Raw genomic sequence first — 72,089 nt, 5'->3', positions numbered from 1 at the left:
GCCACCTTTGGGGGGTGCTGTTCAGTCCCCCTTGGGCCAATGAACACAAATCTTGGTGGGCATGTACCCCTATATGTCTACTACATGCCCACCAAATTTTGTGTTCATTGGCCCAAGGGGGACTGAACAGCACCCCCCCAAAGGCGGCCATATCAGGTCATTTAGGGGATACCCCCGGTTTGCACCCCCATAACTTTGCGAGTAAAATAGCTACAGACTTGCAAATGGTGCCATTGGATTCAGGGTGAAAAAACATTGCAGAATGTTTACTGGCAATTTTCTGGGACGCGTTTTTGGGGTTCAAAACCGGGTCAAAAGACGCGAACCCCCCCCATGGGCCCATGGGTAAATGTGGCCCATGGGCCCATGGGGGGGTTCGCGTCTTTTGACCCGGTTTTGAACCCCAAAAACGCATCCCAGAAAATTGACCGTGAATATTCTGCAATATTTTTTCACCCTGAATCCAATGGCACCATTTGCAAGTCTGTAGCTATTTTACTCGCAAAGTTATGGTGGTGCAAACCGGGGGTATCCCCTAAATGACCTGATATGGCCGCCTTTGGGGGGGGTGCTGTTCAGTCCCCCTTGGGCCAATGAACACAAATCTTGGTGGGCATGTACCCCTATATGTCTACTACATGCCCACCAAATTTTGTGTTCATTGGCCCAAGGGGGACTGAACAGCACCCCCCCAAAGGCGGCCATATCAGGTCATTTAGGGGATACCCCCGGTTTGCACCCCCATAACTTTGCGAGTAAAATAGCTACAGACTTGCAAATGGTGCCATTGGATTCAGGGTGAAAAAACATTGCAGAATGTTTACTGGCAATTTTCTGGGACGCGTTTTTGTGGTTCAAAACCGGGTCAAAAGACGCGAACCCCCCCCATGGGCCCATGGGTAAATGTGGCCCATGGGCCCATGGGGGGGTTCGCGTCTTTTGACCCGGTTTTGAACCCCAAAAACGCGTCCCAGAAAATTGACCGTGAATATTCTGCAATATTTTTTCACCCTGAATCCAATGGCACCATTTGCAAGTCTGTAGCTATTTTACTCGCAAAGTTATGGTGGTGCAAACCGGGGGTATCCCCTAAATGACCTGATATGGCCGCCTTTGGGGGGGGTGCTGTTCAGTCCCCCTTGGGCCAATGAACACAAAATTTGGTGGGCATGTAGTAGACATATAGGGGTACATGCCCACCAAGATTTGTGTTCATTGGCCCAAGGGGGACTGAACAGCACCCCCCAAAGGCGGCCATATCAGGTCATTTAGGGGATACCCCCGGTTTGCACCCCCATAACTTTGCGAGTAAAATAGCTACAGACTTGCAAATGGTGCCATTGGATTCAGGGTGAAAAAACATTGCAGAATATTCACGGTCAATTTTCTGGGACGCGTTTTTGGGGTTCAAAACCGGGTCAAAAGACGCGAACCCCCCCATGGGCCCATGGGCCACATTTACCCATGGGCCCATGGGGGGGTTCGCGTCTTTTGACCCGGTTTTGAACCCCAAAATCGCGTCCCAGAAAATTGCCAGTAAACATTCTGCAATGTTTTTTCACCCTGAATCCAATGGCACCATTTGCAAGTCTGTAGCTATTTTACTCGCAAAGTTATGGGGGTGCAAACCGGGGGTATCCCCTAAATGACCTGATATGGCCGCCTTTGGGGGGGTGCTGTTCAGTCCCCCTTGGGCCAATGAACACAAAATTTGGTGGGCATGTAGTAGACATATAGGGGTACAAGCCCACCAAGATTTGTGTTCATTGGCCCAAGGGGGACTGAACAGCACCCCCCAAAGGCGGCCATATCAGGTCATTTAAGGGATACCCCCGGTTTGCACCCCCATAACTTTGCGAGTAAAATAGCTACAGACTTGCAAATGGTGCCATTGGATTCAGGGTGAAAAAACATTGCAGAATATTCACGGTCAATTTTCTGGGACGCGTTTTTGGGGTTCAAAACCGGGTCAAAAGACGCGAACCCCCCCATGGGCCCATGGGCCACATTTACCCATGGGCCCATGGGGGGGTTCGCGTCTTTTGACCCGGTTTTGAACCCCAAAATCGCGTCCCAGAAAATTGCCAGTAAACATTCTGCAATGTTTTTTCACCCTGAATCCAATGGCACCATTTGCAAGTCTGTAGCTATTTTACTCGCAAAGTTATGGGGGTGCAAACCGGGGGTATCCCCTAAATGACCTGATATGGCCGCCTTTGGGGGGGTGCTGTTCAGTCCCCCTTGGGCCAATGAACACAAAATTTGGTGGGCATGTAGTAGACATATAGGGGTACAAGCCCACCAAGATTTGTGTTCATTGGCCCAAGGGGGACTGAACAGCACCCCCCAAAGGCGGCCATATCAGGTCATTTAAGGGATACCCCCGGTTTGCACCCCCATAACTTTGCGAGTAAAATAGCTACAGACTTGCAAATGGTGCCATTGGATTCAGGGTGAAAAGCGAAGGAAATGAGAATGTCGAGGCCATATGGGTCGAAATTCATGGAGGGAAAAATGGTAACAAAATTCTCATTGGGGTCTGTTACAAACCCCCAAATATAACAGAAACCATGGAAAGTCTACTTCTAAAGCAGATAGATGAAGCTGCAACCCATAATGAGGTCCTGGTTATGGGGGACTTTAACTACCCGGATATTAACTGGAAAACAGAAACCTGTGAAACCCATAAAGGCAACAGGTTTCTGCTAATAACCAAGAAAAATTATCTTTCACAATTGGTGCAGAATCCAACCAGAGGAGCAGCACTTTTAGACCTAATACTATCTAATAGACCTGACAGAATAACAAATCTGCAGGTGGTCGGGCATCTAGGAAATAGCGACCACAATATTGTACAGTTTCACCTGTCTTTCACTAGGGGGACTTGTCAGGGAGTCACAAAAACACTGAACTTTAGGAAGGCAAAGTTTGAACAGCTTAGAGATGCCCTTAATCTGGTAGACTGGGACAATATCCTCAGAAATAAGAATACAGATAATAAATGGGAAATGTTTAAGAACATCCTAAATAGGCAGTGTAAGCAGTTTATACCTTGTGGGAATAAAAGGACTAGAAATAGGAAAAACCCAATGTGGCTAAACAAAGAAGTAAGACAGGCAATTAACAGTAAAAAGAAAGCATCTGCACTACTAAAGCAGGATGGCACCATTGAAGCTCTAAAAAACTATAGGGAGAAAAATACTTTATCTAAAAAACTAATTAAAGCTGCCAAAAAGGAAACAGAGAAGCACATTGCTAAGGAGAGTAAAACTAATCCCAAACTGTTCTTCAACTATATCAATAGTAAAAGAATAAAAACTGAAAATGTAGGCCCCTTAAAAAATAGTGAGGAAAGAATGGTTGTAGATGACGAGGAAAAAGCTAACATATTAAACACCTTCTTCTCCACGGTATTCATGGTGGAAAATGAAATGCTAGGTGAAATCCCAAGAAACAATGAAAACCCTATATTAAGGGTCACCAATCTAACCCAAGAAGAGGTGCGAAACCGGCTAAATAAGATTAAAATAGATAAATCTCCGGGTCCGGATGGCATACACCCACGAGTACTAAGAGAACTAAGTAATGTAATAGATAAACCATTATTTCTTATTTTTAGGGACTCTATAGCGACAGGGTCTGTTCAGCAGGATTGGCGCATAGCAAATGTGGTGCCAATATTCAAAAAGGGCTCTAAAAGTGAACCTGGAAATTATAGGCCAGTAAGTCTAACCTCTATTGTTGGTAAAATATTTGAAGGGTTTCTGAGGGATGTTATTCTGGATTATCTCAATGAGAATAACTGTTTAACTCCATATCAGCATGGGTTTATGAGAAATCGCTCCTGTCAAACCAATCTAATCAGTTTTTATGAAGAGGTAAGCTATAGGCTGGACCACGGTGAGTCATTGGACGTGGTATATCTCGATTTTTCCAAAGCGTTTGATACCGTGCCGCACAAGAGGTTGGTACACAAAATGAGAATGCTTGGTCTGGGGGAAATTGTGTGTAAATGGGTTAGTAACTGGCTTAGTGATAGAAAGCAGAGGGTGGTTATAAATGGTATAGTCTCTAACTGGGTCGCTGTGACCGGTGGGGTACCGCAGGGGTCAGTATTGGGACCTGTTCTCTTCAACATATTCATTAATGATCTGGTAGAAGGTTTACACAGTAAAATATCGATATTTGCAGATGATACAAAACTATGTAAAGCAGTTAATACAAGAGAAGATAGTATTCTGCTACAGATGGATCTGGATAAGTTGGAAACTTGGGCTGAAAGGTGGCAGATGAGGTTTAACAATGATAAATGTAAGGTTATACACATGGGAAGAAGGAATCAATGTCACCATTACACACTGAATGGGAAACCACTGGGTAAATCTGACAGGGAGAAGGACTTGGGGATCCTAGTTAATGATAAACTTACCTGGAGCAGCCAGTGCCAGGCAGCAGCTGCCAAGGCAAACAGGATCATGGGGTGCATTAAAAGAGGTCTGGATACACATGATGAGAGCATTATACTGCCTCTGTACAAATCCCTAGTTAGACCGCACATGGAGTACTGTGTCCAGTTTTGGGCACCGGTGCTCAGGAAGGATATAATGGAACTAGAGAGAGTACAAAGGAGGGCAACAAAATTAATAAAGGGGATGGGAGAACTACAATACCCAGATAGATTAGCGAAATTAGGATTATTTAGTCTAGAAAAAAGACGACTGAGGGGCGATCTAATAACCATGTATAAGTATATAAGGGGACAATACAAATATCTCGCTGAGGATCTGTTTATACCAAGGAAGGTGACGGGCACAAGGGGGCATTCTTTGCGTCTGGAGGAGAGAAGGTTTTTCCACCAACATAGAAGAGGATTCTTTACTGTTAGGGCAGTGAGAATCTGGAATTGCTTGCCTGAGGAGGTGGTGATGGCGAACTCAGTCGAGGGGTTCAAGAGAGGCCTGGATGTCTTCCTGGAGCAGAACAATATTGTATCATACAATTATTAGGTTCTGTAGAAGGACGTAGATCTGGGGATTTATTATGATGGAATATAGGCTGAACTGGATGGACAAATGTCTTTTTTCGGCCTTACTAACTATGTTACTATGTTACTATGTAAAGTCGACACATTTCAAGCTGTACAAGCTCTTAATCTTGATATCTGTAATGTCCACACGGTGTAAGGAATTTAATAGAGAGTAAGCTTTAACTGTAGTTTATTCTTCTCATTTCCTCCAGCACACAGCATAACAGCAGCATAACATTTTCCTCCTCAGGCCAGAACTGAAACTGAAACTACTCTCAACTCCCGCCCTCGCTTTCTTAAAGAGACAGATCTAATTCTTATACATTACATCATCCCCCTTTTTTTTTTTTATATACATATATTAGCAACCTAAAACAAATATTGACAATGTAACAACACAAAAATGTCCAAGAAAAACCATATGTCTGTATTGTCTTATTCCCCTTTTTTTTAAACTATATCTCTTCAATAAGTCTCGATGGAGCCCTTCTTTCCCGTGTAGGGTAATGTCTGCGTTCATTGGCGGTGTCCAGTGCTGACGGATCAGTCACCTCTTGTTGGTCCTCTCCACCGTCGGGTATCAAATCTTCCACTGGTGGGAGTTCATTACCATTGTTCTGCGGTATGATTTTAAAATGTGAGGAATTTCGAGTGATGGAGTGTCCGTCTCGTTCAGCCGTGACCATACTGCCTTTTCTCTCAGTAACATTATATTTTGCAGGACTATATACAGCTGAGGTTTTGTTGGTTGATTTTTGACGCACAACAACCATATCACCTCTTTTGATGGCACATGGCTGTGCCCGTCGCCTTCTGTCTGCATAATGTTTCATGGCTTGCTTGTTAAAGAAATCCGTTGATCGCACTGAAGAGTCATTTGGTAAGGGATGACTGGTCACATCAGGGATCCGTGTACGAAGAGTTCTGCTGAACATTAGATGAGATGGCGCAGCATTAGTGGTGGAATGTGGCGTGTTGCGGTAATTGCGCAGGAATTTGTATAGTGACTGTTTAAGTGGGGTGTGCTCCAGGCTAGCTGCCTTGATTCGTTTCCCCATGGTGCGCATGAAACGTTCTACGATTCCATTAGCTTGCGGCCAGCAAGGTGTGATTTTTCTGTGGCCGAACCCCAAGTATTCAGAAAACTGTGCAAACACATGTCCATTGAATGGAGGTCCATTATCTGTTTTGACCACTCTTGGAATACCATATGCAGAGAATATGTCGTCCAGTTCTGGTATGACACTATTAGCAGACGTTGAAGAGATGAATGAAATGACAGGGTATCTAGAATATTCATCAATTGTTACTAGAATGTATTGGCCATTTGGTAATGGTCCATATATGTCGACTGCCACTTCCTCCCATACAGCAGTGGGTAACGGAGACATTTGTAATGGCTCTAGAGTTGATGATGGAGTAATTAATTGACAAGTGGAGCAATGTCCAATCTTCTCTTCCACCAATTTATCCATATTTGGGAACCACACTTTTTCTCTGAGTAACTTTTTTGTGCCAACAATTCCTAGATGACCTTCGTGTGCTATCTGTATGACTAGGTTGCGCAAGGCCTTAGGTACAACCAGTTTGGTACCACGAAGGATGAGTTGATCTTCAGTGACTGATAATTCCTCACGTACATTTGAAAATAGTTTTAACTCTTTCAGATCAATCCCATCTTCAGGAAATTTTTTCTTTTGAATTTCATGCCACCTTCTATTTTGGATAATTTGTATTAAGGTACAGAGTGTCTTGTCACTTGTTGTCATATTCACAAACTGATCAACAGAAAGTGCTTTTGGCACGGCGTGAGCTGCAACAAAGTGGATGTATTCTTCAATGGAGGAATGCACAGGTAAATCATCATTCGTGGGATGTCTTGAGAGATAATCAGCCGGATTGCTGTATTTTCCAGGTTTGTGAACAATTTTGTAATTATAGTCCTGTAGACGTAGACCCCATCGTTCAATCCGTGCTGGCATTTTAGCTCGGGGATTTCCAAAAATTGTAAGGAGAGCTTGATGATCTGTGACAATGGTGAAGGGAGCGCCATAGAGAAATAAGTGAAAGTGTTCACATCCCCAGACGACTGCCAAGCTTTCTTTTTCAGGTTGTGAATACTTTCTTTCAGTGCTTGTTAAGCTTTTACTTGCATAAGAAATGATGTGGGGACTTTGATTGTCATCCTTGTATTGTGCTAAAATTGCACCCAGTCCCACGGGACTAGCATCCACAATCAGTTCGGTTCGAAGAGCTGGATCAAAATAGGCCATGGTGGTTGTTGAGCAGAGTTCCTTTTTGATTGTTTCAAAAGAGGCCTGACAGTCTTGGGACCATTGAAAAACGCAATTTTGTTTCGTAAGTTCCCTTAATGGAGTGCTGATTGTCGAAAAATTTGGAATATATCTAGCACAGTAACTTGCCATTCCAAGAAAAGAGCGCACTTCACTGGCATCCTGTGGAATTGAAGCTGCTCTGATGGATTCCACTTTCTTGGGATCAGGTCGTACTCCTTCCGCCGAGAAAATGTGACCATAAAACTCCAATGAATTTTTATCAAATTCGCATTTTTCTTTGTTTAAAGTGAGTCCAGCAGAGAGCAGACATTCAAAGATAGCATATAGAGCACGATTATGTTCAGCTTGAGTTTTCCCAAAAACCAGTATGTCATCACTGTAATTAAAGGCATTTGGAATATGTTGAATGACGCTCCTTATCGTATCTTGAAAAATTTCTGCTGCTGAGCAGACCCCAAACGTCAATCTTTTGTATCTTCTGAGACCCACATGGGTGGAAAATGTTGTTAAGTATCTGGATTCTGGACTCAATTCTAATTGATGATAGCCCTTATTGAGGTCGAGCTTTGAAAAAACAGTTGCTCCATTTAATAAATTAATAATGTCATCAATTGTGGGTGAGATGTGTCTTTCCCTTTGAATAGCAGTGTTGGGCAGGCGCATGTCAACACACAGTCTTACCTGCTCTGGAGTCTTTGGTTTTGGAACTACCACAAGTGGAGAGACCCACGGAGTGGGACCAGAAACAGTTTCAATGACATCATCATCCATGAGTAATTGGAGTTCCTTTTCTACCTTCTTTCTCAGGTGAAATGGAATACGCCTGTGAGCCTGGGCTACTGGACGGACACTGTCATCCACATGAAGATGCACTTGAGAGTCCTTTAATTTTCCTAATCCACTAAATAGGGAGGGAAAACTATTCACCATGGCTTGTACATCCAGGTCCGCAGGGTCGGTTATGGTATGAACAATCTGGATGAGTCCTAGTTTCAAGGCAGTGTGATAGCTGAGAAGACAGCCTCCTGATCCTTGTAATGTGTGAAAAGTGGTTTTCTGCCTATTTTCTTTATAGCTAAGTTCAGCATCAAATTGTCCCATTGTAACTAGAGGTGTTTTAGATCCATATGGAAAGATTTTAGTATGCACTTGCTGTAAGACTGGCTTTGTTTTCAACTGTTCATAAGTATTGCTGTCTATGATATCCACCGAAGCTCCTGTATCTATGGTAAAGGTGATATCCGTGTTGCAGATGGTGAGTGTAATGCATGGAGACTGCACTGAGCCAGTGGCAGACGTCGTGAACACATAGTTCTCAGCCACAGACATTTCTTCTATATCCTGATTTACCATTTTTATGTTTGCAGGCTTTGTCATTGGCAGAGGAGACTTGTTGGGCGCTGATTTGCAGACAACTGCAAAATGGTTCCCTTTTCCACATTTACTGCAAGTTTGTCCTATAGCTGGACATTTGTTCATGTGGTGAGGGAAATCTTGTCCACATCTATAACATTTCTTCTGTTGCGGGGCCTGCTTGTCTTGTGCACTGTTATGTTTGAGATTATGCACATGTAAATTATCCCCACTCTCCATTGCACTTGCCTGATGATCTGCTATCTCTATAGCACGGGCCATCTTGAGTAAATCATGCAGAGAGAGATCCTGCTGCAGAGCTTTACGCCTTATGGTATTAGACGAGCAGGTGACAATTACTTGAGTTAGGATTTCATCATCTACGTCAGTAAATGCACACCCATGTGCTAGTTCTTTTAGCCGGGTGACATAGGTGTCTATGGATTCTTCTGGAAGCTGCTTAGCAATCCTGAACTTGTATGTTTCATATCTGATGTTTTGTTTAGGGTTGAAGTAGTCAGTGAGAGCTTTGGAGCATTTGCTGTACGTGTCTGTCTCCGCTGCTGGTAATGTGCTGTATATGTCATAGACTCCTGTGCCCGCACAATGCAGGAACACGGCTCTTTTTCTGTTCTCCTCTCTTATATCTATTGCTTCCAGGAAATTCTCAAATCGATTTAACCATTTTCTCCAGTTATGAGAGAGATTAGTGACATCAGTCATATCAAACTGTGGGAACATGTGCAAGTATTCAGCCATGATGGAGTCTCTCAGTGGCGCTGGCGTGTGAAGCAGTAAAGCAGGGGTCAGTACTCACAGAAGCAGGTGATTCTATCCCATCCTCGTCGCCAGTTGTAATGTCCACACGGTGTAAGGAATTTAATAGAGAGTAAGCTTTAACTGTAGTTTATTCTTCTCATTTCCTCCAGCACACAGCATAACAGCAGCATAACATTTCCTCCTCAGGTCAGAACTGAAACTGAAACTCTTCTCAGCTCCCGCCCTCGCTTTCTTAAAGAGACAGATCTAATTCTTATACATTACAATATCTAGCATAGGAAACCCATGAGGATATAAAGCATGGAAAAGGGTATGGAATAGTGATGAGCGAGCATACTCAGTAATACTCGTTACTCGCCCGAGAATCGCAGTACTTGCGGTACTCGGCGAGCACCGAGCATTCCCGGGTTTGCTCAGTGGGAGCTTGGGTCCCCGCCCTGCATGACTGGTGCTCTTTACAGAGCCAATCAACATGCAGGGATTGTCTGCCACACACTGTAATGTCATAGATATCTTGGTTGTGGCATTGCAGCGATTGGCTGGCTGCACAGCGTTATGAGGTCTATAAGAGACCTGGCGCCACCCTGCTCGTCACATTCAGCTCCTGATTCAGACAGTGTAGGGAGAGCTGCTGCCGAGATACGGTCATATTTGGGGGTTTATCAGTTAATGTGGGTATACCATCAGATTTGACACAAATCCAGCTAAACCAACAGTCCTAAGGACTAATTACGGAGTAAATAGATTTCAGCGCTAGGTAGGCAGGGGAGTGTATGTGGCTCTATACATATCAGTGCAAGGCATGCACTGTATGTGGGTATATAGATATCATTGCATACATCAAGAGGGTCCATTCCATTACTGTCTGCTGCTGTTGCCTATTACATATATACCTAGCCCAAGGTATCAGTGGCTAGTAAGAATTTTTTTGGCATCTTAATTCTGATTATTTTATTCCAAAGCAATCCAGAGCCCCCTTGTTTTTTGATTGTTCACATATTGAATATTGTTGTATCTCCGTCAGAAGCCAGATCTATCTGTGGGCTACAAAGTTGGGCATTTTAGGCCTCCAATCCACTGTATTTGCTGTCTGTTACAATCGTTCTATACAGTATTTTGAGGTGCTACATTATATTCTATGGAGGAAGCTGTGTTATATACTATGGGGGCATATTATATTTTATAGAGGAGTCTGTGTTATATACTATGGGGGGTACATTATATTTTATGGGGGAGGCTGTGTTATATACTATGGGGGGCTACATTATATTCTATGGGGGAGGCTGTGTTACATACTATGGGGGGCTAAATTATATTCTATGGGGGAGGCTGTGCTATATACTATGGGGGGCTACATTTTATTCTATGGATGAGCTGTTTTATATTCTATAGGTGTATATTATATTCTTTAGGGGGCATATTATATTCTATTGGGGGTATATTATATTCTATGGGGGGCTAGATTATATTCTATCAGGGGCTAGATTATATTCTATCGGGGGCTAGATTATATTCTATGGGGGGGGGGGCTAGATTATATTCCAGGGGGGGCTAGATTATATTCCGGGGGGGGGGGGGGGCTAGATTATATTTTATGGGGGCTACATTATACTCTTTGAGGAGGGCTACATTGTATTCTATGGAGGAGCTACATTATACTATATAAGGGGGCTGCATTATATTTAATGGAGTGGCTGCATTATATTCTATGAGGGGGCTACCATATACTCTATGGAGGGGCTGCATTGTATTCTATGTGGGGGCTTACATTATATTTTGTATGGCGAGGCTGCATTATACTCTGGGGTGGCTGCATTATACTGTAACAAGGACTATGGGGAATACATTATACTATTTGAAGAACTATGGGGTGCATTATACTATGGGAAGTGAATTGTACTACATGGATGACTATGGCAGTGCATTATATTACATAAAACACTACGAGGAGTGTATTATACTATATGGAGGGCTATGAGGAGTGTATTATACTATATGGAGGATTGAGGAGTGTATTATACTATATGGAGGACGGAGGAGTGTATTATACTATATGGAGGACGGAGGAGTGCATTATACTATATGGAGGACGGAGGAGTGCATTATACTATATGGAGGACTGAGCAGTGCATTATACTATATGGAGGACTGAGGAGTGCATTATACTATATGGAGGACTGAGGAGTGCATTATACTATATGGAGGACTGAGGAGTGCATTATACTATATGGAGGACTGAGGCATGCATTATACTATATGGAGGACTGAGGCGTGCATTATACTATATGGCGGACTATAGGAAGTGTATAATACTATATGGAGGACTGAGGAGTGTATTTTAATATACGGAGGACTATGCGGAATATTATACTATATGGAGGACTATGGGGTGTTTTATACTAAACAAGTAAAATGCTGCATATTCATCGAGTGATTGGATTGTTTATGCCGGAACAAAAATCATTGTTTTCAGCAGCACATCGCCTGGTGTAAACTGTAGATGTGCTGCTGATAACATGATACTGTATGGGGACAAATCCAATAATGATTGTCCTGTTCCCATCATGATTTCTCAGTTGGCGTAAAGAGACCGGGAAACAAGCGTCGAACGACTTCAGTATTGTTGATCACACTCGTTTAGCAGCCTGAACTCAGTGCATGTAAATACAATAGAAATGCTTCTGTGTGATGTGCAATATGTTAGTATTTGGGGCCCCATTTTAAGCTTTTCCCTAGGGCCGCACTTTGCCTAAAACCAGTCCTGCCCGTAGGGAGTGCTAATCTTCTGTATAATCCTGGTTTCTGATATCGGGATTAGGCCGGTTTCCTGAGATCTCAGATACTGGAAACACCAGTACCGGAGATATCAGTGTCTGTGCGTATGCTATGTGCGGCACACGTGTGGCAACTGTGTGCCGCATCAGTACCATACGGACGGCTGCCGGGGAAGCAGCGCTCCAGTAAGCTCTCTTCCCCTGTGTGTGGTGCTTAAGCCGGCTGTCACCACTTCTCCCCTGCTCGGCCAGTGAGCAGGGCAGAATGAATGAAAGAAAAACCCAATGTGGGGTCCCCCTATATATTTAAACCGACCAAGCAAATCTCACTGGTGAGCGCTGCTATTCTCAGGCTGGTAAGGGGCCATAGATATGGGCCCCCTCCAGCTTAAAAACAGCAGCCCCCAGCTGCCCAGAAAAGCTGCATCTATTTGATGCGGCGATTCTGGAGCTTTGCCCGGTTCTTCCCACTTGCCCTGTAGTGGTGGCAAGTGGGGTAATGAGGGGTTAATGTCACCTCCCTATTGTAAAGGTGACATTAAGCCAGCTTAGTAATGGAGAGATGTCAATAAGACAACTCCCCATTGCTAATCCTATAGTTGTTAAAGGGTTAGTAAAGCACCACACAGTAAGAAAAAAAATCTTTTAATGAAATAAAATAAACACAGTTTTGCCATCTTTATTAGGGTGCCATTCCAAGCGAAACCCTTGATCTCCTGTAAAAAAATTTAAAATAAAAAAGCAACAATATACCCATACCTGTCCGGCGTACAGTCAGTCCCACGCCATAATCCATGTCTGGGGAATGTACAGTTTACAACTGGGAGCACTGCTAATGCGACCACCACCGGCTGCAAACTAAACTGGCTTAATGTCACCTTACAATAGGAAGTTGACATTAACCCCTCATTACCCCACTTGCCACAGCTACAGCGCAAGTGGGAAGAACTGGGCAAATCTCCAGAATTGATGCATCTATTACACACCTTTTTCTAGGCAGCTGCGGGCTGCTGTTTTTAGGCTGGGGGGGCCCCATATTTATGGCCCCTTACCAGCCTAAGAATAGCAGCCCGCACCTGTGAATTTTGCTGGGTTGGTTTAAAAGCATAGGGGGGACCCCATGTCGGGTTTTGCTTTCATTCATTCTCCCCTGCTCACCAGCTGAGCAGGGGAGAAGGGATGACAGCAAGTTTCAGCGCCACATGCAGGGGAACAGCGCTTAGAGTAGCGCTTCTAACCTCGGCCGCCGTCCGTGCACACGGAGGACAGTGTGCACTGTTCTCTGTGTGACTGTGTGTGGCATGTTTTGCAGAAAGTGTGTCTGGGTAAAAACAGACATGTCTGCGTGTTTTGCACACAGATACACGGTCTGTCAAAACATGCTGACATGTGCATAGACCCATTCTTTTTACTGGGTCTACGTTTGTCAGTGTCTCTAGTATGTGTGAGAACGGTCACTACACTACCGGAGACACTGACTTGTGAAACTGGCCTTACACAGGATTACTAGAGCTGTAACGAGTCCAGCTCCTGCTATGTTCTCACCTTGTGCAAACTTGTATCTATTGCAACATTTTTACCAATTAGTATGGCTGGTGCCAACTGGTTATTACTGGTGCTGCCGCGTCAATTGGTGTGAGGCAATAGGGGTTAATAAAGTATCGCAGCAGAGAAAATGTCAACATGCCTCCGAAAGGTTCAGAAATGCTTTTGGGCACTTTAAGATGTCCCCATATCGGATGCCTTTTAAATTTATGTCATCATCATAAAATATAAAACAACTTAGCAATTCTCCCACTAAGTGACATTTTTTTTAAGGCTTCAACTTCTTGTTCTAGGAAAATGCACATCATTACATTGCTGATCCTGGGTTACATCCTGTATTATACTTAGTGTGTATACACAGTGACTGTACCAGCAGAATACTGAATGCAGCTCTGGGGTATAATACAGGATGTAATTCACGATCAGTAATGTAATGTATGTACACAGTGACTGCACCAGCAGAATAGTGAGTGCAGCTCTGGGGTATAATACAGGAGGTAACTCAGGATCAGTAATGTAATGTATGTACACAGTGACTGCACCAGCAGAATAGTGAGTGCAGCTCTGGGGTATAATACAGGAGGTAACTCAGGATCAGTACAGGCTCAGTAATGTAATGTATGCACACAGTGACTGTGCCGGACTCACCTGGGAGGAGATGAGCTGAGAGCAGAGGAGGCAGCAGAAGTGGCCGAGCAGCAGCTCCAGACTAAAGGTACCGTCACACATAGCGACGCTGCAGCGATACCGACAACGATCCGGATCGCTGCAGCGTCGCTGTTTGGTCGCTGGAGAGCTGTCACACAGACAGCTCTCCAGCGACCAACGATCCCGAGGTCCCCGGTAACCAGGGTAAACATCGGGTAACTAAGCGCAGGGCCGCGCTTAGTAACCCGATGTTTACCCTGGTTACCATCCTAAAAAGTAAAAAAAACAAACACTACATACTTACCTACCGCTGTCTGTCCTCGGCGCTCTGCTTCTCTGGTCTGGCTGTGAGCGCCGGGCAGCCAGAAAGCAGAGCGGTGACGTCACCGCACTGCTTTCCGGCTGACCGACGCTCACAGCCAGAGCAGGAGGAGAGCAGAGCACAGCGCTGGAGGACAGACGGCTGTAGGTAAGTATGTAGTGTTTGTTTTTTTACTTTTAGGATGGTAACCAGGGTAAACATCGGGTTACTAAGCGCGGCCCTGCGCTTAGTTACCCGATGTTTACCCTGGTTACCAGCAAAGACATCGCTGAATCGGTGTCACACACGCCGATTCAGCGATGTCTACGGGGAGTCCAGCGACGAAATAAAGTTCTGGACTTTCTTCCCCGACCAGCGATCTCCCAGCAGGGGCCTGATCGCTGCTGCCTGTCACACTGGACGATATCGCTAGCGAGGACGCTGCAACGTCACGGATCGCTAGCGATATCGTCTAGTGTGACAGTACCTTTAGGTAGCGCCGCTCGGTGCAGGTGTATATAAGCCCCAAAGCCGCCCCTCTCTGCCAACATCCCCACCCACCGCATTAACCCCCGCACCACCGTCCGCATCTGCTCCAAATCGCCTGCATCTCTGTACAAATCTCCAAAGGCTGAAGAAACCTGCAACAAACCAGCTGAGGTTTTGTTACAGTTGTATCCTCTCATCCCGTACTGATACATTGTATGTATGTTGCTGGTGGCTTTAGCTCAGAGATGATTGTTGAGACTCCATACAATTGTAGCAAACCATCAGCTGTGAAGAGTCCGATCACATGGAGCTTTTCTTCTTTTTTCCATGTGCTTTTGGTGCATTTTGGACCATTTTGATCTACGCTGTAAATACACTGAAGTGATTGACATGTTGTGACTTTAAAAAAAGTTTTTTTTTTAAATATGAAATATTAAAATAACTCAAAATGCATCAAGTAGTGTGTTTTTTGGCAATAGCATTAAAAATAAATAAAAACCCACTGTGTGAACACTTACTTAGGCTATGGTCTCACAATCAGTTTTTGCTACGTTTATTTTGCGCTGCACATTTTAAAAAAAATCCAAGTGACCTATTTTAGCTAATTGGTGCAGGAGATGAGCAATATGAAAAGCTGATCATGGGAACATAGCCTTAGTGCTCTAATGATATGCCTGCGTTCACACTCGCATCAGCGGTGAACTTTCTTTGATCACTTTTGGACCTCAAGATTTTTGAAAAATTACAGCAAAGCAAACCCGAATGCCTTGTGTGCTTTGTCCATATAACAAGGTCCTTAGAGGTTAAATATTGACTTTTAGGTTAACGTTATGTCCAGTAGGTGGCGCTAGAGGCCTCATATGGAGGGTCCCGTGAAGGTGTGGGGTGGCGGGTTTCAATCATACTCGAGCCCTGAAGCCTGGGGCCCAAAGTCCCTTTAGCCTATATTCAAGATGAATACTAGACTTGCAATAATTGGGGTTCCGATGGAACTTTTGCATTGGGTCCACAAGCTTTAAGTGACACCATTGCTGGGAAGTATGACACTGTCTGTGCGTTGGCGGTGGTCATGGTGCGGCACAGTTTGGGGGGCACTATCCAGAGGGCACCATACCTCACTGTCATACACACCCACACCTGGCACTGCTGTATGCACAAGGTGTGCTCACGGCACGCCCGCATCACGCGGTCTGGACATGCCCACGATAATGAGCCACAGCAGGATTCAGGTGAGTTCAGGAAGAAGAGGGAAAATGGGGAGTTTCAGGTTTTATGACCCCGATATCACCGACCATACAGGGTCCATAGTACAAGTTCTGGGCGGCATTCATGGAGGAAGGTAGAAGAAACCCCCCTCAGTACAGCACTGTAACAATAGGACACAGGTAGGTCCTCCTCCTGTTTGTTTCTTCTCCACCTGATTGTTTCTCCTCTTTGATAGTCTGAGAGTCATTGGACACAGCCCCCAGATGGAGTAATGCGAGCCCCTCTTCTATTGTTGTAAGTGATCATTAGATTATATGGAGGAAAAATCCAAAACAATGAAACCCCTCAGGTGACCTCCCTGATTGCTCCGCAGATTATCATCTGCTGGAAAAGTAAATGATGGTGAAAGAATTCCATCTAGTACCGAATCACCGTCCACATCAGCACCCACACAATGAAGTCATTCATGGATGTCACAGTGTTATGGGTGATCTGTGGATGATGCACTTGTAGCAGAGAGTCAACCCAGCCTGTTCACATGGACAATACTGTAATCAGGCCTACATTAACATTCCTTGCCCTGCATCTGGTGGGGACATGTGTGTCTTTGTTGTTCACTGCAGGGGTCGTTGCCAATACACAAACCAGTAGACAGATGGCAGACAAGGTTTCTGGAACATTCCTAATCCTTGAAGCTATATTTGAGGGGGTGGGTGTTAGTATGTCTGCTCATGAAGGGGGCTGATCCCAAGAGTGGTAGGACAATAAGCCACATGTTCAGTTGGTTGATGCTGTGTGCTTTGAAGGGCAAGGATCTGCAGCTGCGGCCAGGTCCTGTGCTATGTATGGAGATTGGAGATCATTTGCCACATATAATTGTAATGTCTCATCACCCTGCTGGATTTGACAACTGAATCTAAAGACTGTTGTTGTGTGGTGACTTGCGAAGGGCTGGGGTCTTATGCTGAGGCGACATCCTGGTGACCGTGTGTATTGTTAGAAGCTGCCACGTGGGACTGTGTTGTGCCCCTCATCTGCTGAATCCATTGAACTCATCCAAGGGCTATTTCTATTTCCCTGGCGTCGGATTGCTGGGTGGCACCTCCAGATCTGCTCCCTTTGTGTGGACTCATTGTGGACTCATTATGGACATTTCAGAATTACCTTAATTTGTGTTACCTCCTTTCCCTGTTCCAATAAATCTCGTTGGATTGTTTACTTGCCTTATGTCTCTTCTTGCACTGTCGCATACCTAGTCACAAACTGGTGGCATTAATGGGATCAGAGCAGAAGGAATGAAGGACAGCAGCCCATCAATGTCTGGAACCGGAACCTTAGGATACAAAAACTGGACTGTTGGGAGCCTACAAAGAAAGGTCCCTGAATTAGGAGTCTGGCATAAAGGACTGATGAAGGAGCAACTAATTAAGGCTTTGGAAGGAGCTTGCCTGTAAGATGGCACTGAAGGATTCCCACTGCAAAAGGGGTAAAGACAGGAGCTGCAGGTAAATATCCAAAAAAGTCAGTGGGTTGTGTGGTATGAGGAGGAGATGGCATTGCTTGGAGATGAGGTCACCATCGAATAAAAGATGAGGGCCATTCTTAGAGCTCAAGAGAGGGCATTGCTGGAGAGACAGCTAGCTGTGGAAGCAGCTGGGAGCCCCAGACCGACTGTATCCATAGCATCCACTGTGAGATAATTCCCCAGAGTGTCCCACAAGGACGACATTGAGGGCTTCTTCCAGGACTTTGGACATCAATGTAGATTAAAGGAAGTCCTGTAAAGAGAGCGAATCAGACATCTGGTGGGGCTCTTAGAGGGTGGAGCTCCCGAAGCCTACAGAGCTATGGAACCCCAGTGGAACTGTGAATATGGAGAGGTAAAGAAGCCATTCTAAAACATTAGACACTTACAGGACTCAATTCTGCTCCTTAGCCTGTGATAGGGAAGTGTCTTTCAAGATTTATGCCCACAGGCTCAAACAAGTATGTCATCACTGGCTGGAGGGAGAGGGGCCTTAACTTGGGATAGTTTCCTCCAGGTCATACTAAAAGAGCAGTTTTACGCCAAATGCACCACTGAGATCCGGGAATGGGTGCGTGAGAGGAAACCAGCGACAGTGGAATGAGTTGCCGCTTTAGCTGATGAGGTTCTCACCTTGATGGTTTGATGCCTCAGTGGAAAAATTTCCTGGTGAATGGAGTAAAAACTACTAGCATTCCACAACCAGTGGTGCCTTGTCCTTCAATCCCCAAAGTTTGCGTCCCACTAGACAACCACCTCATGGTGATGCCCATATGCATCACTTTAGAAAAGTCCTGGCTCTTCCTCTGAAATACGACAAGGAGAGAAAGTATTAGAGCACAGGTGTTATGGATGTGGGCATCCCGGGCATCTGCAGGTCACATGCCCAGCTATACAGTGGAGAAATCGGTCTCAATCCCAACAACCACCTCATGCACCTTCACATGGATATCAACCTCCAGGTTCCCTTACCTTCATCCCCAGAGTTCAAATGGGAAGGAGTGCGATACAGTGCAGATGTTACCGATGTGGGCAGCCTGGGCATCTGTAAGACACCTGCCCTCAGGGTCAATTGAGGAAAGACCCTACAACAGTTTGGCCTATCAATTATTTACTGCCAAATACAATGAAGGAAGATGTGCCATTCCTCCAAATTGACTTGCCTAATGGCTCAGAAACCCATGTTCTACCATTAGGGATTTATGGGGTGAGGGCCACAGCCATGAGTTCCTTTAATCCTCATAGAAAGCACTTACAGGAGGTCATGCTGGATGGTCAGAGAGTTCTTGGTATTTGTGACTCTGGGGCATTTCTCACCATAGCTGATCCCAGAGTGGTTCAGCCAGAGGCAATACAGCATGGACCTGGGATTACCATTGGTTTAGCTGGAGGCCAATGGAGGAATATCCCAAAAGCAAGTGTAGAACTGAACTTTGGCTTTGGGGTCAAGCAATGTGTGGTTGGGGTGATGAGTGGCCTGCCTGCAGATATTGTCCTAGGAAATGATGTGGGAGATTTACAATGCCGATTTGCGGGTGCAGAAATCAGAGTTTAAGTCAAAGAGGATGTAAAATGGAGCCCGACCTTCAACCTTACAGCTTCCCCATACAATATAAAAGAGGCAGTCAACACCAAAATGCTGATGGATTGTCCAGATAGAAGCCATGACTCATGGCTGCCATGTATAAGTTTGCTTGATAAGTGACTTGTTTAAGGTGGGATCGCACATGCGAGAAATGCAGCCAAGTCTCCTATGTCAATACCCAGCACTGCCGTAGGCACTCAGGAACGGAGCGTGCGGCCGCATATCAATACATGCAGCCACATGCTCTGTTCCCGAGTGCCGGGTATTAACATGCAAGACTCGGCCATGTTTCTCGCATGTGTGATCCCAGCCGTAAGGTCACTAGTCTGTACACAACTTGAGGGGGAAGGGGTTGTAACAGAGAGTCACCCCAGCCTGTACACATGGGCCATACTGTAATCAGGCGTACATTAACATTCCTTGTCCTGCATCTGGTGGGGACATGTGAGTCTTTGTTCCTCACTGCAGGGGGCATCTGCAATACACAAACCTGTAAACAGACTGCAGACAGGATTTCTGGAACATTCCTAATCCTTGAAGCTGTGTTTGAGGGGGTTGGTGTTAGTATCTCTGCTCAACAAGGGGGCTGATCCCAAGAGTAGTAGGACCATAAGCCACATGTTCAGTTGGTTGATGCTGTGTGCTTTGAAGGGCAAGGATCTGCAGCTGCGGCCAGGTCCTGTGCTATGTACGGAGAATGGAGATCATTCGCCAAATAGAATTGTGATGTCTCATCACCCTGCTGGATTTCAAGACTGAATCTAAAGACTGTTATGCACTGTTATGAGGGATCTGTGGATGACACACTGTTATGGGGATCTGTGGATGATGCACTGTTGTGTGGATCTGTGGATGATGCACTGTTGTGAGGACCTGCAGACTGTATATGGAATATTTTGGATCTCTGGGCAGTATATGAGGGGGTGCTGTATAGGCGGTGGACCCTCTTCTCTCTCTTTTAGTATCAGTGACAGTGCTCAGTGTCAGTCTGCTGCCGGTAAGATTCCCTCCTGCTGTGTCTGATCTCTTCTGGATTGCTCAGGTTACGTTTTATTTATGGACTATTTGATTTTCTTTTTGTTATTTTGCTTCCCACCGATTTCGGCTCTGCATCCATCCAGATCTGGTTGTCTCCTGTTCCCGAAGCCCGGGGCGACCTGTCTGATAACTGGAAGAGTCAGTTATGGTATCCTTACTGTTGGATGTACAAGGTGTGCTCATGGCACGCCCGCACCGCACGGTCTGGACATGCCCACGATCATGAGCCGTAGTGGGATTCAGGTAATTTCTTGAAGAAGAGGGGAAATGGGAAGTTTCAGGTTTTATGACCCCGATACTGCCGACCATACAGGGTCCATAGTACAAGTTCTGGGTGGCATTCATGGAGGAAGGTAGAAGAAACCCCCCATTATCAGTAAAGCACTGTAACAATGGGACACGTGTAGATCCACAATAGAGACATTTCCATCCAGTGACTGATATAATCTTCCACTGGTTCTTCTCCTCCTCCTGTTTGTTTCTTCTCCTTCTCCTATTTGTTTCTTCTCCTCCTCCTGTATGTTTCTCCTCTTTGATGGACTGAGAGTCATTGTATGCTGCCCCCAAACGGAGTAAAGCGAGCCCCTCTGCTATTGTTGTAAGGCATCATTAGAATATATGGAGGGAAAACCCCAAACAGTGAAACCCCCCAGGTGACCCCCTGATGGATCCGCATATTATCATCAGCTGGGAAATTAATCGCTGGTGACAGACATCCACCTAGTAGCCGAATCACCATCCACATCAGCACCCACAAAATGAGGGCATTGATGGATGTCACAGTGTTATGGTTGATCTGTGCATGACACACTTGTAGCAGAGAGTCAACCCAGCCTGTTCACATGGACCATACTGTAATCAGGCCTACATTAAAAGGAACCTGTCACCCCGTTTTTTGAGATTGAGCTATAAATACTGTTAAATAGGGCCTGCGCTGTGTGTTACTATAGTGTATGTAGTGTACCCCGATTCCCCACCTATGCTGAGAAATAACTTACCAAAGTCGCCGTTTTCGCCTGTCAATCAGGCTGGTCAGGTCGGGAGGGCGTGTTCACAGCGCTGGTTCTTCCTCAGCTTTACGTTGGTGGCATAGTGGCGTAGTGGTGAACAAGCAGCGCGCGATCTGCGCTGTCATCCATTTCGTTGGTGGGGGCGGCCATCTTCCTGGGGCCGCGCGTGCGCAGATCGAGTGCTCTGCTGCACGGGGCTTCAGGAAAATGGCCGCGGGATGCCGCGCGTGCGCATTAGAGATCGCGGCGGCCATTTTCCCAAAGCCGAGATGCAAACTCGGCTTTGGGAAAATGGCCGCCGCGATCTCTAATGCGCACGCGCGGCATCCCGCGGCCATTTTCCTGAAGCCCCGTGCAGCAGAGCACTCGATCTGCGCACGCGCGGCCCCAGGAAGATGGCCGCCCCCACCAACGAAATGGATGACAGCGCAGATTGCGCGCTGCTTGTTCACCACTACGCCACTACGCCACCAACGTAAAGCTGAGGAAGAACCAGCGCTGTGAACACGCCCTCCCGACCTGACCAGCCTGATTGACAGGCGAAAACGGCGACTTTGGTAAGTTATTTCTCAGCATAGGTGGGGAATCGGGGTACACTACATACACTATAGTAACACACAGCGCAGGCCCTATTTAACAGTATTTATAGCTCAATCTCAAAAAACGGGGTGACAGGTTCCCTTTAACATTCCTTCCATCTGGTGGGGACAAGTGTGTCTTTGCTCCTCACTGCAGGGGGCATCTACAATACACAAACCTGTAGACAGATTGCAGGCAGAATTTCTGGAACATTCCTAATCCTTGAAGCTATGTTTGAGGGGGTGGGTGGATGTCTGCTCAACAAGAGGGCTGATCCCAAGAGTAGTAGGACAATAAGCCACATGTTCAGTTGGTTGATGCTGTGTGCTTTGAAGGGCAAGAATCTGCAGCTGCAGCCAGGTCCTGTGCTATGTAAGGAAAAAGGAGATCATTTACCACATAGAATTGTGATGTCTCCTCACCCTGCTGGATTTGAAGACTGAGTCTAAAGACTGTTGTTGTGTGGTGACTTGGGAAGGGCTGGGATCTTATGCTGAAGCGAGATCCTGGTGACCGTATGTATTGTTAGAAGCTTCCACGTGGGATTGTGTTGTGTCCCTCATCTGCTGGATCCATTGAACTCATCCGAGGACTATTTCAATTTCCCTGGCATCGGATTGCTGGGTGGTGCCCTGGATCTGCTCCCTTTGTGTGGACTCACTGTGAGCACATTGTGGACTCATTGTGGAATAATTACGGACGCTGCAGAATTACCTTAATTTGTGTTACCCGTTCCAATGAATCTCATTGCATTGTTTATTGGTCTGGTGTCTCTTCCTGCTCTGTCGCATAGCCCATCACAGCACTCTTATGGGGATCTGTGGATGACGCACTGTTATGCGGGATCTGTGGATAATGCACTGTTATGGGGGATATGTGGATTACACACTGTTATGGGGGATCTGTGAATGTCACAGTGTTATGGGGGATCTGTGGATAGCACACTGTTATTGGGATCTGTGGATGACGCCCTGTTATTGGGATCTGTGAATGATGCACTCTTATGGGAGATCTATGAATGACACGGTTATGGGGATCTGTGGGTGGAGCACTGTTAATGAGGATCTGTGGATGACACACTGTAACGGGAGATCTGTGGAGAATGCACTGTTATGGAGGATATGTGGATGACGCATTGATATGGGGGATCTGTGGATGATGAACTATTTTGGGGCATCTGTGGATGATACACCGTTATGGAGGATCTGTGGATGAGGCACTGCTATGGGGATCTGTGGAGGACGCACTGTTATGGGGATCTGTGGATGATGCACTGTTATGGGGATAACAGTTGTTTCTTCTCCTCCTCCTGTTTGTTTCTTCATCTCCTCCTGTTTGTTTCTCCTGTTTCATGGACTGAGAGTCATTGTATGCAGGCCCCAGATGGAGTAATGCGAACCCCTCTGCTATTGTTGTAAGGCATCATTAGATTATATGGAGGGAAAATCCCAAACCATGAAACCCCCGAGGTGACACCGATGGATCCGCAGATTATCATCTGCTGGGAAAGTAAATGCTAGTGACAGACATACACCTAGTATCTGAATCACCGTCCACATCAGAACCCACAAAATGAGGGCATTCATGGATGTCACAGTATTTTGGGAATCTGTGGATGACACGCTGTTATGGGGGATCTGTGGATGATGCGCTGTTATGGGGATCTGTGGATGATGCACTTTTATGGGGGATCTGTGGATGATGCACTGTTATGGAGGATATGTGGATGATGCACTGTTTTGAGGGATCTGTGGATATCACACTGTTATTGGGATTTGTGGAGGGTGCACTGTTATGGGGATCTGTGGATGACGCACTGTTAAGGGGGATCTGTGGATGATGCACTGTTATGGGGGATTGTGGAGGGCTCACTGTTATGGGGATCTGTGAAAGACACACAGTTATGGGAATCTGTAGATGACACACTGTAACGGGGATCTGTGGATGACATACAGTTATGAGGATCTGTGAATGACACACTGTTATGGGAGATCTGTGAATGACACACGGTTATGGGGGATCTGTGGATAATGCACTGTTATTGGGGATCTGTGGATGACACACTGTTATGGGGGATCTGTGGATGATGCAATATTAAGGGGGATCTGTGGATGATGCACTGTTATGGGGGATCTGTGGATGACGTATTGTTATGGTGATCTGTGGATAATGCACTGTTATGGGGGATATGTGGATTACACACTGTTATGGTGGATCTGTGAATGTCCCAGTGTTATGGGGGATCTGTGGATGGCGCACTGTTATTGGGATCTGTGGATGACGCCCTGTTATTGGGATCTGTGAATGATGCACTCTTATGGGAGATCTATGAATGACATACGGTTATGGGGATCTGGTGGTAGAGCACTGTTAATGAGGATCTGTGGATGACACACTGTAACGGGAGATCTGTGGAGAACGCACTGTTGTGGAGGATATGTGGATGATGCACTGATGTGGGGGATCTGTGGATGATGAACTGTTTAAGGGCATCTGTGGATGATACACCGTTATGGAGGATCTGTGGATGACGCACTGCTATGGGGATCTGTGGAGGACGCACTGTTATGGGGATCTATGGATGATGCACTGTTATGGGGATCTGTGAATGGCACACTGTTATGGGGGAAATTTGGATGATGCAATTTCATGGGGATCTATGGATGTTGCACTGTTATGGGGATCTGTGGATGATGCGCTGTTGTGGGGATCTGTGGATGATGCACTGTTATAGGGACCTGCAGGCTGTATATGGAATACTTTTTATCTCTGGGCAGTATATGAAGGGGTGATATATAAGTGGTGGACCCTCTTCTCTCTCTCTTTTATCAGTGCTCAGTGTCAGTCTGCTGCTTGTAAGCTTCCCTCCTGCTGTGTCTGGTCTCTTCTGGATTGCTCAGGTTATGTTTTATTCATGGACTATTTGATTTTCTTTTTGTTATTTTGCTTCCCACCGAATTCGGCTCTGCATCCACCCAGATCTGGTCGTCTCCTGTTCCCGGAGCCCGGGGCGACCTGTGTGATAACTGGAAGAGTCAGTTGTGGCATCCTTAGTGTTGGATATACAAGGTGTGCTCACGGCACACCCGCACCGCGCGGTCTGGACATGCCCACGATAATGAGCAGCAGCGGGATTCAGGTAATTTCATGAAGAAGAGGGAAAATGGGGAGTTTCAGGTTTTATGACCCCCAATATCGCCGTCCATACAGGGTCCATAGTATATGTTCTGGGTGGCATTCATGGAGGAAGCTGAAAACCGGAAGATGAAACCCCGCATTATCAGTACAGCATTGTAACAATAGGACACAGGTAGATCCACAATAGAGACATTTCCATCCAGTGACTGATATCATCTTCCACTAGTTCTTGTCCTCCTCCTGTTTGTTTCTTCTCCTTCTCCTGTTTGTTTGTTTCTTCTTCTCCTCCTGTTTCTTTCTTCTCCTCCTCCTGTTTGTTTCTTCATCTCCTCCTGTTTGTTTCTCCTGTTTGATGGACTGAGAGTCATTGTATGCAGGCCCCAGATGGAGTAATGCAAACCCCTCTGCTATTGTTGTAAGGCATCATTAGATTATATGGAGGGAAAATCCCAAACCATGAAACCCCCCAGGTGACACCGATGGATCCGCAGATTATCATCTGCTGGGAAAATAAACACTGGTAACAGACATACACCTAGTATCTGAATCACCGTCCACATCAGAACCCACAAAATGAGGGCATCCATGGATGTCACAGTATTTTGGGGATCTGTGGATGACACGCTGTTATGGGAGTCTGTTGGAGTCCCCCAAGGGTCTGTTCTAGGACCCCTACTCTTCTCAATCTATACACTTGGCTTGGGACAACTCATAAAGTCCCATGGATTCCAGTACCACCTCTATGCTGATGACACTCAGATCTACCTCTCTGGCCCAGACGTCACCGCTCTGCTGTCCAGAATCCCAGAGTGCCTATCAGCCATATCCTCCTTCTTCTCCTCTCGCTTCCTCAAACTCAATGTGGACAAATCTGAACTCATCATCTTTCCTCCATCCCACAAATCTTCCTTACCTGACCTATCTATCGCAGTCAATGACATCATGCTTTCCCCTGTACCCGAAGTCCGCTGCCTCGGAGTAACCTTCGACTCTGCCCTGTCCTTCAAACGACACATCCAAGCTCTTTCCACCTCCTGTCGCCTCCAGCTCAAAAATATCTCCAGGATCCATCCTTTCCTCAACCCCCAATCTACTAAAATGCTTGTGCACGCCCTCATCATTTCCCGCCTTGACTACTGCAACATCCTTTTCTGTGGCCTCCCTGCTAACACCCTTGCACCTCTCCAGTCCATCCTTAACTCTGCTGCCCGACTAATCCATCTCTCTCCTCGCTACTCCTCCGCTTCCCCCCTCTGCAAATCTCTTCACTGGCTCCCATTCCCTCACCGTATCCAGTTCAAATTGCTAATACTGACCTACAAAGCCATCCACAACCTGTCTCCTCCATATATCTCTGAACTAATCTCTCGATATCTTCCCTCACGTGATCTCCGGTCCTCCCAAGACCTCCTTCTCTCCTCCACACTTTTCGCTCCTCATCCAATCGCCTCCAAGACTTCTCCCGAATATCCCCCATCCTCTGGAACTCTCTGCCCCAACACGTCCGACTATCAACCACAGTCGGATCCTTCAGACGGAACCTGAAAACTCATCTCTTCAGGAAAGCCTACAGCCTGCACTGACACCGCTGCTGCCTCATCACAATCGAAGCTACCGCCTCACCAACACCGGAGCTACCTCCTCACCAACACCGGAGCTACCGCCTCACCAACACCGGAGCTCCTGCAACCCTCAACCTACTGTCTCCTTCCCCATAATCCTGTAGAATGTAAGCCCGCAAGGGCAGGGTCCTCGCCCCTCTGTATCAGTCCGTCATTGTTAGTTTGTTTACTGTATGTGATATTTGTAACTTGTATGTAACCCCTTCTCATGTACAGCACCATGGAATCAATGGTGCTATATAAATAAATAATAATAATAATAATAATAATAATGGGGGATCTGTGGATGATGCACTGTTATGGGGGATCTGTGGATGATGCGCTGTAATGGGGATCTGTGGATGATGCGCTGTTATAGGGGATCTGTGGATGATGCATTGTTATGGAGGATCGGTGGATGACTCACTGTTATGAGGGATCTGTGGATATCACACTGTTATTGGGATTTGTGGAGGGTGCACTGTTATGGGGATCTGTGGATGATGCACTGTTAAGGGGGATCTGTGGATGATGCACTGTTATGGGGGATTGTGAAGGGCTCACTGTTATGGGGATCTGTGAAAGACACACAGTTATGGGAATCTGTAGATGACACACTGTAACGGGGATCTGTGGATGACGCACTGTTATGTGGATCTGTGGATGACACACTGTTACGGGGGATCTGTGAATGACATACAGTTATGAGGATCTGTGAATGACACACTGTTATGGGAGATCTGTGAATGACACACAGTTATGTGGATCTGTGGATGATGCACTGTTATTGGGGATCTGTGGATGACACACTGTTATGGGATCTGTGGATGATGCACTATTAAGGGGATCTGTGGATGATGCACTGTTATGGGGGATCTGTGGATGACGTATTGTTATGGGGATCTGTGGATGATGCACTGTTATGGGGAACTGTGGATGACACACTCTTATGGGGATCTGTGGATGATGCACTGTTATGGGGAATATGTGGATGACACACTGTTATGGGGATCTGTGGAGGACGCACTGTTATAGGGATCAGTGAATGATGCACTGTTATGGAGGATCTGTGGATGATTCACTGTTATGGGGGTCAGTGAATGATACACTGTTATGGAGAATCTGTGGATGATGCACTGTTATGGGGATCTGTGTATAATGCACTGTTATGGGGATCCGTGGATGATGCGCTGTTATGGGGGATCTGTAGATGACACACTGTTATGGGGGATCTGTGATTGATGCACTGTTATGGGGGATCTGTGATTGATGCACTGTTATGGAGGATCTGTGGATGATGCACTGTCATGGAGGATCTGTGGATGATGCACTGTCATGGAGGATCTGTGGATGATGCACTGTTGTGGGGACCTGCAAGCTGTATATGGAATACTTTGGATCTCTGGGCAGTATATGAGGGGGTCCTGTGCAGGTGGTGGACCCTTTTCTCTCTCTCTCTTAGTATCAGTGTGCTCAGTATCAGTCTGCTGCCGCTAAGCTTCCTTCCTGCTGTGTCTGATCTGTTCTGGATTGCTCAAGTTACATTTTATTTATGGACTATTTGATTTTCTTTTTGCCATTTTGCTCTCACTGATTTCATCTCTGTATCCACACAGATATAGTTGTGGCCAAAAGTATTGACACCCCTGCAATTCTGTCAGATAATACTCAGTTTCTTCCTGAAAATGATTGCAAACACAAATTCTTTGTTATTATTATCTTCATTTAATTTGTCTTAAATGAAAAAACACAAAAAGAATGGTCTTAAAGCCAAATTGGATATAATTCCACACCAAACATAAAAAAGGGGGTGGACAAAAGTATTGGCACTGTTCGAAAAATCATGTGATGCTTCTCTAATTTGTGTAATTAACAGCACCTGTAACTTACCTGTGGCACCTAGCAAGTGTTGGCAATAACTAAATCACACTTGCAGCCAGTTGACATGGATTAAAGTTGACTCAACCTCTGTCCTGTGTCCTTGTGTGTACCACATTGAGCATGGAGAAAAGAGAGAAGACCAAAGAACTGTCTGAAGACTTGAGAAACCAAATTGTGAGGAAGAATGAGCAATCTCAAGGCTAAAAGTCCATCTCCAAAGACCTTAATGTTCCTGTGTCTACCGTGCGCAGTGTCATCAAGAAGTTTAAAGCCCATGCCACTGTGGCTAACCTCCCTAGATGTGGACGGAAAAGAAAAATTGACAAGAGATTTCAACGCAAGATTGTGCTAATGTTGGATAAAGAACCTCGACTAACATCCAAACAAGTTCAAGCTGCCCTGCAGTCCGAGGGTACAACAGTGTCAACCCGTACTATCCGTCGGCGTCTGAATGAAAAGGGACTGTATGGTAGGAGACCCAGGAAGTCCCCACTTCTTACCCCGAGACATAAAAAAGCCAGGCTTTTTGCCAAAACTTACCTGAAAAAGCCTAAAACGTTTTGGAAGAATGTTCTCTGGTCAGATGAGACAAAAGTAGAGCTTTTGGGGTAAAGGCATCAACATAGAGTTTACAGGAGAAAAAAAAGAGGCATTCAAAGAAAAAAACACGGTCCCTACAGTCAAACATGGCGGAGGTTCCCTGATGTTTTGGGGCTGCTTTGCTGCCTCTGGTACTGGACTGCTTGACCGTGTACATGGCATTATAAAGTCTGAAGACTACCAACAAATTTTGCAGCATTATGTAGGGCCCAGTGTGAGAAAGCTGGGTCTCCCTCAGAGGTCATGGGTCTTTCAGCAGGACAATGACCCAAAACACACTTCAAAATGCACTAGAAAATGGTTTGAGAGAAAGCACTGGCCACTTCTAAGGTGGCCAGCAATGAGTCCAGACCTGAATCCCATAGAACACCTGTGGAGAGATCTAAAAATGGCAGTTTGGAGAAGGCACCTTCAAATATCAGGGACCTGGAGCAGTTTACCAAAGAAGAATGGTCTAAAATTCCAGCAGAGCATTGTAAGAAACTCATTGATGGTTACTGGAAGCGGTTGGTCGCAGTTATTTTGGCTTAAGGTTATGCAACCAAGTATTAGGCTGAGGGTGCCAATACTTTTGTCTGGCCCATTTTTGGAGTTTTGTGTGAAATGATCAATGTTTTGCTTTTTGCTTCATTCTCTTTTGTGTTTTTTCATTTAATACAAATTAAATGAAGATAATAATACCAAAGAATTTGTATTTGCAATCATTTTCAGGAAGAAAATGAGTATTATCTGACAGAATTGCAGGGGTGTCAATACTTTAGGCCACAACTGTATGGTCGTCTCCTGTTCCCGGATCCAGAGGCGACGTGTGTGTGATAACTTGGAAGAGTCAGTTGTGGTATCCTTAGTGCAGGAATGGTTCATTTGTCACCTCAGGAACAATCTGTTATGCTATTTGTTCTAAGTGGAATTTAAAGTAAAGTTTTATGGCTCCATTATTCACCCACCCTAATTGTGTAAGGTAAGGGCACAAATAGAGGAACATTATCTAGATATTAGCCATAGGAACCAAGGGGTACCAACCATTTGTCACACTTCCCCTTAGTTTTGGATTGTTTGGATACATTGGGATATAATGGATTAGCAAATGTTTCAGATTGTCAGACAGCGTATTTGCTTCCTTTTATCTTGAGGAATGCATTACTCCTTAGCCTTGCAGTTAACATGGGGGTGCTGCTCATCTGATGATTGACATCTCGGACAATTGGCACGGTGACACCACTGGTAATAACCATCTTCCCTCCATGGCACCAGAAAAGCTCGGGGACAATAAGTTGGATTCATTGATGTGGTCAGATCCAGAGCAGCGCTGGCTGTAGAACAGAAGAACTTGTAAGCATTGCTCTCCTCGTCAACTGAGCAACTCTGATAGAGTCCACGGATCCAAAGTCTCACTGCTCATACAGTAAAGAATCCGTAGTGTCACTGCTCATACAGTAAAGAATCTATAGCGTCAATGCTCACGCAGTAAAGATTGCATAGTGACACTGCTCATACAGTAAAGAATCCGTAGTGTCACTGATTGTACAGTAAATAATCTATAGTCTTTCGATTAACCTCTGCACTAATCCGTACCTCCCACTCCCGACTCCAAGACTTCTCCCGTGCTGCGCCAATCCTCTGGAATGCTCTACCCCAAGATATTAGGACCATCCATAATTTGCATAGTTTTAGGCGCTCGCTCAAAACACATTTGTTCAGAGCGGCCTATCACGTTCACTAATCAAAGTCATTTTATGTTTGTGTGTGTGTGTAGCCCATTCACTATCCCCATCTATTCCCCAACCCCTGAAGATGGCTGGACCATGATTGTAAATACATCATTGTAAATACACACCTGTACTTTGCATCTCCCCCACTTCATTGTAGATTGTAAGCTCTCACGAGCAGGGTCGTCTTATTTTGCTTTAATTATTGTATTGTTAACGTTGTTACTTATGACTTTTGTGTTTGAAACTGTTAAACTGTAAAGCGCTGCGGAATATGTTGGCGCTATATAAATAAAGATTATTATTATTATTATAGTCTCACTGGTTATACAGTAAAGAATTCGTAGTGTCACTGATTGTACAGTAAATTATCTATAGTCTCACAGCTCATACAGTAAAGAATCCGTAGGGTCACTGTTCATACAGTAAGGAATGCATAGTCTCACTACTCGTACAGTACAGAATTCGTAGTGTCACTGCTTGTGTTAGGTTGAACAATTAATAAATGTTCACTTAGTTGCCTACTCCTGGCCTAATGGATATTGATCAGGTGTGCACTAAAGAAATAACATATGACACACACAGTCAGATGTAAATTCTCCTTGATCAATCTATGGCTCAGCTCCAAGGGGCTTTATTTAGTCAGGACACAGATTTATATAACCCATGTAAGGGGGGCTCGGTTAGCTTTAAAATGGGAGTGATCGGATGCATTCCATTGGATAGTGGGTTGGGCAATGAGCAAGTCCATGGGTGGATCCATGAGGTCATCAGGGTGGGTTGATCCATGAGGTCATCAAGGTAGGCGTCACTGTGGGTGGATCCATGAGGTCATCAGGGTGGGCGTCATCTTGGATACCAGCACATGGCTCTGATACAGGAAATGGCAGCCATCTTTAGTGTCTCACTTTGATCTTAGAAAGCTTATGTAAGGTTAAACAATACACGTTATGGGTTGCTTCTCTCAATCTCTTATGTCTTGAGGTTGATTAAGTATTTGATCTTATGGCTCTCCTCAACAGTCCCCCCTAAATACTTTATTAACCTTTCTTTTTTTCTTGATCCCACCGAGGTTCCCTAACCCACCAGTGTTAAGTGTCACTATGACATCAGAGGCTTCATGACAATATGGATGCTATTGACACCAGAGAATGTGTGACCAATTATGGATATATCAGGAGGTATATCGGAGCGTGTTACCCGTATCCTCAGGACTTTCCTACCTGCTGGATCTATTACTCTCCAATCTCCCATCTCCATGGTTACATAATATACACATGTGACTCACCCTGATGTAACACATCCTAGATCTGACCGTCTCGCCCAGGAGGGGGGAATTGGAGTTTTCACCAGTTTGAGACAAGTTTTCCCTTGTGGAAAACCTCCCTTTGTAGCTGGACTTTTACAAGCAGGTCAGATCCTACTCTGTCCCTAACTGTCTAACAAGTTTACAATGTGAGAGATGGATCCAGGAGGTGATCAGTAATCCTGACTGAAGTAGGAGTAGTCAGGAGCAATTGGTAGGGACCCTTAAATCTCGACTCCAGGGTTGTCTTTCAGATGAACTTCTTTACCAGCACATAGTCACCAGGTTGGAAAGTATGGGTACCTTCACTGGAATCTGGACCTGGAATGGATGATAAAACTTGTACATGTGTTACTGACAGTTCTTTAGTAAGGGCAATTACATAATTTACAGGAGTATCACTTCCTAAGGCTAGCTGTTGTGGAAAATATTGACCCAACCTTGGAGGCCCCCCAAAAAGAATCTTGTGTGGTGTGAGTATAGTGGGACCCCTTGGAGTGTTTCTGACTGAGTATGAAGAAACGGGCAAAATGTCTGTCCAAGTCTGACCTCCTGACTGGCTTTCAGTATTTTATTTTTGAAGGTGCCATCCAGTGTTTCTACTTTCCCACTGCTCTGAGGGTGATATGGAGTATGCAAACCCAAATCAGCTCCCACCAATGTCCATAGTTCCTTAGACAGTGCTGCAATGAATGCGGGTACTTGGTCACTCTCAATTACCTCTGGGACCCCATATCTGCATACTACTTCAGTCATCAGTCTCTTAACAGTCACTCTGGCAGTCATGTTGGTTACTGGATAGGCTTTGGGCCATCCTGAGAACATGTCAGTCACTACCAGTACATAATCGTACTTCCCTACTTTTGGCATTTGAATGTGATCGATCTGAATTCTCTGAAAGGGATAGAGTGGTTTAGCCAAATGTTTCTGAGTAACTTTCTGAGGCGGTGCTGGATTGCATGTTGCACACACAAGGCAGGACTTGCAATATTTTTGGGTGACAGTAGAGATTCCAGGTGCCATATAAGTCTTCCAAATCAGGTCATTCATCTGATTCTTCCCTCTGTGGGTGATACCGTGTGCCCATTCTGTCACCGAGGGGTACAGATTACGGGGTAGACAGAGCTTTTTGTTCACCCTCCAGACTCCATTTTCATCCTTTTTAGTTCATCCTTCTTGCCATGACTTCTTTTCATCATCCGATGTCTTGTCTTGATGTAGATGGATAATCCTCATAAGAGAGCCTTTAGTCCCCTCTTCAGTGTCTTGTGACACGTACACCGCTGCTTTCTCTTTCCTTAATGGACCCGCAGCATAAGTTTTTGCTGTTTTGTCAGCTAAGAAGTTCCCCCTTGCTTCTGGAGAATCCAATCTTCCATGAGCTTTGATCTTGATCACTGCAACCTCCGAAAGTAGATCTAGAGTGGCCACAAGTTCTTGTATGGTAGCAGCATGTTTTACAGGAGTTCCACTGGACGTTAGGTATCCTCTGGCTGCCCAGATACTGTCGAAGTCATGAGCCACTCCGAAAGCATATCTTGAATCCGTGTAGATGTTGACCACCTTCTCCATCGCTTCCTGACAAGCCAACGTCAAAACCTTAAGTTCCGCTTCTTGTGCAGACATGTGCGGTGGTAGGGATCAAGCTGAGATGACCTGGTCATGTGTAACCACGGCATATGTGGAACCTTCCTGTTTCATCTGCAAATCTGGAACCATCAGTGAAGAACGTCAGATCAGCATGTGGGAATGGGTCTTCAGACACGTTTTTCTGGGAGGCTACTTCTTCCTGCATTTGCTCAAGACAGTCATGATCTTCTGGGAGGCTACTTCCTGCATTTGTTCAAGACAGTCATGATCCTCTGGGAGGCTACTTCTTCCTGCATTTGTTCAAGACAGTCATGATCCTCTTCTGAGTGTGTAGAAGCATCTTCACCGAGAGCATCAGCATCATCATCCACATCCCCCTGGAAAGAGGAAGCAGCATGGACGGGTTGAGGATGGTGCAGCGGACAAGAGTGACATTATCCGGAACCAAGAGCGAACATTGGAGTCTCATATGACGCTGCAGTGACAGACGTTTAGGTTTCAAAATTAGCTGTTATGTTGTGTGGAGCCATAAAGAGAACTGGATGTCCTAAGATGATATCAGAATTTGGGATTCCAAAAGCTTGTGCAGACTGTATGGCCTGTTTAAGAGAGTAGAAAGCTTCCACGGATTTGGTATATAGTGAAAACGCTGATGTCTTGAGGTCATCGTACAATGGCTGCATCAGCTTGGAGGAATCTGGAATCCATTGGCGACAATATGTGATAGTTCAGCCAACTCATCAGAGGCCCATTTCTTAAGTTGTTGGCAGAACTCAATACCAGAGTCAAATGTAGTGTCACTGGCAAGTGAGGCATCATTGAACGCGATTTCCATAACAGGCCAATATGCATTGCCTGCTTTAAGATTTGCCAGGGTAATGAGATCTTGCACGTGGCTGGGTAATTACTTTGGATTTGAAGCATGCTTCTGTAGAAAGGCATCAACTGTTTTTCTGGATCTAGAACTTCGTTCAACAGAGTAGCAGCTTGCTGGGGTGTAAACTTGACAAAGAGGGTGGGCTCCTCAGACATGAGCATTGGCATTGTTGGTGGTGGCACCTGAGGCGGGAGTAGAGATGGCACCGGAAGTACAGATGTAATCCCTTGTGTATGAGGAGCAGGAGGAGGTAACAGTCCTGGAATGAGGAGCTCTATTTGGGCAGCTCCAGTATCATGGTGTGGGGTCCAGATGACGCAGGCAGTCTTAAAAGCTTTAACAGACCTGTTCTCATAACTAATTAACCTGACTTCAGAGAGACAGCAAATGCCTGGGGGGCTACACTTGTTTATTATAATTCCAATGATTTCCCTTGTACATGCATGAACAGGGAAACTGAAAATGCCAACACCAATGGCGGTAATTCTCAAGGTCTCAATTTGCTCACTAATATTCGCATACTCTAAAATGCGAGTTATTGCTGCACAAAGTTGTTGAGCACTAATGTCTGGATGAATAGGGTCAAAATTAGGGGTTACAGCATGTATGATTATTATACACGGAAGATTGCCAGATTTAGTCACCGCTATGTCCCCAACAGCTATCTGAACACCTGACTCAACAATGATTCGACTGTCAGCTTGAATAGTCGCCCCTCCTGCTTCCACTATAGCTCTAGCTACACCTCCATTGTGGTCTAACCAAGAATTGGCAGCATTAACAATAGCGTCCGTTTCCATTGTCATTAGGTCTCCCTTTCCCACCACTAACAAGGGTCCCTCAGGAAGTTCTTTTTCAAAAATAGCTTGCCAATATTCCCTCCCCTTTGTGCTTCCTGTGCTATTGGTATCCCCCTCCCAGTGTGAGCCCCCCTTGATACAGTTGCCACCGTCCCATACAGGTGTGCACTTGGCTGCGAGAGAGCCTGTGAGGTACCCGGTATAGGGTTAGGTAGACTGCGTGAAAGTGCTGTCGTAGTGGAAGCATTGGGAGGAGAGGCCGTTGCTTGGAGCATCTCGTGTGGGTGTCCCGCTAACTTGGCAGTGGAATTGACAGTAGAAAGGGTCAGTGCCGTGGATGATCCAGGTGGGAGGATAACTGGATTCACGACAGGAGTGATGGGGGAATGGGTCGGTGCCGCATTGGAAACCACTGAGACAGGAAACATGGGTAAAGCCTGTTCACTTCCTGAAGGAATATAGTATTGGCCATTAGTGGTCATTACTGGGTAACAAGGATTTGGTGATGTGGTGTGTAGCCTTAGTCTAAGATGTTCACCACCAGGAGCAGCACATTTGCCATCCACAAAATGGCTGCTGCGAGAATTTCATTTGTCATCCACAAAATGGCCACCATTAGAATTAACACTTTTGCCATCCACAAAATGGTCGCCATCAGAATTACATTTGCCATCCACGAAATGGCTGCTGCCAGCATTAGATTTGCCATCCACAAAATGGCTGCCACCAACAGAATAAGCACATGGCCAGTCCACAAAATGGCTGCCATCAGAATTAACACATTTGCCATCCACAAAATGGCTACTGCCAGCATTAACACATTTGCCATCCACAAAATGGCCGCCGTTAGAACTAACACTTTTGCCATCCACAAAATGGCTGCTATTAGAATTAGCACTTTTGCCATCCACAAAATGGCTGCTGCCAGAATTACATTTGCCATCCACAAAATGGCCACCATTAGCCAGAATTAACACATTTGTCATCCACAAAATGGCTGCTGCCAGCATTACATTTGCCATCCACAAAATGGCCACCATTAGAATTAATACTTTTTGCCATCCACAAAATGGCTGCCGTCAGAATTACATTTGCCATCCACAAAATGGCTGCTGCCAGCATTACATTTGCCATCCACAAAATGGCTGCTGCCATCAGAATAAGCCCATGGCCCATTCACAAAATGGCTGCTATTAGAAATAGAACATGGCCCATCCACAAAATGGCTGCTATTAGAATTAGCACATGGCTCTGGGCCACCATTATATGGTGCTGGCTGCTCACAGGATACATTTTTGTAATACACATACTCAAAACTCTGCCCTTTTTATTCCTTTAAATGGCTACTGCCAGCATTAACACATTTGCCATCCACAAAATGGCTGCTGCATCAGAATAAGCACATGGCCCATCAACAAAATGGCTGCTGCCAGAGTTAGCACATGGCTCTGGGCCACCATTATACAGCGGTGACCGCTCACAGGATATATTTTTGTAATACACAACTCAAAACTCTTTTCTTTTTATTCCTTCTACCCAATTTTCTCTATACAGACTTTCAGAGACTCTTTACCATGCCCTAGTTTTTTTTGTTTTTTTTTTCAAGACAATCTTCCACTCCAGGGGCTGTAACCTCCCCTCTTCTGGCATTCCACACAACTTCATGAGCTTTTTACATTGTTTAACATGACTCTTCCCTTCATGTGTCGCCACTAATGTACACGGGTCTATCTTGCCATCTGAATTTTGCTTACTGCCAATACGGCAGAACTGCATTAATTTCTCCATCTTTCTATAGATACTGTAGATATATATCTATCTATCAAGATAACAAACACCAAACAAACAATAAGATGGGGGAGTGAACTCAAACCTGAGATTCTAAAGAGAACTGAGTCTGCAGCACTCAATTCCTATTCCTTCTTGTCACGCGGTCCCTGTCTGACTTCCGTATTCTGTACTTTACAAACCAATTATTCCCTAATTAATCAAATTATTCCTAAATTACCATGCCCCGTGCTGAGTCAGTTCACTCGAAGTCACAAGACAAAACTAAAATTATTTGGCTCGAACTGAGTCATCTCACTCCAAGTTAACGGGCCGCTACACAATTTATTAGGCACCGAACTGAGTCATCTTACTCCAAGTTAACGGGCCCCTCCTAGGCCGAGTCAATTCACTTCAGGTCCTAGTCTCTCCTATACAGAACTGAAAATCGTATCACAGGCGACAACTGTGTACTGTACCGCAGACAATAATTTCTACTTTTTTTTTAAACACTGAAAAATCCACTTGCTCTCTTAACTACCAGTCATCTCCCCTCTTTGCAACACATAACAGGCAGTAGGCAACTAAAATATGTGACGGTTCTTGCAATTAAATGACCAGCAGCGGAGAGACTCTTCTGCCATCTTACAGATACCGTGAAAACCGGACACGGTCAGGCAAGCTGCACAGGATACCCCGAAGGACACAGGTAAAAACTACAGATTATAAAAATCAGCAGACTTACCGTGTTCTGATAAGGAGGTGATCAGTCTCCAGGTTCGGGGTATTCAGCGCATCCTGTTGTTCTACTCGCTGGTCCTCAGGGTTCAGGGCTCTTCCTCTGCTGGCCCCAGGTTGGGCGGCCAAATATGTTAGGTTGAACAATTAATAAATGTTTACTTAGTTGCCTACTCCTGGCCTAATGGATATTGATCAGGTGTGCACTAAAGAAATAACATATGACACACACAGTCAGATGTAAATTCTCCTTGATCAATCTATGGCTCAGCTCCAAGGGGCTTTATTTAGTCAGGACACAGATTTATATAACCCATGTAAGGGGGGCTCGGTTAGCTTGAAAATGGGAGTGATCGGATGCATTCCATTGGATAGTGGGTTGGGCAATGAGCAAGTCAATGGGTGGATCCATGAGGTCATCAGGGTGGGTTGGTCCATGAGGTCATCAAGGTGGGCTTCACTGTGGGTGGATCCATGAGGTCATCAGGGTGGGCGTCATCTTGGATACCAGCACATGGCTCTGATACAGGAAATGGCAGCCATCTTTAGTGTCTCACTTTGATCTGAGAAAGCTTATGTAAGGTTAAACAATACACGTTATGGGTTGCTTCTCTCAATCTCTTATGTCTTGAGGTTAATTAAGTATTTGATCTTATGGCTCTCCTCAATACTTGTAAAGTAAAGAATCTATAATCTCACTGATTAAACAGTAAAGAATTCGTGGTGTCACTGATTGTACAGTAAATAATCTATAGTCTCACTGCTCATACAGTAAAGAATCCATAGTGTCACTGCTCGTACAGTAAAGAGTCCATAATGTCACTGCTAGTTTAGCAAAGAACCCATAGCGTTAATGCTCGTACAGTAGTGTCACTACTCGTACAGGAAAGAATCCATAGTCTTACTGCTTGTACAGTAAAGAATCTAAAGTCTCACTGATTATACAGTAAACAATCCATAGTTTCACTGTATAGTCTCACTGCTCATACAGTAAAGAATCCGTAGTGTCACTGCCCGTACAGTAAAGAATCTGTAGTGTTACTGCTCGTACAGTAAAGAATCTGTAGTGTTACTGCTCATACAGTAAAGAATCCATAGTGTCACTGCTCGTACAGTAAAGAGTCCATAATGTCACTGCTAGTTTAGCAAAGAACTCATAGCGTTAATGCTCGTACAGTAAACTATCTGTAGTGTCACTACTCGTACAGGAAAGAATCCATAGTCTTACTGCTTGTACAGTAAAGAATCTAAAGTCTCACTGATTATACAGTAAACAATCCATAGTTTCACTGTATAGTCTCACTGCTCATACAGTAAAGAATCCATAGTGTCACTGCACGTACAGTAAAGAATCTGTAGTGTTACTGCTCGTACAGTAAAGAATCTGTAGTGTTACTGCTCATACAGTAAAGAATCTATAGTTTCACTGCTCTTACGGTAAAGAATCCATAGTGTCACTGCTAGTTTAGCAAAGAACCCATAGCGTTAATGCTCGTACAGTAAAGAATCTGTAGTGTCACTACTCATACAGTAAAGAATCCATAGTGTCACTGCTCGTATAATAATATTCCTTTGGAATTTGAGACCCACCCGCCATCATATTAGAAGCTCTTTGCCGCCTCCATGCTTTAGGCCACAATCACTTGTTCAGTATTTTACATCAGTATTTGTAATCCAAAACCAGGAGAGGAACAATCAGAGGATAAGTATAATAGAAACTCGTCACCACTTCTGTATTTATCACCCACTCCTGATTTTGTCTTACAAATACTGATGTAAAACACTGACCCAATTCTGGACATGTTAACGTGGCCTTACAATGGGGAAACATCTGCAGCAAAAACGCATGTGAAATGACAAAAAGGCTGCAAAAAGGCGCATACATTACACTGCGTTTTCATGCCAAAAGATGCAGACATTTCTGCAGCAAATACTTAACGTGTGCACAGACCCTCAAAGGAGAAGTTCTGCAATCTGAAATGTGGCTACACAGCTGCCGGCTCACCTCATACCCCTGGCGAGGCGCACTCAGACAAGGTGAGGCAGTAATGCAGACTTATCAAATACGTAAAAATCAACTCCCTACTACACTGGAAGTACAAACACAACTGACACATGAGGGACTTACTGTCCAATTATAATACTTGTAATTTACTGATATTAATAATAAACCTCATAAAATATTGGATTTTAATTAGCAAATCAGCAAAACAGATTCTGTGCAGCAGGTGGCAGTAGAGAGCTATAAAGATTGACAAATAAATACAAAACAAAAGCTCAATGTGATGTTCCGAGCGTATCTAAAATGCTGCTGAGATGTAATCGGATGTATCGTCTATGAAGAGGCTAGGCTGCTTTTATAAGCATCTGATCAGCTGGATGGATCTCAGGTCTGCTCTGCTAGGAAAGAGAGGAAGGTAGAACTGCAATATTCTATGTATGGACACCGAGCAGGACCAGGGAAGAAATAGAATTCAAGGGCATGAGAAAAGTTTTATTTTTAAATTGTACATTTATTAGAAGTTCAGGACATTCATAGTTACTAAGTATCGACCCGTCTCAGTGTGAATTACAGAGTGGATATGAGCATAGTCTGGATCACGGACCGACAAGGAATAATCAGCATTGTACAAGGACGTATAAAACTTGTCCTCAGTTATATTATATCCCATGCTCCAATCACATCCAAAGCTGCACTCACAATTCTGCTGCCTGCTTGGAATCTATCTCTACAGACCTCTGTCCTTTATTCCGGCTCAACTCGAGTTTTAGTTAATTTTTGCATGTTTTGCATGTGTCACAGTGAATAAATTGATTATTCATAGAAATTAAACAGAAAAAAAAGAACAATGCTAAAGCAACTGATCCCAAAATGTGAAGGCCCATGATATCATTGATGAAGAAGATCAAGGCAAGAGTATATTTGGGTTCAGAGGTAACTTAAGTTTGGTAATTTGGAGATAGAATGATGCTGCCAGTCAGAGGAAGTTCTTAAAGCTGTGTAGGAAAGTGTGGTGGAAGTGCTTGTTAAAGGTGGGCAAGGTGGGAACCCCTGGATTTTGGTATACTGCCCCATTGTGATTTTTGTGGAAAAGCTTTGGCTGTCGATATACCAGTAATGGGGGCTCCGGGTGTCACCACTGTGATGGGAGCAGAAGCTGGATGTGGCTCAAGACCCTCTCTTAGTGCTTATTGTGGCTCGCAACCCTTTTTCAAAGCTGAATGTGGCTCTCAAAGTCAGAAAGGTTGGAGAAAAAGAGCTACAAAATGAGTTATTGTTTGTCAGTAAATGTTACGGTGTGATGGAAAAATTGCAAATGTGCCCTTATACTGTTTAGTCTAGGGGTCTCTATTAGTGAGGAGCGAGTGTACTCATTGCTTGGGTTTTCCCGAGCACGCTTGGGTGGTCTCCGAGTATTATTTAGTGCTCGGACATTTAGTTTTCATCCCTGCAACTGAATGATTTACAGCTGCTAGACAGCTTAAATACATGTGGGGATTTCCTAGCAACCAGGCAACCCCCACATGTACTGGCTAGCAGCTGTAAATCATGCAGCTGCATCAACAAAAGCTAAATCTCCGAGCACTTACAAATACTCGGAGACAACCTGAGCGTGCTCGGGAAGACCCGAGCAACGAGTATACTCGTTCATCACGAGTCCCCATCTATCCATGTCCCACGGATTACCCCAGATGGTGGGGATGCCTGGGACTTGTTCCTTACTATGCTCCTAAGTAGCACTAGCCTTCTAAGTGCATGGGAAAAACATAAACAAGACATACAGTGCAAAACAGATGCACAGTCACACAGCACTTTCACAGGGAAAAACACTAAGGTATAAAAGTGTACAGTCTGTGCGGCAACAAAGTAACAAAAAGATACTAAGGAAAAAGGAAAGGTTTCGCCAAACACCGCTCGCAACAACTTTGGAATAATCATCAGTTAGTTAGGAAGTGTCCACCTCTCTAGACCAGTATAGACAAACTATAGCTGGCATTACCTGCATAGCCAAGCTAGCTTAAATAGGAGAGCAGACATGACTATCACAAAGCATTTGATTTAAGGGATTAACAAGCTTAGCTCTGCAAAGATTTAACTTTTGCTAACTGCCTAGGAGATGTAGCACTTAGAGTTGACGCCCAAGTCACCCTGCTCTGATTATAGCTATAAATTGAGTAAGATAGAACAGTGTGAGAATCTGCAGACTGCTCCGATCCTGACGCCACCATGCCAGTTGGTGATAACTGTAAAAGCTTGTTTACAAGTTGTATGGATACCAGAACCAGACCAAGTGTGTGCCATACTGATCATGGGCGGACATACCACATGTGCAGCCTGTCTGGTTGCACCGAGGCCCCAAGGTGGAGGGGGCCCCCTGCAGGGTGGCTAATAATGAGGGCAATCTGGCCCCTGTCCAGATTGCCCGCATGTGCAGCAGGCAGGGAGAGATCCCTGCAGCTCTGCTGCCTACAAGAGACAATAGCAGTGGAGCTGCAGTGATCTATCCTGCTTTCTGCCCAGGCTTCCTCTCACACAGACAGCAGTGCCACTGGATGACGTCATCATTCAGCGGACAGCTGTGCCAGAGAGAGGAAGGCAATGGTGATGCTGTGGCAGAGCGTGCAGAGAGGTGAGAGGTGCTGTTTGTGTGTATGCATGCGTAGCGCTGCGGGGGAACATGCAGAGAGGTGCATGGTGCTGTGTGTGTCTGTGTGTGTAGGAGAAGGAGAGGGCAAAGATGGGGCTGATGGGAATAAGGCAATGATGGGGAAGGTGGGGGAGGAGGAAATGGTGGAATGGGCAAGGATGGGTAAGTGGGGAGGAGTAAATGATGGAGGTGGTGGAATGGGCAATGATGGTGATGGGGAGAAGGAAATGATGGAGGTGGTGGAAACGGCAATAATGGGGGTGGAGGGCGGAGGAAATGATGGAGGTGGTGGAATGGGCAATGATGGGATGGTGGGGGGGAGGAAATGATGGAGGTGGTGGAATGGGCAATGATGGGGTGGTGGAGAAGAAGGCAATGATGGTGGTTGTGAAAAGGGCAATGATGGGGATGGTGGGGGAGGAGGAAATGATGGATGTGGTAGAAAGGGCAATGATGGGATGGTGGGGGAGGAGGAAATGATAGAGGTGGTGGAATGGGCAATGATGGGGTGGTGGAGAAGAAGGCAATGATGGTGGTAGTGGAAAAGACAATGATGAGAGTGGTGGGGAAGGAGGCAAAGATGGGGGTGGTGGAGGTGAAGGCTGTGATGGAGGTGGTGGAAAGGGCAATGATGGGGGTGATGGAGAGGGCAATGATGGGGTGGTAGGGGAGAAAGCAATGATGGAGGTGGTAGAAAGGGTAATGATGGGGTGGTGGGAGAAAAGCAATGGTGGAGGTGGTGGAAAGAACAATGATGGGGTGGTGTGGGAGAATGCAATGATGGTGGTGGAAAGGAGAATGATGGTAGTGGTGGAAAGGGAAATAATGGGGGTGGTGGTGGGGGGAGGAGGAAATGATAGAGGTGGTGGAAATGGTAATGTTGGGAGTGGTGGAGAAAAGACAATGATGGGATGGTGGGGGAGGAGGAAATGATGGAGGTGGTGGAATGGGCAATGATATGGGGTGGTGGAGGAGAAAGCAATGATAGTCGTGGAGAAGGCAATGATGGAGGTGGTGAAGAGGGCAATGATGGGTTGGGGGATTGGATGGGAGGAATGGGGACATACTGTATAATGGACTTAGGAATATGGGGAGGTGGAGGAAGACATTATTATAGCTTATTATGTCTAACACAGTCCCTTAGTATAGAGCGTACGTACTTATTATCTATAACACAGTCCCTTAGTATATAGTGTACTCACAAATTCTGTATAACACCATCTTTAGTTACATAGTTTCCTCTTTTATTATGTATAACATCGTCCCTTATTTTGAACCATCCTCTCTAGTTATATATGGTGCCGTCCCTTATTATATTGCTTCTTCTGCTGCTATGTAGAGTGCAGCCTCTTGCTAATTTTGTTATTTACAGCGCCCTCTTTTATTATATAGTCCACTTTCTTTTTAGATATAAAATGACTGCTGATGGAGGAGCCGGTGACCAGACGACCAGTCCATCAGCTCCTCTATTAGAAAAGAAGCTTTCCCATCAACTGTCATTGCTTTATACATCTAAAAAAAAAGGATGGTATGTAATAAAAAACCGGGCTCTATATAATCCAATGTGTAAGGGATGGCACAGTACATAAAAAGAGAGGGCACTGTATAATAAGGGATGGCAATATACATAATAAAGGAGACTAATATATACACATGTATGCGTGTGTAGCTAGTATATATATATATATATATATATATAAAAAGAAAAAAAGTCAGTGTCCACCTCTGATACTGATGTAGTAAGTGCAGGAATGTTTCTGCTGGATCCGTTTTTTTCTCATAGACTTGTGACGAATGGCCTTCTATTTCATCCGTCGTGCACTGGATCCGTCGTAAAATCGCTGTCTGTCGGGCGGAGACAATGCACATAGAAATGTTTTTGTGTAAGTCGGAAAATCGCCCAGCGACTGTCAAAAGCAGGAATCCAGCGACGGATGCCGTCTTTTGAAACTGATCATGCCTGGAAGAATTTCCAGTCAGGGAAATTTTCTCTTGCTCTCTCTCTTTTTACTATTGATGCTGCCTATGCAGCTTGCGATGCTCCCAGCAGCTCCTGTTCCCAGTGATGCCTTGTGACCATAACCCGATGATGTAGCAGTCTCACGAGAGACAATGCACATAGAAATGTTTTTTGTGTAAGTCGGAAAATCGCCCAGCGACTGTCAAAAGCAGGAATCCAGCGACGGATGCCGTCTTTTGAAACTGATCATGCCTGGAAGAATTTCCAGTCAGGGAAATTTTCTCTTGCTCTCTCTCTTTTTACTATTGATGCTGCCTATGCAGCTTGCTATGCTCCCAGCAGCTCCTGTTCCCAGTGATGCCTTGTGACCATAACCCAATGATGTAGCAGTCTCGCGAGACCGCTATGTCATCACAGGTAGTTGTCTCGCAAGGCATTACTGGGAACGGAACCTGTCGGGAGCATGGGGAAGGCCACGGGAAGGCTGCAGGGGACGCCGGAAGGTAGAAATATAACGATTTTTTATTTTTTAAATTATTTTTAACATGGGTTGTATTGTGAATGCATTTTCGCAGCGAAAAAGTGCGGCGAAAATGCATACACCACGTGTGCACATAGCCTCGACGGATCCATAAAAAAAACGGACCCAGTGCACCCGTTTTTTACAATCTGCACAGGATCCGTCTTTTCAACATTTTGATGGATTGTGACTGATTGTAAAAAACGGAAGTGTGAAAGGAGCCTTACAGAGCAGTTCTCTTCTCATCTGCTTGTTCAAAGGCCCCGCTCTCTTTGTATATAAATACTGTGATAACAGTGTAGACTCAGAATAATCAGTGAGACCATTAATGTGTTGTAGCAGGACAGAACTTTCTTTCATGGAGGAGTATCCACCCAACAAGCAACTAGGAAGTAAAAAGCCACATAGTTCTGAGCTACTCAAGAGACAACTTGAGAATAGTCATTTAACTTGATTTTCTCTAAAACTTATAGGCAAATAATGATCGATCATAGATGAAGCCCCGTTTAAAGCTTTACCAAGAAACTCTGGAAATGAAGATAGATATGACAAGAGAGATATGTTTCTACTTCAATCTACATTTTTTTGTGAGCTACGATGAACATGACGTGCTTATAGTCAGTAAGGTCACTCACAGCTGCTCTTTCCTTAACTTCACAACGGTCAATAACAAAACCTGCTTCATCTAGGCCTTTCCTTACAAAATCCTCATCATAATTCATAGCATGGAGTTTGTCTTTCCCTACTGTGTAATATGTCGTTTCTAAATCACCAATTAATATAAAGTGTCCTCCAGGTTTCAGCAACTTTGAGAACCTCCTGAGATATTTGACGTAATCTTCTTTTTCTTTGCTGATCATATCCAGGAGCAAAGCACTGATGATAGCATCTGCTTTAGGCAGGACCATCGGTTCTATTATGTTTTCTTTCTCAAGATCAAATTTCATAACATGTTGAGCTGCTGATCTCACTTTTTCTTCTTTCTTCTGAAAATTTTCACTGAAAGAAATAGGAAAACATAAGCTACAGTAAGAAAAATGTGTTTTTGTCATCATTTTCTAAGACTCGTAAAGTGAGTGAAAGCTTGCTGTTTTTCATGGAAAGCTGACGCTTTTATTGGTACAATGTTGGGGAAGATGCAATGCTTTGATTGCTTTTAATAATAATTTTTCCTGAACTTAGCTTCCAGTCTGGGTTAAATAGTTTTTAAACATTTTTTTAAAAAGTTTCTGAATTATTATGCTTTTATATATTTAATAAAATGCAGTTTTATATATGTGGTTATACCAAATCTACTACTTTTTTATTTTGAATTATTTTTTTTAATTTTGAAAAGGCATTATTTAAACTTTTTGTAAGCTTTGAAAATATTTTTACATTTTTTCTTAACTAAAAAAAACAGCAATTCTGAAATTATTTTTTTCTTTTTGCAGCTTTTATCTTTGAATAATGTTATATTTTTAATATAGGACTTTTATTAACACAGGGGCATTAAGTCTATTTTTATATATATTTATGATTTTTTAAATTTAAAGGGGGAAGAGTGAAAAGTGATTTCAATTTTTATGTACTGTATTTTCTGGCGTATAAGACTACTTTTTAACCCTTGAAAATCTTCTCAAAAGTCGGGTATCGTCTTATACGCCAGGTGTCATCTTATAGGGCAGGTGCGGAGTAATCTGCGGTCGCCGCATATTGTGGGGGGAGCGACCCCAATGACCAGGAGAGGGGCACCTCACTGGGAAGGTGTAAGTGAGGCAGAGAAGGAGATAATAGGATACAAGGGTGAGCCAGATTAGTGAAAGAGGAGTGTTTTTCTAGGCACAGCACCGCTCTTTCTCTTTTTTGCATACCCCTGGCATCCCAGACGCTGACAGTTTGCTTCACTTACACCTTCCTGGTGAGGCGCTCCCTCACCTCATCATCGGTACCACTCCTCCCCACTATATACTTCGACCGCAGATTGCTCCGCACCCACCCTATAAGACGACACCCGGCATATAAGACAACCCCTGACTTTTGAGAAGATTTTAAATTTTAACTAGAAAAGTTGGGGGTCGTCTTATACGCCCAGTCGCCTTATACGCTGGAAAATACAGTACTTTTTATTTTTTATGTCTTTAAACTTTTTATTCCAGTCTCCTTAGGGGGCTAGAGCCTACTAAAACCACAGACCCCTATGAACTCAGCTTGTGGCTGGAGTACCAAAACCATAGCCATGGGGTCTTCAGCAGTGCCTCAACTGCTATGGTAAGTCACTGACCCATGATCCCATGACAGAGCCCTGTGGGAACATGGATCAGTGATCCCTGTGGACTACTTTAAATGTAACTGTTACAGCTTTCAAGGATTAACAGCAGTAATAAGATATTAGTGTAGCTCCAATTGCTGCTGTTAGTGGCAGATGTTAGATGTGTAACAGCCATAATCCACCTGTCATGGTTGTGGACCAGGTTCCTTCTTGTTTTCTCGTTCTGTGCTTTGCCTTGTGACTTCATGCTTATTGTCTGTTTCTGGCTCTGACCTTCGGCGTTTAACACCAACTTCCCTCCTGTCTGCCCCGTTTGTACTGCACTGCTATCATCGGCTCTTCGACCTTTTTGGTACGTCTCGACCATGCTTACGTCTCATCCTTTTAGCACTTCATCGACCATCAATTTAATTGACTCTCGTGTTGTGACTTTTTATAAGATAGGGACAGTTAGGCTTGAATCCCCCGTCAAGGTGGTGGCTATTGAATCCTCTCCTCTTACCTGAGAGGGAATCTGTTTTGTGTCTGAGGTTTTTTCACTAAGAGTGGGTTCTGCTCATGTTCAAACTCAAAAATATTTCCCGGATCCGTGCTTTCCTTGACCGCAACACTGCAAAAACGCTAGTGCATGCCCTTATCATCTCCCGCCTCGACTACTGCAACCTCCTACTCTCTGGACTCCCCTCTAGCACTCTGGCACCACTCCAATCCATCCTACACTCTGCTGCCCGACTAATCCACCTGTCCCCCCGCTATTCCCCAGCCTCTCCCCTGTGTCAAGCCCTTCACTGGCTTCCTATCGCCCAGAGACTCCAGTTCAAAACCCTCACACTGACATACAAAGCCATCCACAACCTGTCTCCTCCATACATCTGTGACATGGTCTCCCGGTACCTACCTACACGCGACCTCCGATCCTCCCAAGACCTCCTTCTCTACTCCCCTCTCATCTCTTCTTCCCATAACCGCATCCAAGACTTCTCCCGTGCTTCCCCCATACTCTGGAACTCTCTACCCCAACACATCAGACTTGCGCCTACCATAGAAACCTTCAAAAAGAACCTGAAGACTCATCTCTTCCGACAAGCCTACAGCCTCCAGTGATCCTCAACCTACTGAACAGCCGCACAGCCAGCTCTTCCCTCTCCTAGTGTTTCATCACCCATCCCCTGCAGACTGTGAGCCCTCGCGGGCAGGGTCCTCCCTCCTTATGTACTCGTGTGCCTTGTTATCTGCTCATGTTTAATGTATTTGTCTATATTTGCCCCGTATTCACATGTAAAGCGCCATGGAATAAATGGCGCTATAAAAATGTATAATAATAATAATGTGGAAAACATAAGCTCTTTTGTCTTGAATAATTTGCCTGCATGTCTGGTTCTAGGTATGCGTTTGTTAGGAGTCGAGTTTCCTCTGCTGCACAGGGGGAATCTCGATCCGTCTCCGCTGCGGTCTCCCATTCTCCTCCAGCCGCAGTGGAGCCTGCTCAGCAGGGACGTCGATCCCAGCGTTTCGCTCAGTCTGACTCTGTGAGAAGAGTTACTGCTGCTTCTCCAGCTTCTGCCTGTAAAGCCTATACTGGTCAGCAGCGAGTGAACTTTTCTGGGACTAAGTCCTTGTCTGCGCACACTGAGCATGCCCAGGGCAAGATCTCCCGTTGGAGATCGAGGGTCATGTGCTCAGACTCTGTAGCGCATTCTATTGGTCCTCTTGGCAGGTCTTGGAAGGGCAAAGTTTCTGTGGCCGCTTCCTGTCCTGCAACTATATAAACTGCGCATGACCGCACGGCCATGCGCTAGTGTACAATTTAATACGTGTGTTTGTTGTGAGTGCAAGTCGTTCTTTAAATACCCCTACCCTATTGTATGACTGTTCGCGTATGGAGTATGGCTGCTATCTAGCGCCCGACTTATCACTCAACGTGTCACACACGTGTCAGCGTCTACTGCGGTGACCGCCAGTGCGGTGCCACGCGCCAGTGTGCGCTTCCTGACCCACGTCTGGGTGCTTAGTGGTGCCTGCCAGCACGGCACAGTTCGCACTTCGGTGCCTTAATTATATTATTCCTTTCACACCCAGTAGCAGTGTAGTGCCAGCAAGGGTCTAATCGGACTACAATCCCTGTTGGGGTTTAGTTCGCTGACCACTTGCTTGCGCTCTATGTGCGGTACCGCGGTCCTGTGACGCAACAGGATCGCTTTCTTCACGCTGGGTGAGGTTTAACCCACGCGTGTATACTTTTGAATACCGCCATATTGTCTGTCATTTCCTAGCAGCAGGTTTCACCTGCATGGTGGACCCCGGACTGCGAACGCATCTATATCATCTCTCTTGGTGCGTTCCGCCAGTCCTAACATTACACTAGCGCCAGGGTCTGGCTAGTGATAACAGACAAACAGCAATCTCTGCGGCATATCCAGCAGCTGGAGGGTAGGTTGGCGGCTCTCGAGAGCGCGACCTCAGCTGTGGATGTTACTGCAGTAGCTGTACAGGCTGCCAGCGTGGCTGCAGCTACTATGTCCATTGCCACCCCTGTTCCGACATTATCTCGCCTCCCGCTGCCAGAAAAATTTTCTGGTGATAGCAAGTTTTGTAGGGGATTTGTGAGTCAGTGCTCTATTCACCTCGAGCTCCTGGCTACACGTTTTCCCACAGAGCGGGCTAAGGTGGGATTTATTCTGTCTCTATTGTCAGACAGGGTGTTGGAATGGGCTACGCCGCTGTGGGAGCGTGGCGATCATGTGGTGCAGAGTGCTCCGCTGTTTCTGAGCGCTCTGAAACAGGTCTTTTTAGGACCTCAAGTCACCCATGATACTGCACTCCAGTTGCTGGCATTAACTCAGGGTGAGTCCTTGGTCAGTCATTTTGCCGTCCAATTCCGCACCTTAGCATCTGAGCTGGATTGGTCGGATAAAGCTCTTATCCCCATATTTTGGAGGGGCTTGGCTGACCACGTAAAGGACGCTCTGGCCACTAGGGAGATTCCTGCCACACTGGAGGAGTTAATAACTGTCTCCACTCGAATTGACCTCCGTTTTAACGAGTGGAGGTTAGAGCGAGCCCAGTGTAGGCAGAGGTTTCGGCTGGCTCCTACTTTCGCCAAACCTCTGGAATTTCCGGTCCTGGTTCCTGAGTCACATGAGGCCAGGGAAGTGTCACAAGCAGGATCTAAGTCCCGGACCGCTTGTGCGCTCAGGGTCTGTCATGTTTGCCAGCAGTCAGGACATCTAGCCACCAGATGTCCTCAGCGGTCGAGGAAACGTCAGCGTCTAGTGGTAGTAGGTGGAGGTACACTAGACATGGCGATGTTTGCCTCTAAGTTGTCCTTTAAGGGGACAATTACTATTGGCTCATTCTCCCACTCGGTAGAGCTCTGCGTGGATTCTGGGGCGGAGGGCAATTTTATGTCTTCTGCCTTTGCCCAACGTCACGCAATACCCCTGGTTATGCTTGCTCAACCAGTAACGGTGCGAGTGGTGAATGGGTCGACATTGCCCTCACAGATAACACACCAGACCATCCCTTTTACTCTGTCCATGTCGACATCTCATCAGGAGATAATTTCTCTGCTCGTCATTCCGGAGGGAATTGATGAGGTCCTGTTGGGAATACCTTGGCTACGGTACCACTCTCCTCATATCGAGTGGTCCTCAGGCAGAATTCTGGGTTGGGGTGAATCTTGTGGGGGTAGGTGTCAGAGGGAGTGCGTTCAGGTTGCTACTACTGAGGTACCCGCAGATCTATCCTCTCTCCCCAAGCAGTATTGGTCTTATGCAGACGTGTTCTCCAAAAAGGCGGCGGAGGTCCTTCCGCCTCATCGCCCCTATGACTGTCCTATTGATCTCTTGCCTGGTGCTGAGCCTCCCCGGGGTCGAGTTTATCCGCTATCTCTCCCGGAGACGGAGGCAATGTCACAGTACATCCAGGAAAATCTGGCAAGAGGATTCATTAGGAAGTCAGTGTCACCTGCTGGGGCAGGGTTCTTCTTCGTGCAGAAGAAGAATGGGGAATTGCGCCCATGCATAGACTACAGGGGTCTTAACGCCATCACCGTTAAGAATAAGTATCCTTTGCCCTTGATATCTGAGTTATTCGATAGACTTCGGGGAGCAAGGGTATTTACTAAATTAGATTTGCGGGGTGCTTACAACCTGATTCGCATCCGTGAGGGGGACGAATGGAAGACGGCCTTTAACACCAGGGATGGGCACTATGAATATCTGGTGATGCCCTTCGGGCTCTGTAATGCCCCAGCCGTTTTCCAAGACTTTGTGAACGATATCTTCCGGGATATGCTTTCCACCTCGGTCGTAGTCTATCTGGATGATATTCTTATCTACTCTCCAGATATTGACTCCCACCGGAGAGATGTTTGCAAAGTCTTCGACCTCCTACGGGCAAACTCCCTCTATGCCAAATTGGAGAAGTGTATGTTTGAGCAGGAGTCTTTACCTTTCCTGGGCTACATCATCTCGGCCCAGGGATTGGCTATGGATCCTGCCAAACTACAGGCAGTGATGGACTGGCAGGAACCCCATTCTCTGAAAGCGGTGCAGCGCTTTATGGGGTTCATAAATTACTATCGTCAGTTCATCCCCCACTTCTCAACCCTGGTAGCTCCCTTGGTATCCCTCACCAAGAAGGGAGCGAATCCTAAATCGTGGTCGGAAGAGGTCTCCAAGGCCTTCACTTCTATTAAGTCCCACTTTGCTAGCGCTCCCATCTTACATTGTCCCGATGGGGATAAGCCATTCCTAATGGAGGTGGATGCCTCTTCCGTTGGTGCAGGAGCAGTCCTCTATCAAAAGGATGCTCAAGGTCGGAAGCATCCATGCTTCTTCTTCTCAAAAACCTTCTCACCAGCGGAGAGAAATTACTCCATCGGGGATAGGGAGTTGCTGGCAATGAAGTTGGCCTTTTCGGAATGGAGACATCTCTTGGAGGGTGCTCGGTTCCCATTCCAAGTCTTCACGGACCACAAGAATTTGGTCTATTTACAGACAGCCCAGCGGCTGAATTCTCGTCAGGCCAGATGGTCCTTGTTTTTCTCCCGGTTCCACTTCACTCTACATTATCTCGCCGGGGAGAAGAACATTCGTGCTGACGCTCTCTCTCGCTCCCTGGTGTCAACTGTGGAGGAGGAGGACGAGCCTCGGCTCATTGTCCCTTCAGAGAGTCTGAGAACCGTAGCTCCGGTTTCGCTTGAGTCTGTGCCTCCGGGCAAGACTTTTGTCCCCATCAATTTGCGTCCGGAGGTTCTCTCGTGGGCTCATTCGTCCAGAGTGGGTGGACACTTTGGGGCAAAGAGGACATCTAAGTTGTTGGCGAGAATGTATTGGTGGCCACATATGGTTCGTGACGTTGGAGACTACGTTCGGGCATGTGTCTCTTGTGCCAAAAATAAGTCTCTCCGTCAACGGCCAGCTGGGTTGTTATACCCTCTGCCGGTGGCAGACAGGCCCTGGGAGATGGTCGGGATGGACTTTGTGGTGGGTTTGCCCAAGTCACGTGGCTGTACTGTCATTTGGGTTATCACCGACCATTTTTCTAAAATGGTGCATTTGGTGCCGCTTCCCCGGCTACCTTCTGCACGGGCCTTGGCAGCATTGTTTGTTAAACACATCTTCCGTCTTCACGGTATGCCAGACAAAATTGTCAGTGACCGGGGTCCCCAGTTTGCGTCTCGGTTCTGGAGAGAGCTTTGTCGCCTTCTCAGTATCGAGTTGAATCTCTCTTCGGCATATCATCCCGAGACGAATGGGTTGGTGGAGAGAGCCAACCAGACCTTGGTCACATATCTGCGACATTTTGTCTCTGCTAAACAAGATGACTGGGCATCTTTGCTACCGTGGGCGGAGTTTGCTCTTAACAATGCTGTAGCTGACTCCACTGGACAGACCCCATTCCTCCTTAACTATGGTCAGCATCCGCGGGTACCTGTGCCCATGCCCGTGTCTTCCGCCGATTCCAGGGTGGCAGACTGGGCTGTGGAGGCACGGGACATTTGGGATCGCACTCAGGATGCCATTCGGGCTTCCAAGGAGAGAATGAGGTCCTCCGCCGATGTTCATCGGCGCCCCGCTCTGACCTTTGCTCCTGGCGACTTAGTGTGGCTCTCCGCCCGTAACATCAGGCTGCGAGTTGAGTCCACTAAGTTTGCGCCTCGCTATTTGGGTCCCTTCAAGGTTCTCCAACAGGTTAATCCTGTGGTCTACAGCCTGGCTCTTCCTCCACGCTTGGGTATCACCGACACCTTTCATGTGTCCCTCTTGAAACCCGTATACATGTCCCGGTTTTCCGAGTCATCTGCCGGGACATCGGGTTCGTCTACGGACGATTACGAGGTGAACGCTATTTTGGGGTGTAAGGTGGTACGCGGCAAAAAGTTCTATCTGGTGTATTGGAAGGGTTATGGTCCAGAGAACAGGTCATGGGAGCCTGCTGAAAACATTCGGGCCCCACAGCTCATTGCTGCCTTCGAACGTAGCGAGGCCCAAGGAGGGGGGGGTAATGTTAGGAGTCGAGTTTCCTCTGCTGCACAGGGGGAATCTCGATCTGTCTCCGCTGCGGTCTCCCATTCTCCTCCAGCCGCAGTGGAGCCTGCTCAGCAGGGACGTCGATCCCAGCGTTTCGCTCAGTCTGACTCGGTGAGAAGAGTTACTGCTGCTTCTCCAGCTTCTGCCTGTAAAGCCTATACTGGTCAGCAGCGAGTGGACTTTTCTGGGACTAAGTCCTTGTCTGCGCACACTGAGCATGCCCAGGGCAAGATCTCCCGTTGGAGATCGAGGGTCATGTGCTCAGACTCTGCAGCGCATTCTATTGATCCTCTTGGCAGGTCTTGGAAGGGCAAAGTTTCTGTGGCCGCTTCCTGTCCTGCAACTATATAAACTGCGCATGACCGCACGGCCATGCGCTAGTGTACAATTTAATACGTGTGTTTGTTGTGAGTGCAAGTCGTTCTTTAAATACCCCTACCCTATTGAATGACTGTTTGCGTATGGAGTATGGCTGCTATCTAGCGCCCGACTTATCACTCAACGTGTCACACACGTGTCAGCGTCTACTGCGGTGACCGCCAGTGCGGTGCCACGCGCCAGTGTGCGCTTCCTGACCCACGTCTGGGTGCTTAGTGGTGCCTGCCAGCACGGCACAGTTCGCACTTCGGTGCCTTAATTATATTATTCCTTTCACACCCAGTAGCGGTGTAGTGCCAGCAAGGGTCTAATCGGACTACAATCCCTGTTGGGGTTTAGTTCGCTGACCACTTGCTCGCGCTCTATGTGCGGTACCGCGGTCCTGTGACGCAACAGGATCGCTTTCTTCACGCTGGGTGAGGTTTATCCCACGCGTGTATACTTTTGAATACCGCCATATTGTTTGTCATTTCCTAGCAGCAGGTTTCACCTGCACGGTGGACCCCGGACTGCGAACGCATCTATATCATCTCTCTTGGTGCGTTCCGCCAGTCCTAACAGCGTTGGCTTCAACGCCATATCCCCGATACTGATTGGGTGTCTGGGGAAATTGTCCAATGAGGGTCCAATTGTACCAGTCTGTGTTGCAATTATGTGCCATTGTCCACCCCTTTAAAATCTGTATCTATGTTGTCTGTTGTTCTGGAGGGTATTCGGAGTACCTGAAAGAGAAAGACTTCGAAGACATGTTTTCCAAAAGCAAGGCTGAGGTGCTACCACCACATAGACCTTTTGTTTGTGCCATTGACTTAGTTCCAGGGGCTAAACATCCCAAGGCTTGTTTGTTTAATCTGTCAGGGTCCGAGCACCAATCCATGAAGGTGTATATTGGGGAGAGTCTCCACCAAGGGCATATTCGCCCTTCTGTCTCGCCTGTAGCCACTGGGTTTTTTTTCTGTAAGAAAAAAGATGGTGGTTTGCAGCCGTGCCTCGACTTTCGGGAACTCAACAAGATTATCGTGAGAAACATGTATCCACTCCCCCTCATTCCGGATCTGTGTAACCACCTCTCGGGGGACAAATGGTTTTCCTAGCTTGATTAATGGAGACCTATAACCTGATAAGGGTTTGTGAAGGGGATGAGTGGAAAACAGCGTTTCTAACATCTGAAGGACTGTTTGAGAACCTGGTCATGCCCTTCGGTCTGACTATTGCTCCTGCTGTCTTTCAAAATTTTATTAATGTCATTTTTTTTATTTGATTGGGCATTTTGTGGTCATTCATCTTGATGACATTTTGGTGTACTCAGTGCTCACCTGATAGTCAATCTCACTTGAACCATCTTCGAACTGTTCTTCTTAGACTTAGGGTACCGTCACATTTAGCAACGCTGCAGGGATACCGACAATGATGTCGATCGCTGCAGCGTCGCTGTTTGGTCGCTGGAGAGCTGTCACACAGACAGCTCTCCAGTGACCAACGATCCCGAAGTCCCCTGGTAACCAGGGTAAACATCGGGTTACTAAGGGCAGCGCTGCGCTTAGTAACCCGATGTTTACCCTGGTTACCAGCGTAAACGTAAAAAAAACAAACACTACATACTTACATTCCGATGTCTGTCCTCCGGCGCTCTGCTTTCCTCTGCACTGTGAGCGCCGGCCAGCCAGAAAGCAGAGCGGTGACGTCACCGCTGTTGCTTTCCAGCTGGCCGGCGCTCACAGCCAGTGCAGAGAAGCACAGCGCCAGGGGACAGACACCGGAATGTAAGTATGTAGTGTTTGTTTTTTTTACGTTGACGCTGGTAACCAGGATAAACATCGGGTTACTAAGCGTGGCCCTGCGCTTAGTAACCCGATATTTACCCTGGTTACCAGTGAAGACATCGCTGAATCGGCATCACACACGCCGATTCAGCGATGTCTGCGGGAGGTCCAGCGACGAAATAAAGTTCTGGACTTTCTGCGCCGACCAACGATGGCACAGCAGGATCCTGATCGCTGCTGCGTGTCAAACTAAACGATATCGCTAGCCAGGACGCTGCAACGTCACGGATCGCTAGCGATATCGTTCAGTGTGACGGTACCTTTAGAGAAAGCCATTTGTATGCTAAGTTGGAGAAGTGTTTATTCTTTGTACAGGAATTGTCTTTTTTGGGTTTGATAATTTCTTGTGAGGGATTTCGCATGGATCTGAAAAAAGTCCAGGCTATTACTGTTTGGGTTCAACCTCATGATTTAAAGGGTTTGCACCGCTCTCGGGGCTTTTCAAACTACTATCGAAAGTTTATTAAGAGTTTTTGCAGGTGGTTAAGCCCCTGACTGTTCTCACCCTCAAAGGGGCTGATGTTAAGAATTGGTCAACTTCTGTGAAAAATTCTTTTCTGACTTTAAAAAAGTGTTTTTTTCTGCTGCAGTGTTGGTCCAGCCAGACCCATCTAGACCTTTTCTCGTGGAGGTCGACGCTACTGAGGTGGGAGTGGGGGCAGTTTTGTCCCAGGGTCCCGCTACTCTGACCAGCCTCAAACCTTGTGCCTTCTTTTCCAGAAAGTTCTCTTCTGCTACGAGAAATTAAGATGTGTGTAATAGGGAACTTCTGGCGGTCAAGTTGGCCTTTGAAGAATGGAGGCATTTTTTGGAGGGGGCTGTTCATCCGGTCACCATGATCACCGATCACAAAAATTTAGCTTATATCGAGTCTGAGAAAGATTGATCCCCTGACAGGCCCGGTGGTCGCTTTTTTCCCCCGATTTCAGTTTTCCATCACCTTCCGTCCTGGGTCTAAGAATGTTAAAGCAGATGCATTGTCCCGAAGCTTTGATCCGGTGTCTCCTCCTGAACCCCCATCCTCCATTCTTCAGCTCGGGGTGGTGGTGGCCTAAACCTCATCTGATTTGGAGAGAGACATTTTTGAGGCCCAGGCCATGGCTCCTAATAATACACCTGTGGGGAAATTGTTTGTACCGGAACAATTCCATCTTAGACTCCTGCAGGAGTTTCACGAGTCTGTATTGAGTGCTCATCCTGGGATTTTGGCTACCCATGAGGCAGTTGCTAGGGTTTTCTGGTGGCCCTCTTTGATTGTGAATGTTAAAAGATTTGTGTCTGCATGTGGGGTTTGTGCCCGCTCTAAAAATTCTCATTGCCAGCTGGCCGGGGATTTGGTCCCTTTACCAATTCCGGATAGACCATGAACACATTTGTCCATGGATGTTATCACTATTCTCCCTTCAACCAGTGGTAACTCCGTTGTGTGGGTGGTTGTGGATAGATTTTCCAAACAGGCTCATTTTGTACCACTGCCCGCTTTACCATCTGCTGAAACCTTGGCTAGGTTGTTTGTGCTGCATGTGGTTCATCTGCATGATGTGCCTACTAATGTGGTGTCTGACAAAGGTGTGCACTTTGTGGCCAAGTTTTGGAGGGCTTTTTGTAAGAAGTTGGGAATCACTCTGTCTTTTTCCTCTGCCAGTCATCCGGAGTCTAATGGGCAAACCGAACACACTAATCAGTCCTTGGAGCAAATTCTGAGATGTTTGGTATCTTTCAGGCAGGATGACTGGTGTGATGGGTTACCCGAGTTTGCTTTCAATGTTCATGTGAGTCAGTCCATGGGAATGTCTCCCTTCCTGGACAGCTATGGGTTTAACCCACATTTTGGGGAGTTTTCTTGCATGGATTCAGGTTATCTGAAGGCGGAGGGTACTGTACAATGCTTAAAAGCCCTGTGAATGGAGGTTCAGCAAAACATCACCAAGGCCCAGGGAAGGTATAAATTTTTTCTGGACAAGAGGAGGGAGTCAGGTCCTGCGTTCCGAGTGGACGAGAAGGTGTAGTTATCCACCCACAATTTAAGCTTAAGGTCCCCTCGGCCAGACTGGGTCTTAAGTTCATTGACCCATTTAAAATTGTTGAGGTTGTCAACCCGGTGGCCTACAGGTTACAGCTTCCCCACTCCTTCAAAATATCCAACATTTTTCACAGGTCCATTTTTAAACCATTGGGAGTGGTCGAGGAGGACTCCTCATCCGTCACTCCTCCTATGTTGGTGGAAGGTCATCTGGAGTATGTGGTGGGGCGCATCGCTGATTCTCTGTGGGGTTGCCAGAATCTGCAGTATTTGGTGCACTGGAATGGGTATGGTCCGGAGGATCGGTCATGGGTCTCGACTGGTTCAGTGCATGCCGATCGGTTGATTTGGGCTTTTCATGAAGGCATCCTGAGAAGCCTGGAGGTCCAGTGGCCCCCCATTAAAAGGGGGTACTGTCATGGTTGTGGACAGGGTTCCTTCTCTGTCATCTTGGAGTTAATTTGTATAGCCTCCTTTTGGTTTGGGGAGGGCTATATTTACCCGCCTTTATCTGCGGATCCTTGTCAGTGATACATCTGTCTTGGCTGTGTGTCTGACCCCCTGATGTGCTTGCATACTGTTTAGCCCGATCGTCCTGTGTTTTGCCCTGTGACTCCATGCTTATTGTCTGTTTCTGGCTCTGATCTTCGGCTTTGTACTCCAACTGCCCTCCTGTCTCCCCCATTTGTACTGCACCGCTATCTTCAGCTCCCCGACTTTTTGCTACATCTTGACCACGCTTACGTCACACCTTTTTGGCACTTCATCGAGCTCCCGGCTTGACCTCGGCACATTAAGACTACTCTCTGGCTTTGCCAGTCTCTACTGCTACTCGGCGTCTGGCCCTGCCTCTGTCCACTTTCCCGGTGGTCACATGCTTCAGGACCTGCGCTCCGGCAGGTAAATTTACCGCAGCGCTCTTTTCTCTCTCTCTCTGTCCTTCTGTAACACATACACATGACTCTTGACACCACCAAGTGTGTAGAGGACTCAGCTCCTAAGCCTACTCCATAAACAGCCACCCGACATGGGTTTGAGCTCAGTGGTGTCCACTAGATATTTGGCTTCCAGTAGAAGAGAAAAGACATGACTCCAACCAAAACTCACAACTTAGATTTTAAGAACAGACACTTAAACCTTCTTCTAGTGATCAGTTTCATCATTTACACTGGTAAAACTCCTATAGGTCTATATGCCTAATGTAGCCATAGAGCCCAATTTACCTCATAGAGGACAAAAGAGTAGCCAAGAATACCTTTCTTTCCTTATATAAGATAGCAAAGCAAGCTTCACTTTCATATGCATTGGGCCACCTAAAAAACCCCACTGTGCTTTAGACATTGTGGTCAATCGGCAACCTATGCCACTGGTTGGCCAGTTGTATTTGTCAAAGGTATATGTTGGATGTATACATTGGGGGATACTCTGGCTTTATATCTCCAATATATAAACCAAATGCAATGAAAACAGAGCCCTAATTTGCCAACCAACACCAATTATTAAATTACTGCACCCATGAATTTTGATGGGAGTGGATAAAAAGGTTTTTTCTAACTTCTGAAAATTGATTTTGAACAGACTAATATTACACAAATACACAATTGATGTGGGAAAAAGGTGTTGTCTAAGCATTTCATAAATCTGGATTTCCTCTATGTCCCTTGTACAATAGCAACAATGACAATGAGATTCCACCAATGTTTGGACAAATACTTCACCTTTTTCCTTCTGTGTCTGCATGAAGTTTTTCAGCATGACCCCAATCAAACATTCCTGTTTGTGAGTCTGCCCATCTTTTCAGCTCAATGATGCACCTGTCTCTGACCTTCAGAATAATGATGTGTTTGAAATAATCACAGGCTGAAAATAAATGATGAACCATGGGACCAACACTGAGGTCAATCAAGATATCGCCTTTAATTTGACCTGCAGAAAAAAAAATCCAAATAATTGAACATCTATATACAGCTGAATGTTTTTAAATTGTGATTCTTGATCCACTAATTATACACGTTTCAGGCGACTGCACTCACAAATGGAGAGGGGACATAACAAGTCAAGGAGGAGTGCGGTGCATCCTGGGCACTGCCACTGAGAAAGGTTAATCTAGGCTTTAAGTATAAAAAAAACTTCCAATTTATTGCAGAGTATTTCAAAGTGTAGTTTACTCCTTCAGGCTCATGGAACTTATTTATACTTACCGCCTAGATTAATTTTTGTCAGTGGCAGCGCCATGGATCCATCGCACTCCTCTCTCCTTTACTTGTTATGTCCTCTCTCCATTTGGTGTGAGTACAGTTTCTGGAGCAGTAGCCATAATTGGATTATACATCACTGTTTATGTATTGGTGCCAAGTAGACCAAGTGGTGGATCCCGGGCGCTACCGCTGACAAAGGTTAATCCAGGTAGTAAGTCTAAAAAGCTTCCAATTCCTTGCAGCGCATTACGGAGTAGAACCTACCCCTTCTTCAGGCTCATGGAAATATTTTAGATTTACCGCCTGGATTAACTTTTGTCAGCAGCTCTTTCCTTTAAATACTTCAATTAGACAATGAAGTTCAAAACATACAACTTTGGACATCATTTTTTTTTTCAGATGAGCACAATAACATGTGTTGAACATGTACCACTCTGGATATAAAAACTAATATTTGTCCTAGTGTTAATAATATTTAGGCTGTTACATTGTTTGTTACATTAATTGTTGTCATCTTATTCATGACCAATGTATTGTTAAGGGTGACATGGTTTTACGATGGCTTCTTCGGAAAGGTAGACTTGCTCTACTATTTCTAAAATACTTGTGTTGTATGAAAAAGTTAAAGCTTTGTGGTGACACTCAAGATTTAATGTGGTCGCGAGTCATAAGCCAACTACCTGGTACCAGTTATCACACAGCAAACTCTGCAATCACAGCCAGCATGTTGGTTTCTGCTTTTTCCCTGATCATGCACGGTGACGCTAACTTTACCATCCTTGTGCCCTGCGCTTATCTAGGAGTCACCACCTCTTCATGGCTAGAGAGAATACTATGTCAGTGTTTGGGGCAGTATGGTACTTGTGATGTGTTCTAGTGAATAAATAAATTATATTTTGGAAATCATGTATTCTTCATGCTATGGGGCAGTATGAGGACATCAATCATGTGACTAAAACTTTTGAATTGCAGCTTTTTGGATGTAGGGAGAAAACAAAATAGTAGCTACCCATAAATGGTATCAATATAAACATCAGTTCAGGGCGCAAAGAAACAAGGCCCCATTGACTTAAAATGTGAAATGTTATGGGTTTCAGAATATGGCACCACAAACAACATTTTTTAAATGCAAAGAAAAAACACAAAGATTGAGCTTGATTTAAGTTGGTATACATGCAGCACATAAACGCATGTTCACATTGGCCATAAAGCCTACAAAACCTACAAAAAAACAACATAAGCAAAAACCCTGCTGTAGCTAAATAAGTAAAAAACAAAAGAGCGTTTACATTACACAGAGTTCTGTTAGGTTGGTCTCAAATAGACCATAAGGTACATTGGATGGATGTCAAATATTAGGATTGCTCGAGCAAGGATGGATTCACACATAGACAGGTTGTATCTGCATAAGAAGCCATAAAGGTTTATTTGAACAGGTTTGCCGTTATGTACCCTTTTAGAATGGACGTACATATTCTTAATGTGTGCATACTATTGATTATCTAAAATCTTTATTCATGTGAAATGTAGATAATTAATGTAATTAATATAGACAACGATCGTTATTCATTTTTTTGTCTGACTGTTCCCAGCACCAACACCCATATGAGCCTCCCTTCTGAGCAATACAGCATTTGCCAACAATTTTAGTCACGTAGCCTCATGCAAGACCACAGGGATTCAACAAGAGAGGTGAAATACAAGTCACATCAGAATCCTTATATTTATGTAAAGATAAGCTGTGGGGGTCTCTGAATACCCTATCAGTTCTTAGCAATACAGTTTTTGATCAAAAATAGCATAAAAGCCATCCCACTGTCGACAATAAATTATATATATTGCACTAACTCATGTTGTCAAGTCATTTTATTGTAAAAACAATTGCCAAATTGCCCTTTTTTGCAATTTTTTCCCTCATGTTAAAATGTATGGTGTCCATTAAAAAAATACAACTCCTCCTAAAAAACTGAAGCCTTCCTATGCCTATTTTGAGAGGAAAATTACAAATTTATGGCTTTTGGAAGAATTGGAGGAAAAAACCAAAACACAAAAAAAGGAAAATCGCCATTTTTGGGAAGCAGTTGAAAACGATTAAAATAGAGATTGATCCAATCTCACAGAGAAAAAAATATTTGTCTTATTTTATATTTATTAACCTATTCCAACTTTTTAAAACCAAATAACAGTACAAGAAAAAAGTTAAGATACATACCCTCACTGAAAGTTTTTGTAAGATTTTTCATAGGAAATTCCAAGAAATCAGCCCTCAAGTTCGTCTTAGGATTATCTGAAAAATATTGTTCCAGAAATTGTTTGGAATCAAAGCCGTCTTCAAGATAGAACTTAGTGGGACTGGAAACCATCGTGTAATCTTGTATCACAGATGAGGTGACTCCTTCACCGGTGCTCGAGGTCTTTATATAATCAGCAGGAATAAATTTATGAAGAAAGTTCAGGTGATCATGGAGAATGTTTTTTTTTACTCTTTAGCAACCCATGACTTACATTTTCCTAATAGGTCACTAAGGAAACTATGAAGCCGGATCAGGATCTGAGCCTCCTTCAGATAAGACAGAAATCATTTTTGGCAATTTGCAGTGCCAGTGACATCTCAAAAAAGAGAATATGATCGACCATGCAGCAGGGTGTGAAGAACTGATTGTGAGATGCTTTAACTTCCCACTTTCCAATGGAATAAAATTAACATTTGGTGTAAATAAATAGATTTACATATAATCACTCAGTATACCATGAAGTCCTCATATAATAAAAAAACAAATGTGAATATAAAATGTATGCAATAAGCATCTAGAGAAAAACTCGGCACTAAATTTTACAGTGAATGAACGAACATTTTTAATGGCATTCAAATTTTTTTAATGTTAATGATTGCCGTTTGTGTAAAGAGACAAATTGCAGAGTGGTAGCGCAGCGGGAATGTGACCTCTGCCGCTGTGGTATAGCGCTATACCGTATGAAGGTCCAGATATAGGGAACAAAACGTTAAAAAATGTTGGATTTTTGTTAAAACGTTTTGCTTGTTCACTGCGCAATTGAGGGCCGAGTTTTTCTCTCTCTATATATATACGGTCTGGACCCCTACTCAAGCACCGCATCTTCTATAGACGGAGTGATGTATATTCCTACAGTACTGCAAAAAAAAATAAAAAAAAATACAACAACATAAAACAAAAAGATACAAAAATAAAATAATCATACTACTTTTAAGTACATTTCACTTTTAGCACTATAGAGCTATTGACTTAATTTTCTTTTTCTATCAATTCTTCAATATGTCTTCGTAGGACAAGTTGTAGTTTCTACACATTTCATATTAGGGTCCATGTATGTTTGTATTTAATTTTTCTCAAATAACCACAATTTTCCCTTGTCGTTTTAACACTAATCATGGATGACCCACAATAATAAAAGAACATCACCAACTCATTGTTGAAACCTTCTACAACACATGACCCCACTCCACTACCTCGGCATTGTTCACGAATACCCCAGTAAATACAAGAACCTCTTTATACATAAAATAAATACAAGATGTTTTTTTGCATAGTTCATAAAATGCCTCAGACACTAAACATTAAAAATGGATGAAGTCACATCATGTAATCATCTGATTTCTCATGACTTCTTTGTCTATAGAATGCACAATGTTTGTTGTTTAATTAAGTTATTGTCAACATTGACTGACAGCGCGTGATGATCAGGAGAACTAATCATCCAAACAACAAATCATAACTGTAAAATATAAAGTCCCAGAGCAATGATATATATATATATTTTTTTTACTAAAAGCCTATGTACACCTTCACAAAGATTTTTTTTTAAGGATGCATTAGCTTTCAAAATGCAAAGCTAAGCAACTTTCTAAATAGTCTTTATTTATTTATTGATAAAATGTGTGGATAATTATTGTCACTCCAACAACATATTAAGTAATACCGAATCAGGAGTTTTGTGACAAGAGCATGATACTTGTGTTTAAACAAAACACAAAAACAGAGTAACACATAAGTGGGTAAAAAACATGAACAAAAGATGACAGAAGGAATTCAAATGTTCTGGTGGGACACAATTAATAGTGCAATCAATATGATGGTAATATTTACATCAATCAGAGGCAGACAGTGATATTTGGCAGCCAAATTTATACATATAGTGATAATGGGGATACTCGGTACCGGGTCCGGTACTTAAAGGAGATGTCACCGTGGCTGCGTCCCAGTCCATGGCCCTGGGCACCCTATGTGAAAGGGAAATTGAAGTTTATGTTCCTGATGCCACCTGTGGTATTCAGTCAGTAGGGACCGACGCTGCTTAAAGGGGTCCTCTGGGGTTATGTTATGGCAGCTAGATGGTATATCTTTCCACAGGTGAAGTAGGTCCCCAGGGCTCCGGGTGTATAGGTGAAGATGGTGAGAGGTGCAGTAAAGAACGAGGACGCAGGTTTGCAGTCTCTTTACCTGGTTTACTGTAGCTTCAGGCAACCGCAGTCGAGGGCACCAGATCACAGGTACAGGCAGGGTCCGGCCAACTTGGAAGCGAATCCAGAGTCCCCTTTACCAGGTGGAGATGAAAGCCTTCCTCAAAGCGCCATGGTGTTTTAGTCCCTTACTGCCTATGGCTTCTGATAAGGTCCTCACAGTTCCTCTCTATCCCCCATATAGGTTAGGACACAAACTCATAAGACAGGTGACTCGAGCCTTTTTACAGGGTCTCTATCACGACCCGGGCTCTGTGTCACTGTGCCTCCCGGGTGTAAACGTGGACAAGTAACTTGAAGTTCAGCTGTCCTGCTGGTTTCAGCTATGCCCCTTGGAGTTCGGCACGGCCTCGGTCTTCCGGGTACCGGAATCTGCGCTAGCCAGGGAGGTAGCCAAATCACTGCATTGCTCCCCTGTTGTAACTCTCCAGTGCCTTCTCTCTCCTGCATACTTTCCACAAGTTGTCCGTTCTTTCTCAGTTCTCTTTCTCCAGGAGCTGTAGCAACTTTGGCTACACGGCCCCTTCAGACCTTCTGACACTCTATGTCTGTCTGCCTTCATCTCTGTCCTTTGACAGAATGCTCCAGTCTGCTGTCTGGCACTAAATGACTCCTTTCCCTCCAGAACAGGATGTATTTATAGGGGAGTTCACCCTAAACCAGGTTTAAAGCTTTCCCTTCTGGCATGGAGTATGAACGTGTTGTGTGTACGTGATTACCTGGTGAAAGGTATCCTTCATCGCTTCCAAGCGTGACATCACCCTCCCCGTGAGGAAAGCAATGCCACTGTGATGACCAGGACCCTGGGGCATCACACCACTCTCCTACATGGGTAAGAAATTAAAAGGCTCACCTTCACTGATTTGCACTATTATCGGCACTTTAGCATGCTTACATAGATGGTGCAATCAGCAGACCACAGTTATTTAGGATATCTATCAGTTTTTTGGTCTCATAGACAACCAGTGGTCTTTTTGGCTTGATCAGGTTTATTTATAATTTATGCCTGATTTTTGGTGTGTCTCTCTGAGTGATGTATTTATCCTGCTGTGCACAACCTTTTGTTTGTTCCCTTTCCCCAGTTATACTCGTCCTTGGTATTGTATTCAGGGTTTGTGTAACCCAATTATTTTATACTTGTGTGAGTCAATAAAATTTGATTATTCATAAAATTCTGTCTCACCATATTTACTCTCTGAGTAAAGAGCTCCAGATTCTATGTAGGCTTATACTTTATGACACTTGGGAGCTACCCCTTTTGCTTTTTGCAAATTATAGGTGTTGATTATGTGTATTCGCTATGTCAGTTCTTGCTAACTATATAGTGATATTTGAACTAAAATTGCCCAAATGGCTGCCATATTAATGAGTCCACCATATTAATCAAACAGTGTCAGTAAAGTGCTTGTGCATGCTAAAGAGGTAGATTAGTTGATTGCACTCTTACCCAGATTGGCAAATGAAAAGAGTCCCTAGGACCTAGAGAGTGCCCCAATGTAGCAACTTGTTTCCTCAGGGGGATACAGAGAAAGGACATACCAGGCATTTTCTTTTTATCTGCCAGGACCTGTAGTCATATGGTTGTGGTGGGCCAATGATGCATGTATCACCATGCATGCTGCATGGACAGCCCAGGACAATCAAGGGGTGGGATGCACATAGCTGGGAGGTGGAGGCACAGTCTCTGGAATGTGCAGATACCTGTGTAGATGCCTGGGACAGTGCGTGGGTGGGGGGTGCACAGAGGTGCGCACACCACGGGCAAAAAACAGGAGGCACAACATAACCTCACAACATAACCTCACATAATTTCCACAAATCATTAATGTGTATACTGACAAAGAAGTAAGACATACAAACGGCAATCAAATAGATGTTGTGTCATCAGCGATGGTCCCAAATCAGTCCAGGCATTCAAGGAGTGGAATTAGTAGATAGGAAGGTGCTTGAACTGTATAAGAAAAGACATCCAATGACATAATAAAGATAATTAAAATATAAAAATATGAACAATGTGAAAAATAAAACACAAACTAACTTGCAACCGACAGTCATTTTTAAAAAAAGAATAACATATGTTTTAAAGAAAGGAGGTGAAGCTCAAGGATTCATTTAATGCATTAGGGGTCATGGTTCCCAAGTAAACAATCCATTTAGTTTCTCTTTGAGCCAAAATCTTTGTGATGTTGCCCCCACGTATATACCCATAGATGATATCAATGCCACAGACCATAAAGGTCTTAGGGCTACTGCCATGATGGACATTGAAAGGCTGTGGCACCGTTTTTAATATTGTAGTGCCGACCACTGTCTTTGCTGCACCAATATGCACTCTGACTCTTACCTGTAATTCTCTTGATGTGAGTCCTATGTAGATCTTCCAGCAACCACATGTTGCATTGTAGAACACATAGGAACTCCACTACAAAACCCTTACCATGACGTACAAAGCCATCCACAACCTGTGTCCTCCATACATCTGTGACCTCGTCTCCCGGTACTTACCTACCCGCAACCTCCGATCCTCACAAGATCTCCTTCTCTACTCCCCTCTTATCTCCTCTTCTCACAATCGTATACAAGATTTCTCTCGTGTATCACCCCTACTCTGGAACCCTCTACCACAACACATCAGACTCTCGCCTACCATCGAAACCTTCAAAAAGAACCTGAAGACCCACCTCTTCAGAAAAGCCTACAACCTGCAGTAACCACCGATCGACCAAACCGCTGCACGACCAGCTCTATCCTCACCTACTGTATTCTCACCCATCCCTTGTAGATTGTGAGCCTTCGCGGGCAGGGTCCTCATTCCTCCTGTACCAGTTATGACTTGTATTGTTTAAGATTATTGTACTTGTTTTTATTATATTATTGAAACACAGAAGTACCACAAAATCTCACAGATTATATATATATATCTATGCTGTATATACCGTGACTAATATAGTGACTTCAGGTACCCTGTGAAAGAGACGTGTGGTTACCACCACCATAAGACTAAAACAGCCCAAACGCTATGACCATAGATTCAACCAGAGATATAACACCACACCAGGAAATTAGTCATAAAATTAACTTTTTATTATTACACAATATAGGTGACAACAATACACAAATCATAAAATCAATATATTAGTACGCTCCACAGGACATCAATAGATATGATATATAACAGCAAAAACCCACAATAATATAGATCCCTCTAAAAAATATGTATATATATATATATAGAATTATGTACTATATATACCGTGTGCAGTATATGAACTATTCAAATGAAAAAAAATGTGTAAAACTATATGCCTTATGATTGAAAAAATCTATATTATAAAAAAAGGTATGTGTATTATAACAGAAATAAATCCTGTGCAGGAAATAATGACCAGCTGATTATGATCACATAAAGTGACCCCCAGACGAAGGAAAACTTCCGAAACGCGCATCGGGGTGCGCTCCCACAGGACTAAGCTGCCCAAGGTATGATTAATTATCTTTTGATCCCCTCAGTATCTATTCATATTTCTGTAATGTCAAGGTCAGATTTTAGTATCCTACATAATTTAGTGTTGTCAGCGAAAACTGACACTTTACTCTCAATCCAATCTAAAAGGTAATTAATAAAGAAGTTAAAAGAAATGGTCCTAGCACAGATCCCTGCGGTCCCCACTGCTCCCTATACACATCCTTGCGATCCTCACTGCTGACATAGCCCATTTAGAGAATGCACCATTTATGACTCTTTGTTTCCTGTCATTTAGCCAATTCCTCATCCATCTACATATAGTTTCCCCCAGTCTTTGCCTGTGTAGCTTCAGTATAAGACTGTTATGTGGTACAGTATCAAATGCCTTTGCAAAGTCCAGATAATTAGCTGCATTACCAACATCCAGATTTGCACTTACCTCCTCATAGAAACCCAACGTGTTAGTTAGACACGACCTATCTTTCATGAATCCATGCTAGTTGTCAGTTATTATATCATTATCTCCAATATACTGTATGTTCTTACCTTTCTTAAATATTGGTACCACGTGAGCCATCCTAAAATCTTGTGGCACCATGCCTGTTACAAGAAAGGCTAAGAATATAAGATACAGTGGTCTGTCAATTACTGAACTCAATTCCCTCAGTATCCATGGATGAATGTCATCTGGGATGGGGGATTTGTCAATGTTTAATCTGCTCAGACGCAGGTGCACTTCTTTTTGTGTAAGACTAAAGGTATCATGTGGTGAACTTTGATTTTTGCCTTGTTGAATGATCCCTGGAACAGTTAGTTAATTGTTGAAGGCAGAAGAAAAGTTCCTGTTTAACCCTGCTGTTCTGTTAGGTCAAAAATGACCGTTTTTGAAATTCTATAATGTTATAAAAATTCAGCGTGTGATTCTGAGACTTGAGGCTCCCTGACTTTTCGTCATTAGGGGGGTACTCTCTGTGGGAATTTTTTTTTTTTTTAATTTTTGTTTACTTTATTTGGTACAATTTTTTTTTACACTTGTACTGTTCGGTCAAAAATGACCGATAGGCCTTTATTCAGCTCTCCAGACAATTTTTGACAAAAATAAAGGTGCTATCACCTCATTTTGAACTATATATTGCATCTACTACTATTTATCAATGTATCTGACTACTTTTGGTCAGAAAAGATTTACACATACCAACATTTTCAAGTTGCGATACAGCCGACGGATTCGCTTCCAGTATAGCTATGCGCAATTTATTTCACTGGTTTTTATTTACCCTGCTGTTCATATAGATCTAGTTCCATTCAGTTGTTAACATTTCATATTGTAAATCATGATTTTCTGATTTTCCATGTGTTTGCTGGTTGTACAGTATTACACTGTGCAATGCTGTCCTAAGCAGAATTCACCTAAAGTGTTGTACTGTGAGCTTTTTCCTGCTGCAGGGTGGTGTCTGCTCTGATCTTATCTGTAGACAGATAACATAGCAGTGTAGAGTTTCAGTTCAGCTGGAGACAACACAGAGTGAGCAGAGGTTCAGACGTCAGAGCTCTGAAGTCCCATTTTTACAGGTATGTTACAGATAAATTATTCTTTTATTCTAAAATTATTCAATATTCTCACTGCTGTGATAAAATGGATGATAGGGGGTTAGCATTAGGGTTGTGTAGACTCAATGTCTGCTTATGAGTACATATTCTCACTGCTGTGATAGAATGGATGATAGGGGGTTAGCATTAGGGTTCTGTAGACTCAATGTCTGCTTATGAGTACATATTCTCACTGCTGTGATAGAATGAGTGCATGCCTCATTTTTGTTTGCGACGCTCCAGCACCATAATCACAGGGCATATCTCAATGTGTGACGGGACGTTATTGTGTGTATTGTTGCGAAATTGTTTTGATTTTTTTTTTCATTCATTGTTTATGGATATATTTTATTTTTTCATTCAACAGTGATGCCTTACAGCATGAGAAGAAGACACTTCACCCAAGCTGAATTGGAGGAGTTTATAAACGACTCCGATACAGACGAGGATGTTAGGTCCGGTCAAAAATGACCGGGAACAGTATAAGTGTATAAAAAACAACGTTTTTTGCCATTTTATAGAGAAAAAAGCTTTTTTTTTTTTTTTTGCCTTTGAAAAAAGTATATCTACATAATGTTTGATATTATTACTTATAGTTAACATTTAGATCAAGATTTTTTTTTTATCTGCAAAAATAATCAATTTTTACAAAAATCGAAAAAATACCATGTTCCCTTTTGGATATAAAAAAAATATAAAACAAGCTTTGTATTTATTTTTTTTCTGGTATTTGAACAACCATCTTCACAAGCAATATAATAGTGCAAAAACTGTTTAAAAAAACCACTTAGATTAGCTAAAAATGATTATTTTATAAGGACGGTCAAAAATGACCGGGAACAGTACAAGTGTATGTGAAATCTAAACAGAACAGCAGGGTTAATATCTCAGTCTTTTCTTTGTCCTCTATTATTATCTTGTTATAATAGTCTTTTAAGGGCCTTATGCCATCTTTTTTTCTTTTTGGCATTGATGTATTTATAAAAAATGTTGGGATTTATTTTAATGTTTAATGTCACTGGCAATTTGTTTCTATTGGATAACTTTGCTAGCTTAATTTATTGTTGGCATTTTTTTGCTTAGATCTTTATACTCCTAAAATGCTATTTCTATATTCTCAACCTTCAGGATTTTGAATGCCCTTTGTTTTAGTCTGAATAAATTGTAGTGTCTTATTAGTTATTACCCATAATTGTTTCTTTTTATTCCTGCCAAATAATCAGCAAATCATCAATATATCTTAGCCAGTACTGCACATGGTAGGTAGCCTAAGCCTCTGAGTCACCTGACAAGCCCTACTCCCAGTAGCCTAGGAAGAGGTTAGCATACGTGACTGCACAGGCCGAAATTATCCTTAAAGACAAAAAATTTTGTGTAAGGATGAACAGGGCAGCTCAAGAACCAACCCAATAGTATGGCCATTCCAGATGGAAGTACCCAGAAAAAGGTGGACAGCATTGAGACCATCATTGTGATCAATACCTGTATAGAGAAATGTAATGTCTACAGTAACCAAAAGCATATCAGATTCCACAAAAATCCCATGGACCCTCCTTAGCATGTCCAAAGTGTCTTTGACAAATGATGGCAGCGTCTTAACTAGTGGTTTTAAATAATAATCGATAAATTTGCACACAGGATCACATAGACCATCTATATCTGACACTATGGGACGGCCAGGAGGGTCCACAGGATCTTTGTGGATCTTAGGGAGTAAGTAGAAGGTAGGTATCTTGGCGTACTTAACCATGAGACCTTCAAAAGCCTGTTTAGTAATGATGCCCTTTTCCAATGCTGCATCCAGAATGGAGAGCAGCTGAGCAGAGAAGGAGGCGAGGGGAGAGAAAGACAATTTCTGGGATGTATGTGTTAGGAGTCGAGTTCCCGCTGCTGCACAGGGGAAATCTCAAACCATGTCCGCTGCGCTCTCCCATTCTCCTCCAGCCACAGTGGAGCCTGCTCTGCAGAGACGTCGGTCCCAGCATCTGGCTCAAGCTGATACTGTGCGCTTGGTTACTGCTGCCTTTCCAGGCT

The 72,089-nt window shown here is 44.6% G+C and overlaps 1 protein-coding gene across 1 annotated transcript; it reads right to left on the bottom strand.

Annotated features, from left to right (window-relative positions):
- Positions 1-45,621: 45,621 nt before the first annotated feature.
- Positions 45,622-62,911, bottom strand: LOC138651097 (nicotinamide N-methyltransferase-like). The gene is made up of 3 exons (XM_069741083.1): positions 62,714-62,911; positions 60,022-60,229; positions 45,622-46,291 (listed from the first exon to the last, which is right to left on the bottom strand). Exons 1-3 carry the CDS (start codon positions 62,862-62,864, stop codon positions 45,868-45,870), a joined length of 783 nt encoding a protein of 260 aa, XP_069597184.1. The 5' UTR covers positions 62,865-62,911; the 3' UTR covers positions 45,622-45,867.
- Between the last annotated feature and the right edge of the window lie 9,178 nt (positions 62,912-72,089).

The sequence above is a fragment of the Ranitomeya imitator genome, chromosome 10 (assembly GCF_032444005.1).
Source record: "Ranitomeya imitator isolate aRanImi1 chromosome 10, aRanImi1.pri, whole genome shotgun sequence".
Lineage (NCBI taxonomy): Eukaryota > Metazoa > Chordata > Amphibia > Anura > Dendrobatidae > Ranitomeya > Ranitomeya imitator.
The sequence above is the reverse complement of the archived record's forward strand: the minus strand, read 5'-3'. Positions and strand labels throughout refer to the sequence as shown.

What these genes read in the sequence shown, in the direction of transcription:
- LOC138651097 (XM_069741083.1), bottom strand. Translation starts at nt 62,864, where the DNA reads ATGGTTTCCAGTCCCACTAAGTTCTATCTTGAAGACGGCTTTGATTCC. An exon ending in TACAAAAACTTTCAGTGAGG is followed by an intron (nt 60,230 to 62,713) that starts GTATGTATCTTA and finishes TTTTTTCTGCAG; the next exon opens with GTCAAATTAAAGGCGATATC. An exon ending in GCAGACACAGAAGGAAAAAG is followed by an intron (nt 46,292 to 60,021) that starts GTGAAGTATTTG and finishes TATTTCTTTCAG; the next exon opens with TGAAAATTTTCAGAAGAAAG.